Source organism: Bos indicus x Bos taurus, chromosome X (genome assembly GCF_003369695.1).
Source record: "Bos indicus x Bos taurus breed Angus x Brahman F1 hybrid chromosome X, Bos_hybrid_MaternalHap_v2.0, whole genome shotgun sequence".
Taxonomy (NCBI): domain Eukaryota; kingdom Metazoa; phylum Chordata; class Mammalia; order Artiodactyla; family Bovidae; genus Bos; species Bos indicus x Bos taurus.
The window spans coordinates 90,991,663-91,063,751 of record NC_040105.1 but is presented as its reverse complement, the minus strand read 5'-3'; the positions used below and the strand labels follow the sequence as shown (position 1 = coordinate 91,063,751).

At 39.4% G+C, this 72,089-nt stretch overlaps 2 protein-coding genes and 1 pseudogene across 3 annotated transcripts; 2 read left to right on the top strand and 1 right to left on the bottom strand.

Annotated features, from left to right (window-relative positions):
* The first annotated feature begins 4,137 nt into the window (after nt 1-4,137).
* LOC113887522 (pancreatic progenitor cell differentiation and proliferation factor-like) lies at nt 4,138-4,394 on the top strand. Its single transcript, XM_027534698.1, has 2 exons — nt 4,138-4,258; nt 4,294-4,394. Exons 1-2 carry the CDS (start codon nt 4,138-4,140, stop codon nt 4,392-4,394), a joined length of 222 nt encoding a protein of 73 aa, XP_027390499.1.
* Nucleotides 4,395-22,753: 18,359 nt separating this feature from the next.
* LOC113888107 lies at nt 22,754-34,988 on the top strand (annotated as a pseudogene).
* A 5,856-nt stretch (nt 34,989-40,844) lies between these two features.
* FAM199X (family with sequence similarity 199, X-linked) lies at nt 40,845-71,745 on the bottom strand. Of its 2 annotated transcripts, none has more exons than XM_027533347.1 (6): nt 71,270-71,745; nt 60,536-60,755; nt 51,122-51,271; nt 50,480-50,641; nt 48,826-49,092; nt 40,845-47,537 (listed from the first exon to the last, which is right to left on the bottom strand). In XM_027533347.1, exons 1-6 carry the CDS (start codon nt 71,464-71,466, stop codon nt 47,367-47,369), a joined length of 1,167 nt encoding a protein of 388 aa, XP_027389148.1. In that variant the 5' UTR covers nt 71,467-71,745; the 3' UTR covers nt 40,845-47,366. The 2 variants fall into 2 exon arrangements, with proteins under 2 accessions (XP_027389148.1, XP_027389149.1); XM_027533348.1 differs by having other exon boundaries at nt 48,955-49,092; nt 71,270-71,729.
* Between the last annotated feature and the right edge of the window lie 344 nt (nt 71,746-72,089).

Sequence of the window (72,089 nt, the reverse complement as noted above, 5' to 3'; positions counted from 1 at the left end):
ATTGAATTTTATCTTTCATAACAATTAAATAGGTATAAATTAGTACATTTTTTGTATTTTTACTTCCTTGTCCCATGAAAGTGAAAGTTGCTCAGTCGTGTCTGACTTTGTGACCCCATGGTCTATACAGTCCATGGAATTCTCCAGGCCAGAATACTGGAGTGGGTAGCTTTTCCCTTCTCCAGGGGATCTTCCCAACCCAAGGATTGAACCCAGGTTTCCAGCATTGCAGGAAGATCCTTTATCAGCTGAGCCAAGAGGGTTTAACTATTTTTTTCAAGTATTGATTTATGCTAGGCACTTTTTGTTCTGCAAATTGTCTATCCTCTTCCCCACAGTTGGAATTGTACATTATCAAATAATTGTGCTAATGAAGAGCTGTCTAGGGGACTTCCCTGGCAGTTCAGTGGTTAAGACTGTACCCCTACGGCAGAGGGGGTGCAGGTTCAATCCCATCAGGGATCCTGTATGCTGCCTGGCATGGCCAAAAAAAAAAGAGTTGTCTCTTCTAGCCTTTAGATTTGATTTTAGCTGATTTTAACTCACTGAAAATCCCAGCTGAGATCAGTTGTGCCCTATAGTAGATGTATGCTGCTGCTGCTGCTAAGTCGCATCAGTCGTGTCCGACACTGTGTGACCCCATAGATAGCAGCCCAACAGGCTCCTCTGTCCCTGGTATTCAGAATACTGGAGTGGGTTGCCATTTCCTTCTCCAGTGCATGAAAGAGAAAAGTGAAAGTGAAGTCCCTCAGTCATGTCCGACTCTTAGCGACCCCATGGACTGTAGCCTACCAGGCTCCTCCGTCCATGGGATTCTCTAGGCAAGAGTACTGGAGTGGGTTGCCATTGCCTTCTCCGAGGAGATGTATAGTTCTAAGTTTATTTTTTTCTGCATTGCTATCCAGTTGTTCCAAACTCCTTGCTTACTAAAAATATTTTGCTCACTGTTTTAGGGTGCATATTTGACATCTATTAATGTTATATATGCTAAAAGCTATTTCCAACCTCTCTCGTCTGTTCCATTGACAAATATTTCACCTTTAAGCAGCACCACAGTCTTAAAGATTATTGCTTTGTAGCCTGCTCTAATTCATGGTGAGATGAATCTTACTTATTACGGCTAAGACTATTTTTTGGTTTTCTTGCTTATTTTCCTCTTTTAATCAAAACCATGTTAAAAAGTTAGAAAATCATTGGGAACAAATTGTCTTCTTTACAATTATGCTGTTTTTCCATTCAAGAGTAGGTGTATAGCAGGCCATTTTCCATTTTACAAATCACACCTGAAACTTAAATAGTCTGCAAGTATTGCTGAAGTCCCACAACTATTCCCTAATTTAGTCTCTCTTTAGAAAGAGGAGCCAGTTCTCTTTCTAACATTCAGCAGCTGGGTAAGCACAATAATACCTCCTCCCAAAGATGTCCATAATCCTTGGAACTTGTCCTATTCCCTGGAATTTGTGAATATGCTATGTTACATGCCAAAGGAGAATTGAGGCAGAAGATAGAATTAAGGTTGTTAATCAGTTCAGTTAAGTTCAGTCGCTCAGTCGTGTCTGGCTGTTTGCGATCCCATGGACTGCAGCACACCAGGCTTGCCTGTGCTTCACCAACTCCTGGAGCTTACTCAAACTCATGTCCATTGAATCAGTGATTCCATCCAACCATCTCATCCTCTGTCGTCCCCTTCTCCTCCTGCCTTCAATCTTGCCCAGCATCAGGGTCTTTTCAAATGAGTCAGCTCTTCGCAACAGGTGGCAAAAGTATTAGAGTTTCAGCTTCAGCATCAGTCCTTCCAATGAATATTCAGGACTGATTTCCTTTAGGATGAACTGGTTGGATCTCCTTGCAGTCCAAGGGACTCTCTAGAATCTTCTTCAGAAGCATCAATTCTTTGGTGCTCAGCTTTCCTTATAGTCCAACTCTCACATCCATACATGACTACTGGAAAAACCATAGGTTTGACTAGATGGACCTTTGTTGGCAAAGTAACATCTCTGCTTTTTAATATGCTGTCTAGGTTGGTCATAGCTTTTCCTCCAAGGAGCAAGCACCTTTTAATTTCATGGTTGCAGTCACCATCTGCAGTGATTTTGGAGCCCAAAAAAATGAAGTCTGACACTGTTCCAATGTTTCCATTGTTTCCCCATCTATTTGCCATGAAGTGATGGGACCAGATGCCATGATCTTAGTTTTCTGAATGTTGAGTTTTAACCCAACTTTTTCACTGTCTTCTTTCACTTTCATCAAGAGGCTCTTTAGTTCTTCACTTTATGCCATATGGGTGGTGTCATCTGTTTATCTGATGTTATTGATATTTCTCTTGGCCATCTTGATTCCAGCTTGTGTTTATGCAGCCTGGCATTTCACATGATGTACTCTGCATAGAAGTTAAATAAGTAGGGTAACAATATACAGCCTTGACATACTCCCTTCCCGATTTGGATCCAATCTGTTGTTCCATGTCCAGTTCTAACTATTGCTTCTTGACCTGCATACAGATTTCACAGGAGGCAGGTCAGGTGGTCTGGTATTCCCATCTCTTGAAGAATTTTCCAGTTTGTTGTGATCCACACAGTCAAAGGCTTTGGCATAGTCAATAAAGCAGAAATAGACATTTTTCTGGAACTTTCTTGCTTTTTTAGTGATCCAATGGATGTTGGCAATTTGATCTCTGGTTCCTCTGACTTTTCTAAATCCAGCTTGAACATCTGGAAGTCCACAGTTCACGTACTGTTGAAGCCTGGCTTGGAGAATTTTGAGCATTGCTTTGCTAGCGTGTGAGATGAGTCCAATTGTGCAGTAGTCTGAACATTCTTTGGCATTGCCTTTCTTTGGGATTGGAATGAAAACTGACCTTTTCCAGTCCTGTGGCCACTGCTGAGTTTTCCAAGTTTGCTGGCATATTGAGTGCAGCACTTTCACAGCATCATCTTTTAGGATTTGAAATAGCTCAACTGGAATTCCATCACCTCCACTAGCTTTGTTTGTAATGATGTTTCCTAAGGCCCACTTGACTTCGAATCCCAGAATGTCTGGCTTTAGGTGAGTGATCACACCATCGTGGTTATCTGGGTCATGAAGATCTTTTTTATATAGTTCTGTGTGTTCTTGTCACCTCTTCTTAATATCTTCTGCTTCTGTTAGGTTAATCAGCTGACTTTAAAGTAAGGAGATGATCTGGATTATCTGGGTGGGTCCAATGTAAGCACAAGGGCCCTTAAAATTAGAAAGAGGAAGGCAGAAGGGTAGGTGAGAATGATGAGATGTGAAAAGAACTCTGAATGGCCTTGCTGGCTTTGAAAATGAAGGTGGGGGCTGCTGCTGCTATTAGTTGCTAAGTCATGTCCAGGTCTTTGCCAGCCCATGGACTGTAGCCCACCAGGCTCCTCTGTCCATGGATTTCCCAGGCAAGAATACTGAAGTGGGTTGCCATTTCCATCTACAGGGGATCTTCGCAATTCAGGGATCAAACCCGAGTCTCTTGCTTAGCACACAGATTCTTCACCACTGAGCCACCAGGGAAGCCTTGTAAACTACTGAGTTGGTATTAATTATTTTTAGCAACTTTAGCAAGCTAGTATATTAGCTAAGTGAAAGCTGTGCAAGTATTGTCCTTATACGGACCCTTGTGCTCTCGGCCCTTAACCTTCTACCCCTGAGGCCAGTAAAAATTAGCAGGCCTGTCCTTGGCCCCTACCTTTTTGGCTCCCAGAACATAGGAGATATCTTTCCAGAAATTAGTTGCTTCTGTTCAGGATATTCTATAACCACTTTGTTTAGCCCACCCACTTTTGTTCTTCACCCATCATCCCTAAGACACTTGGGAATCTGTAGGTGCTAATAACTGGTGGGAAATGAATAGGAGAGCTTGAAAGTACCCTCCCATTATACCATCTCCCCGGGGTATGGTGGGGTAGTTGGTGAGTGATCAAATTTATAAAATGTTTACACCATCCCACGACTTTCTCAAACATACATCTTGGCCCTGCATGTCTGGTTCATGGAGCGACCGCCTGCTTTCTCTTATGCAGATGGGTTCTGTGGCCTAGCACCCCAGTCCCCACCATCAGTGATCCCGAGCAGAGGCCCACGAGGGGTCAACGCTGAGGTCACCACCAGGGCGCATGCAAGAACATGATAGCCATCCTCTCCAGTGGCTCGCTCATGGCCACTCATGACTACAACCATCACTTGTGCTCGACTTCCAGTAACAGCTCATGTGGAAGTGCCAAATACCCTGGGGAACCACCCCCACCACTCGGATCTCCCCAAAGCAGACCCAGGACACTAGTGGACCAGCTGTTTCTTCGGGAAGTCCACTCTCCCATTCATGGCCACAGTGTTGGAGTTCCCAGAGCACTCAGAGTCTGCCCAGGTTTCCACCGGCATGATCACCTGTGACCTGGCTCAGGAAGCCATGGGGAAGCAGCAGCCCAGTGGCCAGCCTGGCAAAACCAACTGCAGGCCCATGTCCTGAGTGATCACCACCAACTGCTAGGCTTCCTTCCAAGGTGCTAGGCTCATCAGAACCCTTCCCTTCTTGTCCCCTCCCCAAGACTAAGCAGGTTGCAGCCAATGGAAGCAGTTCGGTTTTTAATATCAAAACAGCAAAACATCAAAAAGGAAGTTGAGAGAACCCCACTCTCTACTTTTCAAGCCACAGGAGAGCCTTCCTTACAACTCAGAACCCTGTGCCTTGCACCAAGTAAACAATAAACTCCAGGCAGTCAGCACACACACACACAAATACGTCTTCACTTTCAACTCCAGAAAAGATTTCCCAGAATCACCCGGCTCTAGTTTTCAAGTGTCTGAGAAGTTAGTTCTTAGGATGAAAAATCAAGAAGCTTTATGGATGAGTGGATTTGAAATTTCCACATCAAACCTGTTGTGCCTTTGACAATTAAAATGTTTAGAATTAGAAGGAAAAATGCCTTCATCTCAAAGTAAAAAGTATACTTTCATTTTACTTCCCATGTAAAGATGTATAGAAGCACCAAGTCATGAACCAGATATTGCTGGGTAGCATAAGATGGAACCAAGCCTTTTGCTGAAGCACATTGATAGATGTAATATATTATAAACCATCCCCCTTTTGGTGGCTTTTATTTATTGAGTCTTTATTCTGTACCAAGTAATATGCTAAATAACTTAAATGGATGATCTTATTTGATCATCCCGTTAATCCTAGGAATTGGTTACTATTATTTCCATTTAAAGATGAAGAAAATAAATATATAAATAAAGATAAGACAGCTGTTGCCCATGGTCAAAAAATGAATACTAACGCATATATATGGAATTTAGAAAGATGGTAACAATAACCCTGTGTACGAGACAGCAAAAGAGACACTAATGTATAGATCAGTCTTATGGACTCTGTGGGAGAGGGAGAGGGTGGGGAGATTTGGGAGAATGGCATTGAAACATGTATAATATCATGTATGAAACGATTCACCAGTCCAGGTTTGATGCACGATACTGGACACTTGGGGCTGGTGCACTGGGACAACCCAGAGGGAGGGTATGGGGAGGGAGGAGGGAGGAGGGTTCAGGATGGGGAACACAGGTGTACCTGTGGCGGATTCATTTCAATATTTGGCAAAACTAATACAATATTGTAAAGTTTAAAAATAAAATAAAATTTAAAAAAATAACAAAATAAAATAAAATAATGAAAAAAAAAAAAAGTTAGGATACGAAGTCTGTCTGACTCTAAAGCCCTTGTTCTGGCAAGATTAATACAATGGTGAAGCGCTTGGATGCTAGTGTTAGAGCAATCTGGCTTCCAATCCTAGCTCTGCCAGTTGTTTATTCCATCTGTTTGTTCCTGGGAAAGTTACATAACTTTTATGTCTTCTGCATTCTTCTCTCTAAGGTTGGAATAATAGAGAACTGATGAGAGGAATAAATAATTTATGTACCTAGCATAGCCTTTAGCCACAGAGTAAGAACTCAGGAAAGACTCACTACCGTATTTCCCAGGTGGCTCAGCAGTAAAGAATCTGCCTGCAATGCAAAGCAGGAGATGTGGGTTCGATCCCTCAGTAGGGAAGATCCCCTGAGAAGGAAATGGCAACCTACTCCAGTATTCTTGCCTGGAGAAGTCCATGGATGGAGGAGCCTGGTGGGCTACAGACCATAAGGTTGCAAAGAGTCAGACACAACTTAGCAACTAAACAACAACAACAAATTAGTCTATACTGTCTCCTATCATCATATATGCCTTCCATATCACCACCTTTCATATGCGGCACAACAGAAAGAGGCAGGTAGTCTGGGTTCTTGTGACAGCTCTGTTACTATCTCTGTAATTTGAAGAATTCACTTATCTATGTTATAGATAACCCTCTGTGTCTATGTTGTTTCATACAAATTGTTAGAGAAAAACTCAGTCCCATCTACACAAAGCTGTTCTAGGGAGCAAGTGAAATCAGACATATTTTTTTTAAAAATCAGAAAAGTATAAAGGGATAAAGATATAATGCAGATATAAGTAATCATTCCATCTATTACTTTACAGAGAATGTAATATCCTATTCATATTTCTACTCCCATTCCCCTTTCTTAGTCTAGCCCTTCTTAGTCTTATTTCTCCTCAAAGAAAGAGAAAGAATAAGATGGATAACATGGAGAATTAAAAAGTTAGAGTGGATGTTTGATGATAATAAAGAATTGGTCATGTTTTGGCTGTGATAGTAATACAGTAGATCTGTTTATTAAAAAGGTTTTGTAGAGACACATATTGAAATATTTGCTGATAAGATGATACTGTGTCTGGATTTGTTTCAAAATAAATCCAGGGATAGGGTAGCAGTATTGGAGAATAGGTGAGGGCACTGATGTATCAAGATTGGCCTTGAATGACAGTCATTAAAACTGGATGGTGTGTGCATGGCGGCTCATCTTATTATTCTCTCTACCTCTGTATATGTTGGATTTTTTTTCCATAATAAAACGTGAAAAAAAATCCAGGGTTTCAAAGTCACATGCCTACAGAGTCAGGCAGGTAACATAAATGAGTGAAGCAAACTGGATGGAAACTGTGGAAACTGGGAAAGAGTATGTCTCATCCAAAGGGGGCGGTGGTCCTCAGCTCCAGCTGACTGTTACTGGATAGGGCTGGGCTGCCACATTTTCCAAATTTTTCAAGAGAAGGCAAAAATAAAAAGTTTTATATGAAATCTTCCAATCCTTAAGTGTTGATAACTCATTCAAATATGTTGTATAGATGCTATGCTGGCCAACTAAAATCCGAGAACCAGACTCAGCCTGCAATCGCCATTTGTAACCTCTACCTACAAGGCCAACTTCAGGCAATTTTCACAACTCGGAAGCAGTAGAAAAGTGATAAAAAGCTCTTCCAAATCAACAAAATTAGAATGCCATCGTTCTGCCCTGATCTTCCTCATTACAAGTTCTGCTCCTATATATGCTTTGTTCTCCATCCTCTGTTCCTACCTGTGAGTTTGTCTAACTTTATCTTTTACTCTTTTTACCTAGTTCTGATCTCAAGTCCCTAACCACTGAGAACCAGGACACCTTGAAGTTCCAAAACAAGAGGCCTCCTGATAACAAACGAAGCTTTAGGCCCCACCTGACCTGACTCTTCTTTCTGACACATTTTGCTGCTCTTCTTCATGATAAGCAGGTAACTTGGGAGAGTCTTAAGGAACACTGTGCCCTAAGGGGCAAGAGAATGGACTGGTAATGGCAAGGTATCCTAGCAGAGGAGCAGGTCTTGTGTTGTCCATGAAACCCAAAGTATTCATTCCTGACTGACAACCCACAGGGTAGGCATTTGGTGTGTGTTTCTTAGTCATGGTGATGAGGGAGAGGGTGGATCTATTCTGAGACCTCCACTCTCCCTCCCTCACTCCTTCTCCCATAACTACAAGCTTATGAGATGTCTGGGGGGATGATAAGTATACAGTTGATCTAAGAGATGAGGGCAGGCTTTCTGAAAAGCAATGTTTAAGTTGACATGAGAAGGATGAGTAGGAGTTAACCAGATGGTGAATGGATGGAAAATATTTCAGGCAGTGAATGAGGAAAGTGTACACAAGAGCCCCAAGGTATGAGAGCAGTTGGCACTTTTGAAAAATTGACAGAAAGCCGGTGTAGCTGCAGAAAGGAGAAGAGTGGCTAGAGACTGAGCTAAGGTAGCAGGAAAGGGCCAGATGATGTAAAGCCTTGTCAGGTCCAAACTGAAGAGCCCAGTGAGTCCAGGACACTGTGCTGGACACAGTGGAGGCTATAGACACAGTGCAGACCTGGTCCCTGCCTTCCAGGAGCAGACAGTAGCCAGCAGGATATTAGGCAAGGGCCATCAGGGTTGCTAAAGAATGTTATTTGGAGGTATTGAGGAGGAAGTGATCACTGTGTGTGTGTGTGGCCGTGCCATGTAGCATGTGGATCTTAGTTCCCCAGCCAGGGATCGACCCTGTGCCGCCTGCATTGGAAGCCCAGAGTCTTAACCACTGGACCACCAGAGAAGTCCTAGAAGCGGTTACTTCTGAATGGAGGAAGAGAAGAGGCAACAGTTACTTGAACCCTGAAGGATAAATGGAATTTCAACAGACAGAGAACATGGTCAGAGAATGTCTGGCAGTGGGTGCAACCGCACAAAGGAGCAGAGGCAAGGCTGTTCAGAGCTTACTGGGGAGGAAAGGAGAGCAAAGCTGAGGGTGGGAACAGACTTTGAGAAATGATGCTATCGTGCAGTACAGCTTTGGGGGGGCCTTGAATGCCAAGCTATTTTGTCTTCATTCTGTTGATAATGGAGAGTTACTGAAGGCTTTTGACTAGAGAATCCAGTATTGGAGGTAACAGTAATTTACTGGGAAGTCATTCCTTTTAATGGCACCCCACTCCAGTACTCTTGCTTGGAGAATCCCATGGATGGAGGAGCCTGGTCGGCTGCAGTCCATGGGGTCACAAAGAGTCGGATACGACTGAGCGACTTCACTTTCGCTTTTCATTTTCATGCATTGGAGAAGGAAATGGCAACCCACTCCAGTATTCTTGCCTGGAGACTGCCAGGGACAGAGGAGCCTGTTGGGCTGCCGTCTTTGGCGTCGCACAGAGTCGGACACGACTGATGCGACTTAGCAGCAGAAGCAGCAGCAGCAGCAATAACAACAGAAAATGAGTGTGATAATATCACTTTTTAAATAGTGTTAACAAAATAGAAATACAATGAGACATATACAAGATATATAGCAAACAGTTCCCAAAAGCATCCACATTTTTATACTACCTCAAATCATGTTAGCTTTTCAATTTCTACTAATACAAGGAACATTATTCTTTTAAAAAAAATAGGGACAACAACAAAAAAACCCTTAACTTTTGCAATGATCTCAGCAACTAAGTTAGGAAGAAAGCCAGGCTACTTACTATCTCCAGTTAAAAATATTTAGTGCAAATTTTTGGAACCTTCCATGAACTGCTGAAACACACAGTTTAAGCATTCAAAAATCAGTTTAATTACCATATTAGCAAACTGAAAAAGAAAAACTATTTCAATAGATGCAGAAAAACCATTTGGCAAAATATAACCTCCATTCCTGAGTAAAAAAAAAAAAAAAAAACACTTAGCAATCCAGGGATAGATGGTAATTTCCTTAATCTGTAAAAGACAACTATGAAAAATACCCAATTAACATCATGATGGTAATAGACTGAATGCTTTCTGCTTAAGGACATAAACAAGGCAAGGAAGTTGAGGGAGTTGAAGGTATAGTCTCAATTTTCTCTGTGAAGGAGACATTATTCTCTGCCTATGCCCAATTTTCTAACTCTATCAGTTTATTATTGTTCACAGATATTGAAAGACTAACAAAGAAGAAAAAGAAAACTTGGCTTTGGGTAAGTAATGTAAAGCCCAATTCATCCATTAGAATCACTTGCTCTGCAGTAATTCACGAAGCATCACCATGCCAAGCACTACACATAATGGGATATGCACTTCGAGGACTTCAGCTGTAATGAAGCAATAGTTCTCAAACTTTGGTATGCATCTGAATCATCTAGGAATACTAAAGTGCATATTTCTAGGCCCTAACTCCAGAATATCTAATTCAGTAGGTCTGGAGTGGAGCCTGGGAGTCAGAGAATCTATTTTTTTAAAAGCTTCTCTCAATTCTTGGTACTGATGCAGGTGGCTCCTAGACTCCATTGGATATATACTGTAGTAAAGACATCACAAATATTTTGCTATTTGCTATTTAGGTTGCTATATTTTGCAACCTAATTTTGCTATAAGGACATTGGATGATGACACTACTGAAACATTCCAGCTTCAGGGTTATCTGTTTATAGCATCCTAAGCCACAAAGATTATACTCTTCAAAATTTCTCTACCCCTGCCTCCCAAGACCCCACTCTCTTCTAGGCTTCCTCCCTGTTCTCTGGCTGCCCACTTGACAGTTTGATAAAGACCAGCTATGTATTGAGATATGTGAAATTCCCAGAGGAAGAGGCATTTTGGGGACCCCACCCTGCTGAAATCATATTTGTTTCTGCTTCTCTGCCCTCTTGGCCATTCATCCCTTCTCTTCTTAGCCTCTGGGATCATCTCTCTTTATCATCAGGGCTGTCTATGTACAAAACAATGGATCACATTGTAAGTGTAATTAAGGCCATTAAGGTCAAAAATAATTCCATACAGTGAAAAGATAACACTGATAAGCTAACCCAAATTACATTTGTTTCCTGTCCACATTAATTTGTTTTGCACGTGCAGAATGCAGGTGAAAGAACAACATGCTGTCTGACAGGCCCTGAAAAGCAGCACTTGCTATGAGTAATTTAAATTGAGCACTATTACCATTTACAGATTGATTCTGCTTAAAATCAATAAGAAGGGAAGGTCTCAAAGCTTTAAGCTGGTACTAATCACTTTGGTTCAGTAACTCCTTGTAGTTAAGTTGTATATTTTTTCCTTCATCTCTTAGTCATTGTAGCCTCTTGAGCACCAAAATGATCTTTAAATATTTTGCAAGTTCTCCTTTCTTTCCCATCCCTGTCATCATATTTAGCATCTAGAAATTTTTGTGATAGAAAACTTTACTTGGAGAGAGTTGATCACAAATTCAAGGCAGGGGTGGAGGAGGAAGAAGCAGCTAATAGAAATACTTCTTAAGAACAATGTCTGGTGCCTAAAGTAACTTTTTAAGTCCCCATTGTATTTTATTTATTTTATTTTTTGCTGTGCTGGATCTTCGTTGCTGCACAGGCTTTCTCTAGTTGAGGCCAGTGGGGGCTGCTCTTCATTGCGGTGCCTGTGCTTTTCATTGCAGTAGCTTCTCTTGTTGAAGAGCACGGGCTCTAAGGCACATGGGCTTAGTTGCCCTGAGTCATGTGGGATCTTACCGGACCAGGGATTGAACCCATGTTCCCTGCATTAGTAGGCAGATTCTTAACCACTGGACCACCAGGGAAGTCCCTAAGGTAATTTTATTATGCCATATTGACAACTTCTGGAGAAGGAAATGGCAACCTACTCCATTATTCTTGTCTGGGAAATCCCATGGACTGAGGAGCTTGGTGGGCTACATGCACTCCAAGGGGTAGCAAAGAGTCAGACACAACTTAGTGACTAAACAACAACAACATCGACATCTTCTACTATCAACACAAGTCTTAGAATGAATATTGGTCTTGGAAGAACATTGGTTCAATCTCCCCTTTTCAGACAGGAAAATGGAGATCCCAGCAATTTGAGTTTTGCTTTCTTCTTCCCTCTTGTCCTCCTTCCTACTACCCTTCACTTGCCTCTGAGCCAGCCTAGACTCTAAGGTTAGTCATTTAAGTCATTTTATGTCTAGAAGCCAGGAACCCCTGACTCTTTTGACCTGCTTTGTCAGTCCCCCAAACTGGGGAACCCCACTGTTTGCATTTACTAAATCCTCCTTGATTCACTCTCTGGGACTTGCATCTGCTGCTGCTGCTGCTGCTAAGTCGCTTCAGTCGTGTCCGACTCTGTGCAACCCCATAGACGGCAGCCCATGAGGCTCCCCAGTCCCTGGGATTCTCCAGGCAAGAACAGTGGAGTGCATTGCCATTTCCTTCTCCGATGCATGAAAGTGAAAAGTGAAAGTTAAGTCACTCAGTTGTGTCCGACTCTTTGCAACCCCATGGATTGTAGCCTACCAGGCTCCTCCGTCCATGGGATTTTCCAGGCAAGAATACTGGAGTGGACTTCCATTTCCTTCTCCAGGAGATCTTCCTGACCCAGGGATTGAACCCGGGTCTCCCGCACTATAGGCAGTTGCTTTACTGTCTGAGCCACCAGGGAAGTCCTAAATGTTTCTTTGAGCCCTTCTTTTGGGTGGGGGGGAGCGGGGAGGCAAGAATACTGGAGTGGGTTGCCATTCCATTCTCCAGGAGATCTTCCTGACCCAGGGATTGAACCTGAGTCTCCCGAATTGTAGTCAGACACTTTACCGTCTGAGCCACCAGGGAAATCTAATTTTTCTAAGGACCGGTTTAAATGTTTTCCCTGCCACATAGCACACTAGAAAGTTTTCTTTCTCTTTCATAACACTTAATTATAATACATTTTTAGGAAAAATTTTTGATTATTTTATCCTTCCTACTCAAAGTATAAGCTTCTTGAAAGTGTGAGTCACCAGTCCAGGTTCGATGCATGATACTGGATCCTTGGGGCTGGTGCACTGGGATGACCCAGAGGGATGGTATGGGGAGGGAGGAGGGAGGAGGGTTCAGGATGGGGAACACATGTGTACCTGTGGCGGATTCATTTTGATATATGGCAAAACCAATACAATATTGTAAAGTTAAAAAAAAAAAGTAAAAAGAAAAAAAAAAGAAAGTGTGAATCATCTACATAATCTCTAATTCAAGCAAAACTAATCATTGTAGCATGCAGCCACTGGAGCAGATTTGTGCAACGAAAATACAATATGAGCCACATATGTGATTTAAAATTCTCTAGTAGCCATTATTTAAAAGTTAAAAGATATAGATAAGTTTAATTGTAATCATATATTTAAATTCATATCAAAATATGAACATTGCAACATGTAATAATATAATATAATTGAGATATTTTATATTCTTTCACACTACATCTTTGAAACCAAGTATGTATTTTTAAAATTTATTTTTATTGTGATAACATTGGTGTATAACATTGCATACGTTTCATGTGGACAACCTTGTATTTCTACTTCTGTATATACTACAGCATGCTTGTTGTTGTTGTTGTTGTTCAGTTGCTTAGTTGTGTCTGACTCTTTGTGACCCTGTGGACTGCAGCACGCCAGGCCTCCCTGTCCCTCACCATCTCCCGAAGTTTGCCCAAGTTCATGTCCATTGCATTGGTGATAACATACAGATATCTCATCCTCTGATACCCCTTCTCCTTCTGCCCTCAATCTTTCCCACCATCAGGGACTTTTCCAATGAGTCAGCTGTTTGTATCAGATGATCAAAATATTGGAGCTTCAGCTTCAGCATCAGTCCTTCCAATGAGTATTCAGGGTTGATTTCCCTTAAGATTGACTGGTTTGATCTCCTTGCCGTCCATGGGCTGCTCAGGAGTCTTCTCCAGCACCACAGTTCAAAGGCATCCATTCTTCGGCGCTTCGCCTTCTTTATGGTCCACTCTCACAACCATATGTGACCACAGGGAAGCCTTGACTATACGAACCTTTGTTGGCAGAGTAATGTCTCTGCTTTTCAATACACTGTCGAGGTTTGTCGTCGCTTTCCTGCCAAGAAGCAATCATCTTCTGATTTCATGGCTGCCGTCACTGTCCACAGTGATCTTAGAGCCCAAGAAGAGGAAATCTGTCACTATTTCCACCTTTTACCCTTCTATTTGCCATGAAGTAATGGGGCCAGATGCCATGATCTTAGGGTTTTTTTAATTTAAATTTATTTATTTTAATTAGAGGCTAATTGCTTTACAATATTGTATTGGTTTTGCCATACATCAACATGAATCTGCCACGGGTGTACACGTGTTCCCTATCCTGAAACCCCCTCCCACCTCCCTCCCCATACCATCCCTCTGGGTCATCCCAGTGCACCAGCCCCAAGCATCCTGTATCCTGCATCAAACCTGGACTGGCGATTCATTTCTTATATGATGTTATACATGTTGGGGGGGATGATTTGGAAGAATGGCATTAGGGTTTTTTTATATTTAGTTTTAAGCCAGCTCTTTCACTCTCCTCCTTCACCCTCAACTAAAGAAGAGGCTCTTTAGTTCCTCTTTGCTTCTGCCATTAGAGTGGCATCATCTGCATATCTGAGGTTGTTGATATTTCTCCCACCTATCTTGATTCTGGCTTGCAACTTATCCAGCCTGGCATTTCTCATGATGTGCTCAGTGTATAGGTTAAACAGGATGACAGCAGACAGCCCTGTCATACTCCTTTCTCAATATTGAACCAATCAGCTATTCCATACAGGGTTCTGACTGTTGCTTCTTGACCCGTATACAGGTTTCTCAGGAGACAAGTAAGATGATCTAGTAGTCCCATCTCTTTAAGAGCTTTCCACAGCTTATTACGATCCACACAGTCAAAGGCTTTAGAGTAGTTGATGAAACAGAGGTGTATGTTTTTCTGGAATTCTCTAGCTTTCTCTATGATTCAACGAATGTTGGCAATTTGATCTCTGGTTCCTCTTCCTTTTCTAAATCCAGCTTGGACATCTGGAATTTCTTGGTTTGCTTAATGCTGAAGCCTAGCATGCAAGATTTTAAGCATGACCTTACTAGCATGGGAGATGAGTGCAATTGTCCAATGGTTAGCACATTCTTTAGTACTGGCCCTCTTGGAAACTGGGTTGAGGACTGACCTTTTCCAGTCCTGTGACCTCTGCTGGGTCTTCCAGATTTGCTGACATATTGAATGCAACACCTTGATGGCATCATCCTTTAGGGTTTTGAATTGTTCTACAGGAATTCCATCACATCCACTAGCTTTATTAACAGCAGTGCTTCCTAAGGCCCACTTGACTTCGCTCCCCAGAATATCTGGCTCTGGGTAGCTGACCACACCATTGTAGTAATCTGGTTCATTAGGATCTTTTTTGTACAGCTCTTCTGTGTATTTTTTCCATCTTTTCTTGATCTCTTCACGTCTACTAGGTCTCTACCATTTATGTCCTTTATTGTGCCCATCTTAGGGGAAAATATTCTCTTGATATTTTCAATTTTCCTGAAGAGATCTCTAGTCTTTCCCCTTCTGTTGTTTTCTTCTAGTTTTATGCACTGTTCAATGAAGAAGGCCTTCTTGTCTCTCCATGCTATTCTTTGGAACTCTGCATTTAGTTGGATATTTTGCTTTCTCCCTTGCTTTTCACTTCTCTTCTTTCTTTAGCTTTCTTTAGTAAAGCCTCCTCAGATAACCACTTTGCCTTCTTGCTTTTCTTTTTTTGGGGGGATGGTTTTCTTCACTGCCTCCTGTACAATAGCCAGACCTCTGTCCATAGTTCTTCAGGCAGTTTACTATATCTAATCCCTTGAATCTATTTGTTACCTCCACTGCATATTCATAGGGATTTTGATTTAAGTTGTACCTGGTTTACCTAGTGGTTTTCCCCATTTTCTTTAGTTTAAGCCTGAATTTTGCTATGAGAAGCTGTTGATCTGAGCCACAGTCAGCTCCAGGTCTTGTTTTTGCTGACTGTATACTGTGTAGGCAATGGCGACCCAGTCCAGTACTCTTGCCTGGAAAACCCCACGGACGAAGGAGCCTGGTAGGCTGCAGTCCATGGGGTTGCGAAGAGTCGGACACAACTGAGCGACTTCACTTTCACTTTTCACTTTCATGCATTGGAGAAGGAAATGGCAACCCACTCCAGTGTTCTTGCCTGGAGAATCCCAGGGACGGGGGAGCCTGGTGGGCTGCCGTCTATGGGGTCACGCAGAGTTGGACACGACTGAAGCAACTTAGCAGCAGCAGCAGCAGCATACTGTGTATCACTCCATCTTCAGCTACAAAGAATGTAATCAATTTGACTTTGGTATTGACCATTTGGTGATGTCCATGTGTAAAGTAGCCTCTTGTGTTGTTGAAAAGGGTATTTGCTATGACCAGTGCATTCTCTTGGCAGAAATCAGTTAGCCTTTGTCCTGCTTCATTTTGCTCTCCAAGGCCAAACTTGCCTGTTACTTCAGGTATCTCTTGACTTCTTACTTTTGCATTCCAATCCCCAGTGATGAATAGGACATCTTATTTGTTGTTAGTTCTAGGAGGTCTTCTAGGTCATCATTGAACTGATCAGCTTCTTCGCCATCAGTGATAGGGACAAAGACTTGAATGACTGTGATATTGAATGGTTTGCCTTAGAAACAAATCAAGATCATTCTGTCATCTTTGAGGTTGTACCCGAGTATTGCATTTCAGACTCTTTTGTTTGAACAGTATTGCATAGGAACCTGGAATGTTTAGGTCCATGAATCAAGGTAAATTGAACGTGAGCAAGCAGGAGATGGTAAGAATTAACATTGACATCTTAGGAATCAGTGAACTAAAATGGAAAGGAATGGGCGAATTTAATTCAGATAACCATTATATCTACTACAGTGTGGCAAGAATCCCATAGATGAAATGGAGTAGCCCTCATAATCAAAAAAAGAGTCCAAAATGCAGTACTAGGGTAAGTACTCGGGTAACAGCATGCTTACCCCTCCAAGAAAACTTAGTTTCCATCTGTCACCATACAGTTGATCTCCTTTACCAATTTAACCCTCCCCACCATCCCTGCCCTCTGGTAACCCTGCTACTCTGTTCTCTATATCTGTGTATTTGTTTATGTTTTTTCCTTAATTTTGTTTTTGTTTTTATATGACTCATATGATTAAAATTATGCAGTGTTTGTCTTTCTCTGACTTATTTCACTTGGAATAATACCTCAAGGTTGATCCATGTTATCACAAAAAGTAAGATTTCATCTTTTTATGGTTAAGAAGTATTCCGTGTGTATGTGTGTGTATGCTTTTCTTGTTGTTCAGTCGCTATGTTGTGTCTGACTCTTTTCGACCCCATGGGCTGCAGCATGCCAGGCTCCTCTGTCCTCTACTATCTCCCAGAATTTGCTCAGATTCATGTCTTTTGAGTCAGTTTTGCTAACCATCTCACCCTCTGTCATCCCCTTCTCCTTTTGCCTTCAATATTTCTCAACATCAGGGTTTTTTCTAATGAGTCAGCTCTTCACATCAGGTGGTCAAAGTATTGGAGCTTCAACTTCAGCATCAGTCCTTCCAATGAATATTCAGGACTGATTTCATTTGGGTTGACTGGTTTGATCTTGCAGTCCAGGGGACTCTCAAGAGTCTTTTCCAACATCACAGTTCAAAAGCATCAATTCTTCGGTGCTCAGCCTTCTTTATAGTCCAACTCTCACATTCATACATGACTGTTGGAAAGACCATAGGTTTGACCAGATGGACCTTTGTTGGCAAAGTAACGTCTCTGCTGTTTAATATGCTGTCTAGGTTGGTCATAGCTTTTCTTCCAAGGAGCAAGCATCTTTTAATTTCATGGCTGAGTCACCATCTACAGTGATTTTGGAGCCCCCAAAAATAAAGTCTGTCGCTGTTCCCACTGTTTCCCCATCTATTTGCCATGAAGTGATGGGACCAGATGCCATGATCTTAGTTTTCTGAATGTTGAGTTTTAGGCCAGCTTTTTCACTCTCCTCTTTCACTCTGATCAACAGGCTCTTTAGTTCTTCTTCACTTTCTGCCATTAGGGTGGTGTCATCTGCATATCTGAGGTTATTGATATTTCTCCCAGCAGTCTAGATTCCAGTTTGTGATTCATCCAGCTCAGCATTCCACATGATGTACTCTGCATATAAGTTAAATAAGCAGGGTGACAATATACAGCCTTGATGTACTCCTTTCCCAACTTGGAAGCAATCTATTGTTCCATGCCCAATTCTAACTGTTGCTTCTTGACCTGCATACAGGTTTCTCAGGAGGCAGGTCAGATGGTCTGGTATTCCCATCTCTTGAATAATTTTCCAGTTTGTTGTGATCCACACGGTCAAAGGCAATTAGCATAGGGGTGCATATATCTTTTATTTTTATTCATTTGTTTATTTTTATTTTTGGCTGTGCTAGGTCTTCCTTGCTGTGTGTTGGCTTTATCTAGTTGTGGTGAGTGGGGGTTACTCTTCATTGTGGTGCTCAGGATTCTCTTGTGAAGCACAGGCTTGTGGAACACAGGCTTCAGTAGTTGCAGCACTTGGACTCAGTAGTTGCAGTATGCTGGATCTAAGGTATGCAGGCTTCAGTCGTTTGGGCACAGGAGCTCATTAGTTGTGGCTTGTGGGCCCTGGAGCATGCAGACTTCAGTAGTTGTGACTCACAGGCTTAGTTTATCTGCAGCATATGGAGTCTTTCTGGGCCAGGGATAAAACCCGTGTCCTGTGCATTGGCAGGAAGATTCTTATCCATTGCACCACCAGGAAAGTCCCATGTATCTTTTTTATAGTGTTAAAATTTATTTAGTTTTTAAAATTTATTTTTTAATTGAAGAAAGTAGTGTGTGTGTGTGTGTGTGTATATATATATATACACACACACTACTTTTTATGTATATATATATAATTATGTATATATATATATACACACACACACACACATATATCATGTGTAAAATAAGTAGCTGGTGAATAGTTGCTATATAAAACAAGGAGCCCAGCCTGGTGCTCTGTGATGACCATATATCTTTTTTTTTTTTCATATATCTTTTTGAATTAACGTTTTTATATTCTTTGGATAAATACCCAGAAATGGAATAGCTGGATCATATGGTAGTTCTATTCTTAATTTTTTGAGGAATCCCATACTATTTTCTATAGTGGCTATACCAATTTGCATTCCCATCAATAGTGTATGAGGCTTCCCTTTTCTCTACATCCTAACCAATATTTGTTATTTCTTGGTTTTTAGATAGTAGCTACTCTGACAGGTGTGAAGTGATATCTTACTGTGGTTTTGATTTGTATTTCCCTAGTACTGAGTGTTGGACATTTTTTATGTGCTTGTTGGTTATCTGTATGCCTTCTTTGGAAAAATGTCTATTCAACTCTTCTGTCCATTGTTTAATTGGGTTATTTGTTTGCTTTTATTGTTTAGTTGTATGAGTTCTTTATATGTTGTGGATACCAACTTCTTATCAGATATGTGATTTGCAAATATCTTCTCCCCTTCAGTAGATTGTCTTTTTGTTTTATTGATGGCTCCTTTGTGGCTCAGACGGTAAAGCATCTGCCTACGATGCAGGAGACCTGGGTTCAATTCCTGAGTGGGGAAGATTCCCTGGAGAAGGAAATGGCAACCCACTCCAGTACTCTCACCTGGAAAATCCCATAGACGGAGGAGCCTGGTGAGCTACAGTCCATGGGGTTTCAAAGAGTCGGACACGACTGAGCGACTTCCCTTCCCTTGCTGTGCAGAAGCTTTTAAGTTTGATTCAGTCCTATTTATTTTTGCCTTGCTTCTCTTGCCTGAGTAGACATATCCAGAAAGATTGCTAAGACTGATGTCAAAGAGCATGCTGCCTATGCTTCTAAGAGTTTTATGATGTCAAAGAGCATGCTGCCTATACTTCTAAGAGTTTTATGGTTTCAAGATTTTCATTCAAGCTTTTAATACATTTTGAATTGATTTTTGTGCATAGTGTAACATAACCATCTAATTTAATTTTTTTTTCATGTGGCTGTGCAGTTTTCTCAACATCTTTTATTGAAGAGATGCTCTTTTCTCCATTGTATGTTCTTTGCTCTTTTGTCATAAATTAGTTGTCCATATATGTAAGGGTTTATTTCTGGTATCTCAATTCTGTTCCATTGATCTATGTAACTGTTTTTCTGACAATATTATGCTGTTTTGATTATAGTTATGCTGTTTTGTAATATAGTTTGAAATCAAGGCATGAGATACCTGCAGCTTTGTTCTTTCTTTTCAGCATCGCTTTGGCTTCCCAGATGCTCTGACTCTGTGACCCCCTGGACTGTAGCCCACCAGGCTCCTCTGTCCATGAGATTCTCCCAGCAAGAATACTGGAGTGGGGTGACATTTCCTCCTCCAGGGGATCTTCCCCACCCAGGATCAAACCCATGTCACTTAAGTCTCCTGCATTGGCAGGAGGATTCTTTACCACTAGTGCCACACCAGAAGCCCATTAGTATGGCTTTGTAATAAGGTTTGAAATCAAGACATGAAATACCTGCAGCTTTGTTCTCTCTTCTCAGGATTCCTTTGAGTAGTCAGAGCCTTTTGTGGTCCCACATAAATTTTAGAGTTTTTGGTTCTATTTCTGTGAAAAATGTCCTGTGAATTTTTAAACTAATTGCATTAGATCTGTAGATTGTTTCTAGGTAATGTGGACACTTAATAATATTAATTCTGCCAATTCATGAGCATGGAATGTCTTTCCATTCATTTGTGTCATCTTTAGTTTCTTTCAGCAGTGTCTTATAGTTTTTAATGTTACAGGTCTTTCACCTCCTTGGTTAAATTACCAGGTGTGTATTTAAAATTTACAGCACATCTCTGAAGTAGTTACATTTCAAGTGCTCAATAGTCCCTTGTGGCTAGTGGCTATCAAATTGGACAGTGAAGTTCAGCAGTCTTGCTGCCTAGGTTCAAATCCCAGCTCTATAATTTATAGCTGTGTAATCTGGACTAATTGCTTTAATGCATATGTACCTCAATGTGAATATCAAAAAATAAAATGGGAACAATAATTGTACCTACCTCATAGGGTGCAGTAAAGATAAATGAGAAAATGTGAGTAGAAGGCTTTAGTGTTATCATCTTTGTAATTACAGCAGCATCCAGAGAACATCCATGGTTTCCAACTAATGAATGTTTATTGAATTGAACTGAATTCTGCTCAGAGTTCCTCAAATAGCAGAGGGATTAAAAAGTAATGCTTTGACAGGTGAATGGATAAAGAAGATGTGGTAGAGATACACAGTGGAATACTGCATGCATACATGCTAAGTTGCTTTACTTGTGTCTGACTCATTTTGACTCCTTCTGGGGATATTCGCAACGCAGGGATTGAACCTGAGTCTCTTATGTCTCTTGAATTGGCAGACAGGCAGGTTCTTTACCATTAGCGCCATCTGGGAAGCCCACAATGGAATACTACTCAGGCATAAAAAGGAATGAAATAATGTCATTTGCAGCAACATGGATGCAACTAGAAATTATCATACTAAGTGAAATAAGTTGGAAAAGACAAATACCATATATTATCACTAATGTGTGGAATCTAAAGTGAAAGTGAAAGTTGCTCAGTCGTGTCCGACTCTTTGTGACCCCATCGACTATATAGGCCATGGAATTCTCCAGGCAGGAATACTGGAGTGGGTAGCCTTTCCCTTCTCCAGGGGATCTTCCCAACCCAGGGATCAAACTTGGGTCTCCCACATTGCAGGTGCATTCTTTACCAGCTGATCCACAAGAGAAGCCTGTGGAATCTAAAATATGACACAAGCTAATTGATCTATGAAACAGAAACAGAACTGGGGACATAGAGAGTATACTGGTGATTAACAAAGGGGAAATGGTTGAACTGGGAGTTTGGGATTAGCAGATGGAGACTAGAATATATAGAATAGACAAGCAGCAAGGTCCTACTGTATAGCACAGGGAACTGTACTCAATATCCGGTGATAAACCATAGTGGAAAAGAATAAAGTGAAGTCGCTCAGCCTTGTCCGACTCTTTGTGACCCCATGGACTGTACAGGCCCTTTCATTCATGGAATTTTCCAGGCAAGGATACTGGAGTGGGTTGCCATTTCCTTCTCCAAGGGATCTTCCCAAAGCAGGGATCGAACCCAGGTCTCCCGCACTGCAGGTGTGGAAAAGAATATGAATATATATATATATATATATATATATATATATATATATATAAACTGAGTTACTTCACTATACAGCAGTAATTAATACAATGTTGTAAATCAACTATATTTCAATTAAAAAAATTGGTGATATAAGCACACTTATGGCTCCTTCACATTGTTGTAGAGCAGAAATTAACACAACATTGTAAAGTGATTATCCTCCAATTAAAAATAAATACTTTTTAAAAAAAATCAACCATATTTCAATTAAAAATATTAGGGATATAAGGATGCTTATGGCTGATTCACATTGTTTTATGGCAGAAACCAACAAAATACTGTAAAGCAGTTACTCTCCAATAAAAATAAAAATAAAAATAAATCTTAGGGGGAAAATTAATGCTTTGGAGTGAGAGGTCATAGGTTCAAACTCTAGTTCTTCCCCTTCTTAGTTCCATTCATGACTCCACTCCTCTCACACCGGCACTCCTCTAGTCTTTTCTGCTCTGTAACACCTATGCTCCTTTATCTCTGGACAGGAAAAGCCACTTTGAGATTGAAAACCATCCCCACTCTCCACATCTTTTCCTTACTGCACATGTGCAGTTGATTGGTGGCAGCCATTTTGTCTCACTTTCCTGACTTTTTGTATTTACATGCATGCTAAGTCACTTCAGCCGTGTCCAATTCTTTGCAACCCTATGGACTATAGCCTACCAGGCTCATCTGTCCATGGGATTCTCCAGGCAAGAATACTGGAGTGGATTGCCATGACCTTCTCCAGGAGATCTTCCCAACCCAGGGATTGAACCCACATCTCCTGCATGGGCAGGCAGGCTCTTTACCACTAGCACCACCTGGGAAGCCCAGGTGACTTCCGGTGCTCTTCCTCAAACATGGTTGCTAAATTGTTAGAAATCATTGACCTGACCAGCAAGTGCCTAGGTGATGTATTTTGTTATAGATAATTTATTTGTATTCCAGGATTTGTAGCAACCTCAACAAAATGCATAGACTCAGGTATAAATCCTCAGTCTCATTTGCCTTCCATTCATCTCTATGACCTTAAATCAATGAGTCCCAGTGTGGTATGAGGAAGACAAAAATCAGAGTCACTTGGAAGAAAGTGTTAAAATATAGAATCGCAGGTCCCACTTAAATATGCTGGATCACAATCCCAAGGAATAGAGCCTGGGGATTCTGATTTTTTTTTTTTTTTCTAAGCAACTGACAGTTGCATATTCACATTGGGCTTCCTTGGTGGCTCATTGGCTCAGTGCCAATACAAAAGACACAGATTCAGTCCCTGGGTGGGGAAGATCCCCTGGAGAAGGAAATGGCAACCCACACGGGTATTCTTGCCTGGGAAATCCCATGGACAGAGGAGCCCAGAGAGCTATAGTTTATGGGGTTGCAAAAGAGTCCAACACGACCTAGAGACTAAACAACAACAATAAAAGTGGGAGACTTTTTTCTCTACATGTTGGGGCCAGAATGATGAAGCATTAGCATGGCCTGCTCTCCAGAGGCTGCCTTGAAGATCTGATACTCTGACATTTGCCTTCTTTTCCCCTTCTATGATGCCAGCCAAGAACACTCACTTCAACTTTGCAGTCCTTAGCTATGGGAGAGGGGCACTCCAGGAGCCCAATTTCTGTCCTGATGAGGCTCCAGAACCCTGTCATAAAACACATTGGCTGAACCTCTTCCATCCCTTCCAGAGGACAGAAGAGTTCACACAGGTTCCCTGGAAGCCCAAGGGTCTGGAAACGACCCCCAGTCAACTATCTCCTCATCCTGTAAAGGTGTCCAGATCTTTCAGAATTCAACATAGGTGTTCAATTTACTCCTTTTACCCCAAAAAGCAAACTCTTGTGCATATGCTGTATCAAGTGAAAAGCGGACTTTGCATTTTTGCAGAGGGAAGTTGCAGGGCAGGGTGCCTCACCATGCCAACCACCAGCTGAGCTCTTCCACTGACAGAGAACTGGAGCTGGAGCTGACCCAGCAATAACTGCAGAAACCAGAATGAGCAGAGGGCTAGGCAGTGCCCAAGCCATGATAGGAGGCAGGATGGTGCATCTTTTTTGTTTGGTTTTTAAATTAATTTATTTAATTGGAGGCTAATTACTTTACAATATTGTGGTGGCTTTTGCCATTTATTGACATGAATCAGCCACGGGTGTACTGTGTCTCCCCATCCCAAACCCGACCTCTTACCTCCCTCCACATTCCTCCCTCTGGGTTGTCCGAGTGCACCAGCTTTGAGTGCCCTGTTTCATGCATCGAACTTGGACTGGTTATCTATTTCACCTATGGTAATATACATGTTTGAATGCTATTCTCTCAAATTATCCCACCCTTGCCTTTTCCCACAGAGTCCAAAAGTCTTTTCTTTATATCTGTGTCTCTTTTGCTTTCTCGCATATAGGGTCGTTGTTACCATCTTTCTAAATTCTATATATATATATATATATATATATATATATATGTGCATTAATATACTGTATTGGTGTTTTCCATTCTGACCTACTTCACTCTGTATAACAGGCTCCAGTTTCATCCACCTCATTAGCACTGGCTCAAATGCATTCTTTTTAATAGCTGAGTAATATCCCATTGTGTATATGTACCACAGCTTTTTTATCCATTCATCTGCTGATGGACTTCTAGGTTGCTTCCATGTCCTAGCTATTGTAAACAGTGCTGCAATGAACATTGGGGTACACATGTCTCTATCAATTCTGGTTTTCTTGGTGTGTATGCCCAGCAGTGGGATTGGTGGGTCGTATAGCAGTTCTATCTCCAGGTTTTTATGAAATCTCCACACTGTTCTCCATAGTGGCCTGTACTAGTTTGCATTCCCACCAACAGTGCAAGAGGGTTCCCTTTTCTCCACACCCTCTCCAGCATTTATTGTTTCTAGACTTTTTGATAGCATCTCTGTGAGATGGTACCTCATTGTGGTTTTGATTTGCATTTCTCTGATAATGAGTGATGTTGAGCATTTTTCATGTGTTTGTTAGCCATCTGTATGTCTTCTTTGGAGAAATGTCTGTTTAGTTCTTTGGCTCATTTTTTGATTGGCCCATTTTTTGATTGGGTCATTTATTTTTCTGGTATTGAGCTGCATGAGCTGCTTGTATATTTTTCAGATTAATTCTTTGTCAGTTGCTTCATTTGCTATTATTTTTTCCCATTCTGAAGGCTGTCTTTTCAGCATGCTTATAGTTTCCTTTGTTGTGCAAGAGCTTTTAAGTTTAATGAGGTCCCATTTGTTTATTTTTGCTTTTATTTCCATTACTCTGGGAAGTGGGTCATAGAAGATGTTGCTGTGATTTTTGCAGAGTGTTTTGCCTTTGTTTCCTCTAGGAGTTTTATAGTTTCTGGTCTTATGTTTAGATCTTTAATACATTTTGAGTTTATTTTTTGTATGGTGTTAGAAAGTGTTCTAGTTTCATTCTTTTACAAGTGGTTGACCAGTTTTCCCAGCACCACTTGTTAAAGAGATTGTATTTTCTCCATTGTGTATTTTTGCCTCCTTTGTCAAAGATAAGGTGTCCATAGGTGCATGGATTCATCTCTGGGCTTTCTATTTTGTTCCATTGGTCTATATTTCTGTCTTTGTGCCAGTACCATACTGTCTTGATGACTGTAGCTTTGTAGTGTAGTGTAGTCTGAAGTCAGGCAGGTTGATTCCTCCAGTTCCATTCTTCTTTCTCAAGATTGCTTTGGCTATCTGAGTTTTTTTTTTTTTGGTTTCCATATAAATTGTGAAATTATTTGTTCTAGAATGGCTCCTGGTGTCTGTGGGATTTGCTACTCTCATGATGCCATTGGGGTGAGTGGAGCCAGATGGCTCAGAAGTCTTAAAGAATCTGCCAGCCAAGCAAGGGATGCAGGCTTGATCCCTGGGTGTGGAAGATCCCCTGGAGAAGGAAATAGCAACCCATTCCAGTAATCTTGCCTGGGAAATCCCATGGACAGAGGAGCCTGGTGGGTTACAGTCCATGTGATTGCAAAAGAGTCGGACATGACTGAGCAACTAAACAACAACAAGGGGATGGAAGGAAGGGTAATCAAAACATGGAGGATTGTATATAGAAAGAGGGTGGTAATGTCAAAGGAAAACTTCACCTGAGTCTTTTTCACTTATTACTCCTCTGTTCCTCCTCACCCATGAAAGGCAGAGCCTAGGCAGTGGTAGGTTGTTCTGACTCTACATCAAAAGCTTACTGGGAAGCCTGGTCCCATCTCCAGGTTGTATATACACTTAGGACAATTTGACTAACCAAGTTATAGATGTATGCTAAAAGGAACTAATGATATGGCATAGTCCCCTTACTAGGGCTTTAAGCTTTTTAACAGGATTCTAGGAAATAAATCTTAAATGCAAGAATGTCCTACAATAGAATTTCAATCATGCGGCAGACTGGTAGAAAGGAGAGGGAGCTACTGAGAGGTGGAGACCCAGAGAGAAGAGATTAAGAAGTATTTTAGCAATTCTGCTGATGTATTGTGTTTGCAGTTAACCCATAAAGAGACTAATTTTCTATTTTGCTCTTTGGAAACAACCCTCTTCGCGAATCACTGAGTGCTGCCAGGTAGCTTTCTTGTTTAGCCTGAAACCTTGGCCTAAAGAACATCTGGTTTCTAGGAAGTGCATGCTCCTACAAAGTGTGCTGTGCATATGACAGTGACTCCAGGAGTCCAGCTGGACCTTGGCAAGGCCACAAGGCTTAGTTAGCAAATCCAGTGGAAGTGGCTGGCTGGATCTCTTTGATGGCCTTAGTGGTTCTCCCTTCTCTCATATATGTGGGTATTAAGTTAGGTCTAGTGTGGTCAATTACACTGCTTCTGTGGGAATAAGTTGTTTTTTTGTTTTTTTTTTTTTTATATCATGGACCATTTTGCCTGAAGAAAGAGTCATCACATTTGAACTTGAAAAGCAAAGGTAATAGGCAGCCATTCTTAAGTGTTCAACAGGAATCTGCAAAGCACCTATTTGGTACACAGTCCTGTGCTCTGTGCTGTCTCTTTTCCCTAGTGGGTTGCTTTGCCAAAAATGCATGACTGCCTCCTAATCTTGTCTTTCAGGACAAAGCTTAAATGTCTCTGCCTCAGTCTCCCCTAGTCTTAAGTGACCCACTCGCCAGTCACTTTCCATCACATCACCTGATTTCATCTTCTTCACAGTGCTTGTATGTACCTGAAATTATCCTATTTCCTTTTTCCTTCTCTCCCTCCTTCTCTTTCTCCCTCTCTTCCTTTCTTTCTTCCTCCCTTCATTCCTCCTTTCTCTCTCTCTCTCCCTCTCCCCAACCCCTGAGCTAGAATGAGTGTACGTGTGTGCTAAATCACTTCAGTCATGTCTGACTCTTTGCAACCCTATGAACTGTAGCCCACCAGGCTTCTCTGTCCATGGGATTCTCCAGGCAAGAATACTGAAGTAGGTTGTCATGCCCTCCTCCAGGGGATCTTTCTGATCCAGGGATCACCCTGCATCTCTTACGTCTCCTGCATTTGCAGGCGGGTTCTTTACCACTAGCACCACCTGGGAAGCCCAAGCACTAGAATGTAAACTTCAGGAAAGAAAGCAGGCCTCGACTATCTCTCAGTTCAGAATCCCCAGTGAGTAGCCACTCAAAAAATATTTGTTGAGTATGTAAGTGAGACATTTGAAAGATAGGAATATACAGTCAGGTCTTAAAGGGTGTGGCCATGGATCAGAGTAAGTAAGTAAGTGTTGGTGCTACAAGGGAAGCCCATGGATCAGAAGGGAAACCAACTTTCCAGGTGAAGAGATTAGACTATAAGGATCTATGAGACGAGTTTTCTGGGAGGAGGATCAGAAGGGATCAGCCAGCTCATGGCCCAGGGGCCAGCTTAGGAAGCATTGAGTGCTGTCATTGGAGGAATGGGAAGGTATGGAGGCAACAGGAAAAACAGGAGGCAACAGGAAAAGCAGGTAGCAAAGCCATAGATACCAGGGTGAGGGTGTAAGTGATTTAAAGAGCAGTGAGAAAAACTCATCTGGTTATTCAGTAGGAAGAAATGAAAACAGAGTTTAAAAGAGTTTATCCTAAAAGAACAAACTAGAGCAAAATCCAGTCATTTTCTACAAGTGTACTTGTTTCTCAAGTAAATCCCTGTGGGAGAACACAGCTTAGAACAGATAACTACCTGACCTCTCTCATGCTTATCTTATCCTTTCTATAAACCAGGAACTTAAGCAATGTCACTGAGAATAATTACACAATAACAATTCTACCAGGCCAGCTTACCTGTCTCCTGAGAAACCTGTTTGCAGATCAAGAGCAACAGTTAGAACCAGACATGGAACAACTGACTGGTTCCAAATTGGGAAAGGAATATGACAATGCTGTATGTGTATGTGTTAGTCACTCAGTCCTGTCTGATTCTTTGTGACCCTATGGACTATAGCCCACCAGGCTCCTCTGTCCATGGGACTCTCCAGGCAAGAATACTCGAGTGGGTTGCCATGCCCTCCTCTAGAGGATCTTCCTGACCCAGGGATCGAACCCAGGTCTCTTATGTCTCCTGCACTGGCAGATGGGTTCTTTATGACTAGCGCCACCTGGGAAGCCCACAAGGCTGTATATTGTCATGGATATTGTATGTATATATTGTCACACTGCTTATTTAATTTCTGTGCAGAGTACATCATGCAAAATGCTGGGCTGGATGAATCACAAGCTGGAATCAAGATTGCTGGGGGAAACATCAATAACCTCAGATACACAGATGATAACACCCTTATGGCAGAAAGTGAAGAGGAACTAAAGAGCCTCTTGATGAGGGTGAAAGAGGAGAGTAAAAAAGTGGCTTAAAACTCAACATTCAAAAAATTAAGATCATGGCATCCAGTCCCACCACTTCATGGCATGAAAGGGGAAAAAGTGGAAGCAGTGACAGATTTTATTTTCTTGGGCTCCAAAATCACTGTGGATGGTGACTGCAGCCTTGAAATTAAAAGACGCTTGCACCTTGGAAGGAAAGCTATGACAAACCTAGACAGCAAATTAAAAAGCAGAGACACCACTTTGCTGACAAAGGTCTGTATAGTCAAAGCTATGGTTTTTCCAGCAGTCATGCATGGATGAGAGAGTTGGACCATAATGAAGGCTGAGTGCCAAAAAAGTGATGCTTTTGAATTATGGTGCTAGAGAAGACTCTTTAGAGTTCCTTGGACTGCAGGGAGAGCAAATCAGTCAATCCTAAAGGAAATTAACCCTGAATATTCACTGGAGGGACTGATGGTGAAGCTGAATCTCCAATACTTTGGCCACCTGATGGGAAGAACTGACTCATTGGAAAAGGCCCTGATGCTGGGAAAGATTGAGAGGCAGGAGGAGAAGGGGGTGACAGAGGATGAGATGGTTGGATGGCATCACTGACTCCATGGACATGAGTTTGAGTAAACTCTGGGAGAGTGAAGGACAAGAGAGCCTGGCGAGGTGCAGCCCATGGGGTTGCAAAGAGTCAGACACAACTTAGTGGCTGAACAACAATAACAAAGCAATATAACTTCTATTGTTTGACTACTTATCTCAGTCATTGTAATGTGAAGGTAGTTATGGACAAGAAATAAATGAATAGTTATGGCTATGTTCCAATAAAACTTTATTTATAAACCATGCAGCAGGCTGGATTTGGCCCACACTTTGTTGAACCCTGTACTATGTCCTGAGTCTCATCTCAACAACACCAATGAAGAATGAATTCTGTAGTAGCCATGAAAGTGTCCACTGGGAGACAATCGGCCTCCAAGTATGCAACTATCCAGCAACTTCTACCTGCAGTTTACTTTAGGGCCTGCTATTTTTAAGCTGAGGTCATGACCTTCTCAGGCAGATCTCAGCTTATGACTGAGCATGGTAGTCTTACAAAGGCTTGACATTTCTGGCCAGCACAGGACTATCTGTGCACATCAGTAATCTTTGCAGAGCACCCCATTCAGCTGGCTGAGATTTTTTTGAGCTGCACTGCAATCTGAGGATTTTCATCTCTAGTTCTCTTTTCTTCCCCCTCAGTTTTCACAGGTATCAGACCTGCATCACAGTCTAAAGGCAAGCAATGTGATGACAGCTTAGACCTCAGTGATAGCAGTGCTAGTCACAAGACACGGTCAGATTCTGGACAAATTTTGCAGATAGAGCCAACAGGTTTGCTGATAGATTGAGTGTAGATTGTGAGTTAAAGAAAGGATTCGAGGATGATGTCAATGATGATTCTATCTAGTGCATCTTTGTTTTCTAGTTCATTCATTTTTGCTGTTCTTATTATTACTTGTCTTCTATTCTCTTTAGTTTTATTTGGTTGTTCTGTCTCTGAATTATTACCTTATACACTTAATGAATTAATTTTAAGCCTTTCTTCTTTTTTAATGAGCATTTAAAGCTGTAAATTTCCCATGAATAATATTTAGCTGCATACTGTGAGTTTTGAGGCATAGTATTACATTCCATTCAGACACATCTTTTAATTTCAGAATTTCTTCATTGACACTAGTTGCTTAGAAGTACATTTTCAACTTCCAAAAATATGGACTTTTTCTAATCATCTCTTGTGAAATTTCTAATTTATCTACATTATGGTCAGAGGAAATGGTCAGAAGAAGATTTTTTAAAAAATTTGTTCAGATGAGTTGTAAGGCCTGGGATGTAGTCAAATTTCATAAAAATGCTGTGTCAGCTTGCTGAAAATTCTGTAGTAATTTGGCATGGTGTTCTATGTATGTTGTTCTCAGTTGCCCAGTCATGTCCAGTTCTTTGTGACCCTGTGGATTGCAGCACACCAGGCTTCCCTGTCCTTCACTATCTCCCGGAGTTTGCCCAAATTCATGACCATCGAGTCAGTGATGCCATCCAATTATCTCATCCTCTGTCATACCCTTCTCCTCCTGGTTTCAATCTTTCCCAGCAGCAGGGTCTTTTCCAATGAGTCAGCTCTTCACATTAGGTGGCCGAAATTTTGGAGCTTCAGCATCAGTCCTTCCAATGAATATTCAGGGTTGATTTCCTTTAGGATTAACTGGTTTGATTTCCTTGTGGTTCAAGGAACTCTCAAGAGTCTTCTCCAACACCACGGTTTGAAAGCATCAATTCTTAGGTGCTCAGTGTTCTTTATGGTCCAGCTCTCATATCTGTACATGACTACTGGAAAAAAAAATAGCTTTGAGTATATGGATGTTTGTTGGCAAAGTGATACGCTTTTTAATATGCTGTCTAGTTTGGTCATAGCTTTTCTTCCTAGAAGTAACTACTTTAAATTTCATGGCTGCAGTCACCATCCACAGTGATTCTGGAGCCCAAGAAAAAGTCTGTAACTGTTTCAATTTTTTCCCCATCTATTTGCCAGAAGTGATGGGACCAGATGCCATGATCTTAGTTTTTTGAATGTTGAATTGTATATATTCCATTAAGATTAATCTTGATAATTGTGTTGTTCAAATCTATATTTACTGAATTTTTATCTGCCTGACCTAAGAAATACAGAGAAAAAAATATTTAAAATGCCCACTATAATATGAACTTGTCAATATCTCCTTGTAGTTCTATAAATTTTGAACCTTTGTTGTTAGGTGTATTCAGATTTAGAATTTCTGTATTCTTTTTTTTTTTTTTTTTAGAATTTCTGTATTCTTATGGTGACTTGATGGAGAAGGCAATGGCACCCCACTCCAGTAGTCTTGCCTGGAAAATCCCATGGATGGAGGAGCCTGGTAGGCTGCAGTCCATGGGGTCGCTAAAAGTCAGACACGACTGAGTGACTTCACTTTCACTTTTCACTTTCATGCATTGAAGAAGGAAATGGCAACCCACTCCAATGTTCTTGCCTGGAGAATCTCAGGGACGGGGGAGCCTGGTGGGCTGCCGTCTATGGGGTCGCACAGAGTCGGACACGACTGAAGCGACGCAGCAGCAGCAGCATGGTGACTTGAAACTTTTATCATTACTTAATGACCATCTTCTTTCTTTGGCATAATGATATTTGACCTCAGATCTATTTTGTTTGATGTTAATACAGCTATACCACCTTTCTTTTGATTAGTATTTGCCTGATATATCTCTCCCCATTGTTTGACCTTCAACCTTTATGGGACATGTCTCTTGTAAAGAGCATTTGGCTTTTTAAAAATAAAATCCTAGTCAAGCAATCATTTGTCTTTTAGAATTAGTTGCTTTAATTTGCTAAAACTTTGAAAACTTTCCATTTGTACTACTTTCTCTACATTTTCTCTTGCTTTTTTCTGAATTCAAGTTCTTTACTCCATTTTTTCCCTTTACAGACTTGTAAGTTATAGCCTCTTTTTAAAATTGTTATCCTTAAAATTCAAATTTAATTTCTAGTCTGTACAATGTCCTTACAATATTTTGACTCTGGTAATCTCCTAGTGACTTAAAAACTAATTTTGAAGCATTTTATTGTAGTATAACATACCTACAAAACATTGCACATTAGTGTACAGCTCATTGAATTTTTACAAACTGAAAAGGCTAACTAACCATCAGCTGTATCGATAAATATAACATTACCAGTATATCAGAAGGCCTCCTCGGATACCCATCTAGTCATTAGAGGCACCCTAGACCCATAAAGGTAGCCACTATCCTGAGTCTAGCAACACAGATTAGTTTCACCTGTATTTTTTACACCATAGATATAATATATACTCCTTATATTTGGTTTATGTTGCTTAACATCATGTGAGTGAATATTCTTCCTTTGCAAGTATTTAGAAACTCTAAATTTATAAGCTAATGAATTTATTCTAGCTATAAACAGGAATTTGGATTTTGTAACTAACTCTATTTGATTTGCAATCTCCATTAAGCTCAGATTAACAAAGCTATTAGTATTAAATTAGCAAAGTTCTTTGCACATGTGTAAGGAACCATGGGGATGTAAGAATGAAGGATAGTGGGGAAGACAAGTAAATGCTGCAAAATGAAGAATGTCATACAGGCTAAAGCTCCTTTAGACTACTTCCTTCCTACTTTATTGGCATTAAAAAATAGCTTTCCCTTTAATGAAATACATCTTGGTTCCATCTTTTGTGAAACTGAAAACCAAAGCAAAATAATGCAAGCTGTGTGAGGGCAGAGACTGTGTCTGCTTATTTTCCACTTATCCCTTATGCTTAACACAGTGCCTAGCATATAGTAGGCATCCTATTGCTTAATACACAGATGAGGAAGCAGCAGCTGAGTTTTCCTTTGCAGGATAACAAGGATGCAACAGGAAATCATTTCATTGTATATTTCATAAGTAATGTATTAGTTGTCTATTGCTGCATAACAACATAACCCCAAGATTTAGCAGCTTAAAATGATACACATTTATTATCTGACAGTTTCTGTGGGTCAGGAATCTGGTCATGACTTAGATGGGTGCCCTGAGCTTAGGGTCTCTCACAAGGCTGCCATCATCTCAGTGTTCTACTGGGAAGGATCCATTTCCTAGCTCATTCATGATTGTTGGCAGGATTCAGTTTCTCATGGGCTGTTCTATCAAGGCCTCAGTCCCTTGGTTCCTTGCCATGAGGGGCCTCTCTGCTGACATGTTACAGCATGGCAGCTTGCTTCATCAGAGTGAGCAACCAAGAGGACAAGAGAGAGCACAAGCAAGATAGAAGTCACAGTCTTTTATAACCTAATCACTCAAGAGGTCCAGCTCACACCTAAGGGAAGGGAATTACACAAAGGAGTGACACACCATGGTCTTTGGGGACCACATCAGAACGTGAGTACTACAGATGCTGAGTAGACTGGTTGTTTTGAGTATAGGTAAATGAAAAACTGCATAGATGGTGAAGCTGGAAAGTAGACTGGAGTTAGGCCAACCGTGGAGGTTCTTGAGATGTCCTAAGTTGTCTGAACTTTGTTCTGATGCTAGCTACTCAAAATGTAATTCATTGATCAGCAGCATTCATATCACCTAAATACTTGCTAGAAAGACAGAAGCTTGGGCTCCTATCACAGACCCACCAAATTAGAGTCTGCCATTTTAACTAGATCCCAGCTACACCAAAGTTTCAAAAATGCTGCTTTTGTTTCTGATAAGGAGAAAACAGCTTTTGTGAAAAGACTGAACGTGGAAAAGGAGGAGGAATGAATCAAAGATGACTACATTTTTTGAACATACAAGATAGGACTGGTCTGCTCATGGCATTAGGAGATTTACAGAAGAATATGGCTGACCCTCAATATCAGTGATTCCCATACTTAATTCTGCATTAGAATCACAAGAAGCTTTTAAAATGCTCCTTGGAGAAATGCTGATTCTAGGGCTGGAGCATCATGTAGTGCCCAAAATAAAGTGCTCAAAACACAAAAGGATAGGAGTAGATCAAAGGGATGCTGGAGCCAAGCTTTAAGAGTTCCCAACATCCAGAGCTGGAAAAATTTGAGCAACAAAATAAATAACATGGTATTATGTTATAATCCAAAGTATAAAATAAATATCCATGAATCCATACTGATATAAATGACTGAATAAATGAGAGGCCAATATCCAGGTGCTTAGTCCCTCAGTTGTGTCTGATTCTTTGAGACCCCATGGATTGTAGCTTGCCAGGCTCCTCTGTCCATGGGGGAATTCTTCAGGCAAGAATACTGGAATGGATTGCCATTACCTCCTCCAGGGGATCTTCCCAACCCAGGGATTGAATCCAGGTATTGAACCCAGGTCTCCCACACTGCAGGCAGATTTTTTACTATCTGAGCCACCAGGGAAGCCCAAAAGGGATCCAGTAATGCAGGCATAAGTCACTGCAGGTGAAGGCCCAGTGAGGCACCAAGGGAAGGTCATGGTCAAGTATGACTGCAAGGAGCTACAGAAGCGTCTCAACCTGGAGAAGTGGATCCAGGAGCAGCTCAAAGACTGCCAGGCCCTTGTTTCTCCCTCCTCCCTAACCCCTACCCCAGGAAGAGAAGATTCCAGAGCTAGAAATCAATGTGGATGAACTGGACATGGAGAGCAATGATACGTGGGCTACCAGGGTCAAGGAGCTGCTGGTTGACTTACAAACCCACTGAGGCCCTCATCTCTGGCCTGCTGGACAAGGTCTGGGGCATGAAGAAGCTGAGCACACCCCAGAAGAAGTAAGGGTACTCGACCCAGGTGAACAGTGGCTCCCACAGGACAATTGCTGGTCCCCTCCCCCAACCTCATAGCAACAGCAATGGGGGTGGGGGGCAGCCTGCGGCCAGGCCTGGTGCCATGAACTGGGCTCCCTGTGCCCCTGGCCCAGGGGCCTCTTTTCTGCTCCCAGTTTTCCATTTTGGGTGTTTATTATTATTATTATTAAACTGATGAGATTTTGTGTTTTCATGTTTACTGCAGTGTGGGCCCTCTAATAAAGCTAGGATATGCCTTTGGTGCAGCTAAAAAAATCCTGTTGATACTATGTACCCTTCAGGATAATGAGAATGGCACCTCACCTCTATGGTGTGTGCTCAGTTGTTCAGTCATATCCAACTCTTTGGGAGCCCCATGGACTGCAGCCCACCAGGTTCCTCTGTCCATGGGATTTCCCAGAAAAGAATACTGGAGTGGGTTGCCATTCCCTTCTACAAGGGATCTTCCTGACCTTGGGATCAAATCCACATCTGCAGTGGGAAGCAGATTCTTTACCACTGTGCCACCTGGGAAGCCCATCTTACCTCTGTCGTAATCCTCTGTGAATCTCAAAACCTCAGACAAACCCAAACTGAGGATGACATTCCACAAAATACCTGACCAGTTCATCTTATATTTGTCAAGATCATGAAAAACAAGTGAAGAAAGAAACTGTCACAGATAGGAGAAGCTAAGGAAACATGATGATTAAATGAAAGAGGGATCCTGGATTGGATTTTGCAACAGAAAAAGAATTCATGTTGATATATGGCAAAACCAATACAATATTGTAAAGCTAAAAAATAAAATAAAATTAAAAATTAAAAATAGAACATTAGTGGAAAAACTGAGATCAAATAATGAATGAAAAAATAATAAATCTGTAGTTTAGTTAATAGTAATGTACCAATGTTGATTTATTAGTTTTGACAAATATACCAGAGTTATGTAAGATGTTAACATTAGGGCACCGGTAGCAGGTATACAGGAATTCTCAGTGCGATCTTTATAACTTCTCAGTAAACAGACTTATTCCTAAATAAAATGTCCATTACAACTCAGTAGATGTCCATGCCTCACTGTCTGAGATTCTGATTCACTATTTCTGGGTGAGGGGGGACAGGTGGTTAAATACCATTATTTTCTATAAATTCCCCAGATGATTCTGGTGTGGGGTCCACACTTTAACTACTGCTCTGTACCAAACTCTTGTGATTTCTCTCAAACCACTGTGAAAAGTAACCACGTGATACAAAGCAGTGTTATACAGTGCAAAGAACACTAGTTTACAGCTCGAGACTTAATCCTTCATCTACCATCATTCAGCTACAGAACCTAGATAAAGCACTTCATCTCTCTTAGCCTCAAGCTTCTCATCTGCAAAATAGAGAGTAATGACCATTAAATTAAGTAAAATCTATAAAATCTAAAAATGTTTCCAACATTTTTAATATTTTAAAAACTTTTAAAATTATTTATTTGTGGCAGTGCTGGGTCTTCGTTGCTGCATAGGCTTTCTCTAGATGCAGAGAGCGGGAGCTACGCTAGTTGTGGTACTTGGGCTTCTCATTGTGGTGGCTTCTCTTGCTGCAAAGCACTGGCTCTAGGTGCTCAGGCTTCAGTATTTGCAGCACATGGGCTCAGTAGTTGCAGCTCACAGGCTCTAGAGTGTGAGTTCAGTCGTTGTGGCACTGCCCCGCAGCATGAGGAATCTTACTGGACCAGGGATCGAACCTGTATCCCTTGCATCAGCAGGCAGATTCTTAACCACTGGACCACCGGAGAAGTCCTCAACTTTTTGGATTACCGTCTAGTTCTGTTATTGCCAACTTAATAAATAATTCCATGAAATCTAAGACAATATTTTTAAAACATTAGTGGAAGACTTTTCTCTAGGATACAAACTAAGAAGTAATGAAGACTATTTTAATCAATAAGTCAGAGCTAATATATCTCCAATTAATAACATCCACACTTCATGGTATTACCATATACCCAGTCCAATGATGCTGTCATTGCCCCAAATACTTTGGGACTCCTTTAATATAGATAGAAGCCATTTTTTAGGCCACAAAAGAAAGTCTTTTAAAATCACACCTCATTGACCAAATGTAGCCAGCTTTCTCACCCATGTTTAACCACCAGACAGTCCTCTAAATGACCCTTGGTTATTTCTAAAAGCCAAACTGCCCTAAAGGAACAGAGCCTTGGCCATTAGGGGGAAGAAAATTCATTTGAGAACTTGATAAAAAGATACACAGTCCTCCCCAGAAAAATATATCAGCATGCAAAAAAAAATTTGCCAATAATTTGAATCCCTAGACTTTATTTTAAAACTCCAAATCTGGGGAGATAAATATTTACCATTACTAAGAAAATCCAAATGTTCCGAAAGGACTCAGAAGAAATCCTTTGGAGGCAACTTCTCTGAAGGAAACAAACGCATGACAGGAAAACACTGCACTTGGGGTGTGAATAAACATCTTAAGATTTAGCTGTCACTAGTTTGGAGCGAAAAAGTCACCTTCCTCTTAATGTCAATTTCCTCATTTGCAAAATGCAGAAAAGAGGATTGTGCTACATCAATGGTTCTCCATGTGTTCATGGACCAGCCTCACAATCACCTAGGAGGTCATTAAGAGTGCCTACTGAATCAGAAACTTTGGGAGTGGGGCCCGACCATCTGTGTTTTAACAAGCCCTCCAGGGGATTCTGATGTACACTCAAGTTTGAGAACCACCAAGCTAAATGATCTCTAAAGTCTCTTTGAGCTCTCAAATTCTACAATTTGGAAAGTATCAACTTCAGTACTTCAAAATATAAAACCAAAACCAACAGTTTCAGTCACACATCTGTTAAAAGATTTTCTAAAATTAATTTCTAAGGGAAAAAGAATAAGAATCTTTACTTTTACCTTATATCCCCCACAGTACCCGTGCATACCTATTTACAAATACCGGGCATTCATATATTTACCATATGGTCCAACTTGGCTGAAAAAGAAAATTCTTTGACCCAGAGGTAGGTGAGGGAGAAAATACCTAGTTCAACTTATCTTGTAGCTATTTTCCCTACCTTCTACCTGCAATCCAAAATATTCCATGGCTTTATTAATAAAGTAGTAGGGAAAACTGGACTTTGTTTTTATCTAAAAGCAATACATATCTTGTTTTCACTGGAAATATGCTCAAGACACACCACCAGGACTTATCAAGCAATAATAAAAATAATTATTCTTAGTGCTAACAAAAGTATAATTTTGAAATAAGGCTGATGGTAATGGTTTTGATTTCAAACAAGTAAACCAGATATTTAATATTAAGGAATTATTTTAATAAGTATGGTGATATCATGCTGCTGCTGCTAAGTAGCTTCAGTCCTGTCCGACTCTGTGTGACCCCATAGACAGCAGCCCACCAGGCTCCTCCGTCCCTGGGATTCTCCAGGCAAGAACACTGGAGTGGGTTTCCATTTCCTTCTCCAATGCATGAAAGTGAAAAGTGAAAGTGAAGTCACTCAGTCGTACCAGACTCTTAGTGACCCTATGGACTGCAGCCTACCAGGCTCCTCGGTCCATGGGATTTTCCAGGCAAGACTACTGGAGTGGGGTGCCATTGCCTTCTCTGATGGTGATATCATAGTTATGTATAATATAGAAGTGCCATTATCTTTTAAAAAAACTTGATACTATAATATTTAAAAATGAAGAATAATACCTGTGAACTTTACTATCATCAAGTATTGAGCTAAGGTGAGTGGTTCGGTTCAGTTCAGTTGCTTAGTTGTGTCCAGCTCTTTGAAACCCTATGAACTGCAGCATGCCAGGACTCCCTGTCCATCACCAACTCCTGGAGTTCACCCAAACTCATCTCCATTGAGTCGGTGATGCCATCCAACCATCTCATCCTCTGTCATCCCCTTCTCTTCCTGCCCTCAATCTTTCCCAGCATCAGGGTCTTTTCAAATGAGTTAGCTCTTCACATCAGGTGGCCAAAGTATTGAAGCTTCAGCATCAGTCCTTCCAATGGACACCCAGGACTGATCTCCTTTAGAATGGACTGGTTGGATCTCCTTGCAGTCCAAGGGACTCTCAAGAGTCTTCTCCAACACCACAGTTCAAAAGCATCAATTCTTCAGCACTCAGCCTTCTTTATAGTCCAACTCTCACATCTATACATGACCACTGGAAAAACCATAGTCTTGACTAGATGAACCTTTGTTAACAAAGTAATGTCTCTGCTTTTTAATATGCTGTCTAGGTTGGTCATAACTTTCTTTCCAAGGAGTAAACGTCTTTTAATTTCACGGCTGCAGTCACCATCTGCAGTGATTTTGGAGCCCAAAAAATAGAGTCAGCCACTGTTTCCCCATCTATTTCCCATGAAGTGATGGGACCAGATGCCATAATCTTAGTTTTCTGAATGTTGAGCTTTAAGCCAACCTTTTCACTCTCCTCTTTCACTTTCATCAAGAGGCTCTTTAGTTCTTCTTCACTTTCTGCCATAAGGGTGGTGTCATCTGCATATCTGAGGTTATTGATATTTCTCCCAGCAATCTTGATTCCAGCTTGTGCTTCTTCCAGCCCAGAGTTTCTCATGATGTACTCTGCATATAAGTTAAATAAGCAAGGTGACAATATACAGCCTTGACGAACTCCTTTTCCTCTTTGGAACCAGTCTGTTGTTCCATGTCCAGTTCTAACTGTTGCTCCCTGACCTGCATACAGATTTCTCAAGAGGCAGGTCAGGTGGTCTGGTATTCCCATCTCTTTCAGAATTTTTCACAGTTTAGTGGATGGGGAGGTAAAAGGAACAAGATTGGCCATGAGAGAAGCGTTGAAGTAGATATGGTATATGGGGATGCATTTTACTCTTCTACTTGAAATTTTTTAATAAGACAAAGCAGAAAATATGCCAATTCAATTATCTGCTGTTTTGAGTAAAAAGAAGCATAGAGTGGGATCCTGCCAACCAAATGAATAAACTGGAATTTTAAAAATATTATTCCTCCATTACAAGGGAAGTAATGTACTTAAATTTAGTATCTATCAGCTAAGAAACACAGATAATGTACTAAAACATCCCACTTACCGTGAGATTCAAACTGATAGTGAGGGAGAGGTAGAGATTGTCAGACCTAAATAACAGTGATTCTCTTAAAGCTCTCACATTACAAGAAAAAAAAAGCACTCTGAGGGATGATTCTGAAATAAGTAGTTTTTTTTTAATAGACTCTAAAAATCTATGTCCTAGTACTGTCACTTAGGACTGATTTTGCATCAGAGAAGGATGAACTCAGAGAAATCTCCATGGTAGCACTCTGCAACAATCAAAACAGAAACTGGCACCTAATTTCCACATCATTCAAACATTAAATTGTATTAATAGTCAAGTGAAATAGTCAATATTTGAGAAATTTCTCCATTAAACCATCAAGCTCCCAACTTAGATAGTGGCCTTAAGGAAGTAGACAATGAAATGCAGCACACTCTTCCTCTCATACCAATCACTTATAAATAGTAACTGTGGGCAGAAGTTTGAGTCAATGATTACTGTTCACTGGTAAAATGATGATAGTGGTCACTACATAAAACAAAATACCTAGATCTGTACTATCCAACAGAACTGTGATGATGGAAATGTTCTATATCCTGTATTTTCCAATGCAGTAGTCTCTCACCATATATGGCTACAGCACTCTTGAAGTGGTGCTAATGGGACCAAGAAGCTAAATTTTAATTTTCATTCACTTAAATAGCTACGTGTGGTTATGGGTTACCATAATAAACAGTACATACAGTTTTAGAGTACTTAAGAAACACATACACACAGATAAACACACACATTTCACTTAATATCTGACTCACATTTATTAAAAATTGAAATTACAGAAAAGCATGAATAATATTGGCTTTATTAAACAAGCTTAATTAACTTACCTTTGACTAACAAATCAAAGCATTTAATATCACAAAAGGAATTTTGAGCACGAGGTCAATTCCAACCTCTGAAGTTAAAAACAAATGAAAAGCAGCCAAGACATTTTCCAAAGGAGAGAGCAACCACAGATCTCCCTCTAGTGGCAAGAGATAAAGTTGCTGCTGAAAAGCTGAACTGCTTCTGTACCAATACATAAAACTGCTCACAGACATTACTTTTATATAACTTAAGAAAACTCTAGAAGGAAAATAGATCTGGTTTTTGTAAACAACGTTAGACCTAATTTTCACTTACTATGAATTCTAATGTCTCTAGAAATCTGATCTTTCCAGGAGAAAAGAGATTTGCCAGTGACATCTGGGGAATTGGGACTTACACAAAACAAAAGCTACGGAGCCTTAACCAAACTGAGCAAAAGAAAAGAGAGAAATTTTTCTGTTGATAAATGTTCTAGGATGGGACATGAAAAGGAGTAGATTCAGAAGTATAAAGTAGTAAGCAGCAGTGGGTTTGTAAAAATCCATGGTACATCAAAAGAGACAATTTAAAATATTACAATTTTTTTATAACTAAAACACTTTTCATTCTTATAATCAGTTTTAAAAGACAGCTCTGCCACATTACCATTTTAATTACAACCGTACATACTATATAGATTTAACTACTGAATGACTACTTTCAAGTACAAGAGGAAACTCAAAATAGAAGTGACTTGTGTTACAGCTATTGTTTTTCCCTCACAGCTTCAGGAAAAACAGCTTTTATATACACTGAAGTAAGTACAGAATGTACAGAAGACAGATATATATACAAAAGTGCATTAATACAGTAATACATTTAGCAGAAATACAGGAAAAAAATCCTGGTTAACAATCTGATACATTACAGTATTTAAGACTACTTGAAGATTCTCCAAACCAGTCAATGTCCTACTTGCTTTGGTTATGATATTGATGCTACATAACTAACCTTTGAAACTAAAACAAAAAAATTGAAATTTTTAACCATCTGTGAAATGTTTTACATATACTTGTGTTTATTCTTAATAGCTTTTGAAAACAATTTTATAAAACTCCCAACACAAAGATTTAGAATGGACAATACATATATCTAAATTAGAGTATTCAAAGAGGAAATTAAATCGATTCACTACAGGAACAGACATGGTCTGCTCCATTCCTAAAAGCCTCAGCTTGGTAACCTAACCTCAAAGTCTCAACTTAAATCCAATCGGTCAGCTACTATTAAAGAGCAAGCAGCTCCACAAAACAAGCCATGGCTTCAGGCCACTGTTCCTTAGAACAATTCACAATAGGTAAGTGTTAATTTGTCATTTATACATATTAATTCTACAACTACCTTTATATAGTCAAAATGCATAATTAGACTACTCTCTGCATATGTATAATTAGACTACTCTCCTCTTTTCTACCCCATCCCTCACAAAAAAAGAACACAGATTTCCACAGGTTCCATTGACCACAAAGATGTAACAAAGAAATCCAACAATACTTATTGAAATCGGAGAAGACCAAATCAGTTTTTCCAAGTTCAGTACGGATATCAAATTTAAAAAATTAATTTACCATTATATGATCTAGGTGAAAACATTAATAACCTTAATTTAAAATACAATTGTGAAGGGGGGCTGAAAACAAGTAATTTTCATATTAGAAAAATTATGTAAATAAAATTTTAGTGAGTCAACTCGGCTATACCATGCAACTTCCTATTTTTTGTCTTAAAATATTTTATTGAAGTATAGTAGATTTTTTACTCTTATTAATAATAGCCAGTTACTTAGAATTTGTAGAGTTCCTTCTAAGCCTTATGGAAATAAGAATTAAGGATTAAGAAATAAGAATTAAGCATTTCTAAGGAGCTATGTTCCAGATACTACACTGATAAGGATGCCTAGGTCTAAATCTCTCTCAGATACATCCCACCACTTAGCATAATTTAATTGTAAAGATAAAACTTATCTTACTTTGTCAGACTTAAAATGAATCCAAAGTTATCACAGTACATGTGTATACAAATATTTATTTTCTACCTAATAGTCCTTTTAAGGATTAAACTTACCTCTAAGTTTAGACATATTGAATGTCAGTGTGCGCAACATCAATACTATCATTTGACTGTAACTGGAAATTTTCCTATCAACCATCTCAAACTATAAACTGATTTTAAGTAACCCCTTCCCAGTTTGAAGCAAACATTTTTTCTTGTAAACACAAGCGTTAAGAAGTTAAAAGGAAGAGGAATGTTATGCTATTACATAAATGAATACAAGAATCACTAAAGTTAACAAACAAATCAAATTGCTATATAATCTCTGCTTTTGAAGTACTTTGGCCTTGAAAATTATCTTTCCAGAGTTAACTCAATTTAAAAAATATTCTTGGGAATTCCCTGGAAGCCCAGTGGTTGTAACTCCATGCTTTCACTGCTGAGGGCCTAGTTTCAATCCCTGGTCAGGGAACTAAGATCCTGCAAACTGCACAGTGAGGCCAAAAAATAAAATAAAATAAGTAAAATAAAAAAATATTCTGCTTTATGAGTTTTATCAGGGGAAAAAAATAACAAATACATTAAACTATACTTTGCTGCTGCTGCTGCTAAGTCGCTTCAGTCATGTCCGACTCTGTGCGACCCCAGAGACGGCAGCCCACCCGTCCCTGTGATTCTCCAGGCAAGAACACTGGAGTGGGTTGCCATTTCCTTCTCCAATGCATGAAAGTGAAAAGTGAAAGTGAAGTCGCTCAGTCGTGTGCGACTCTTAGCGACCCCATGGACTACAGCGCACCAGGATGCTCTGTCCATGGGATTTTCCAGGCAAGAGTACTGGAGTGGGGTGCCATTGCCTTCTCCAAAACTATACTTTAGATGACTTCAATGTTCTATGACCTAGCTGGGCCAAAAATCAAGTTATATAAGTGAAACTTAAGATCTGAAGGTTTTCTTTATGTACTCTATTATCATTGATTAGTTCGATATAATGCCTTTGCTTACTGATATCCAAGAGCATGGGCATTTTATAAAATTAATTACAACATTTAGATTACTTTTGAATTTGGAAAAGCCTAATGTTGACGAAAAGTATAGAGTTCACCTTTAAGGCACAGGAAGCTATAAACAAAAGACTCTACACTAGAGAATCCTGGGAACAAGACTTTTCTATTTGTCACGAACTAACATTTTTGGCTTAAATATGAAGACATTTGATAAATTTCACAATTTTTAAAGCTCATCAGAATCTGGATACCTTTATATAGTAGTTCTTAAAAGTTTTCCTTTATGAGGGGTTTTAGCACTTCTAAGAGCTAAATAAAATGAGATGTCTATCCAATCCACAGAGTCATCAAATTTCAAATCAGTTTCTGGCATTAATTCAGCAATATCTAGTTAACCCAAAGGACTGACAAAATGGACAAAACAGCCACCACTTAACTAAAAATGAGACAAGTCTCAAAAAATAAAGTTATTTTACTCTAAGTTCTTCTTGGGACAGAAGAACAGTATAAAGTCCTTTGTACTTCACTACACATTATACTACATTGCCTCACTTAAACTCAGTTGCAAAAATATAGGAAAAAACGCATCATTTTGTTTAAACTCAAGGTTTGCACTTTTAAAACCTGTGGTAGGGACTGACAGACTTCTACAAGGTCTCTTTTCCCCAGTTTTGTTGAAATATAATTGACATACACACAAGATCCCTAATAAAATGTTCTGGATAAATGTGATGTGACTTCATTATGCCCTTAATTAAGAAGTCTTATTTTTTAATCATGCCCTCATGTAACAAGGCTTATTTTTAAAGGGAAAGACTTATTTGCTCTAATGTCAATTCTCTACAGTTGAGAACTGACAATGGAGCAAATAAGTCTTACATTTTTATTAATTGGTTAGTCGAGGTTTATACTTTTAAAGAAAAAAATTGAGTTGGATTTGTTTTAAATTGCACTTAGAAAGAGATCAGACTAAATTTATTATTTATTCTAAGAAAGAAATAATTCAAACCTGAATTATCTACATGAGGCATTAAAACCAAAAAAAAGTATAGCACATTAACAAAGACAAGAATTTTTTTGTCTTTTTCTGTTGTTTTATTTGGGCGGGGGGGTGGGGCGTAGGTAGAGAAAGACTTTGTAATCTCCCTCTTTAATCATAAGCAAACACAAATTGCTTAAATTTTTTTTCTGTTCTTTATTTCAATCTCTTCCAAGCCACCTTACTGAGCTATCTCTAATTTATGATACCATAAAGACTGTGCATCCAGATTTGCACAACACTTCATGGTGTACTTTACTATAAACACTCAAACCTTTATAAACTTTAAAAATTGGCTTTGTGGCACTTTGGTAAACTTGTTTAACAGTGACTTAAGGTAAATCTATGGTAATAAGACTGCGATTATTGGGAGAGTAGAGGAATTGGTCTTATTAGGATCTTCTTTTACTGGTCACTGTCAAGTAAATTGTTTCCAAGTATTTAACAGATACATGCTGCTCTATGGTCTCCAAAAGGGGCCTGTTTTCCTTGAAGAGTAACTAAAGAGAACAGGCAGTCATTCCCTGGAATTTTGCTTTTGCTAAGAGCAGGTAGAGAATTCAGCTGTATTTGCTCTTCTATTTATTCTTTCTGTATTTAGAAGGGAAAACACAACAAGGTGGACCCTTTCAATCCTCCTCAAGAGTATTCTGGGATTTATCCCCAAGCTCTCTTTGGGCCCTCTAAGCTAGTCAGAAGCACTAAAGAGGGGGTAAGGGGAACGTTAGAGGGAATACTCCAACTGACAACCATATACACATATATACTGTTATTTCAGTAAAATTTTAAAGTATGAATTTAGTAGTCTTCAAAATGTTACAACCATACCACAGACCTCAGTAAAGCTGCAATATATCAATTTTTCCTTTAGTTTCAATTCTTTAACTTTTGAGGAACCAAAATAAAGTCAAAATTTCAAAACATATGATTGTAAGCAAAGGTTATGCTGAGAATTAGGAATTCACAGCTGAGAATTAAGGATCTATGTTGTTAATCTTTTTAATGGATTACTTGATATGATACAGTGTAAAAAAGGTAGGAATCTATCAACCTCTGACTCTAGAGTTTAAAAAAATATTGACAACTCATCCTACAAAATCATGATTACCTCCCAAGTTTCCACAATAAAAAGAAAATTATGAAAGTCAGAAAGCAGCTTGATTGTCAGTAGTATCAGTTTCAATTTTCTTTAACCCGTGTGAATGTTTAAAGATGTGTGGGAAAATAAAAGGAATCACACTACTTATAATGTTCATGATAACAAACTCTTCACGAAAACATTTAGAGACTCTATGATTTCACATTTAAAATTAGAGTACTATTAGTAGCCAAGAAGCAAAGGTTTTTAAATATCTCACTGCTCAGTGTATTTCTAGCGATTTATAGAGTTTAGCAGAACTGTAAGGGTTTCTTGAGTTAATTTTGAACATTAACTTATTCACATGCCATAAAGCTGTTACACCAAATATTTAAAAATTAGAGCTGTGCTGAAAATAAAAAAACCTACAAAAAGAACTTGACAGAGATGTTTCTTGCCTTTAAGACAGTTTCACAGCCTAAAATTTCAAAAAGCAGTGAAAAGTAGAATTGGTTGTTTTGCTTGCTGGATTTTTCCATTTGAATATTAATCAATGTAGCATTAAGTCTAAAATTCAGCTACTAGTAACATTATTTTCTCAGTAGTCATCACTTGCAGAAAGGATTCTGAATATACACAAAGTCAAAAAAACAAACCTAAGATGTTAGGGCCTATTTTTTACACATTTGAGTTAAAATGAATGAAAACAAATAAACCTAATGAAGGCACTATTGTAAACAGCAATCCACATTCTATCCCTACAACCTCAAAAAAAAGACGTCCACTAGGAATTGAGAATTATGCTATGGCCCTTCAGAAAAACTAAGAAATCATAACATTAAGAAGAAACTGAATTATGATCTCTACACATTCTATACTGACATAATAAATTATCTGTCAGCAGTACCTTGAAATCTCCTAAACTGTTAAAGTACTAATCTGAAAAAGCCCACTTAACCACTCTGAAGTTTAAATAGTCAAAACATTTACTAAATCAGTGGTTCTTAAAACTAGAGTGTGTGGCAGAATAACCTGGTACCTGTTGAAACACAATGCTATGCCCCTCCCCCAGCATTTCTGATTCACTAGGCCTGGGGTGGGACCCAAGAGTATGCATTTCTAATAACTTCTCAGGTGATGCTGAAGCTACTGGTCCGAGGACCATCTGCTGAGAACCACAGACCTAAATTATGAACGGTACGTCAGCACAGCCCTAACCAAAAGTTTGGTCAAGATGCATGTAAACAAATAAGGATAGAATAATGCTTAGAAACAATGCTGATAAATTCACCCTTATTACATCAAAACATCTACATCTGCTTCATGGTCTTCCTCAGTCACTTTCAAGGACAGCACTTCTTCATTAAGGAAGAGCCCACTGAGCCTCTCCTTCCGAGCCTGCCTCTGCTCTTTCAGCTGCCTCTTGCGTAAGGCCTTCTGTTGTAACTTCCGCTGTTTGGATCGCTTCTGTCAAAATAAAAAATTCTAAATCAGTGAGGTTCAGTTCTGGCATACCCACCCCAAAGTATGGATCAAATTCGATATTTTCTGAATAGAGATGTTCAAATTCCTCTGCAGTACAATCTTGGTTCTAGTAAGTGAGCCATTAGCTTAGACATGAAAACAATTTTTCAAGATTCTATATTTATGGTATTTGACTAGGAAATCTGATTAGGAAGGTTTGAAACTTGATCATTTGACTAGTTATGGATAACCAATCATTTCTAAGGCTTTTTTTATATCAAATTAAGGTACACTGGTGTCAGTGCAGAGGAAACATGCAGTGAACAATAATGAAAACAAATGTAGAGAACACTGTCAAAATCTCTAATGCTTATTCTTTGAAGGTGCCTTTCATTCAAAGGCAATAGCAATTTTACAATGGCTGGGAAAGAACCATGTCTTTTTCATATTAAGCAAATGCCATCTTTTAAGCCCATTAGAAACCCAGTGGGTACTCTATTTCTTGCCACTGGTGAACTGATGCCAAAAAAGAATGACCACATACACAGAGGAAACCCTTGGCAACCAACAAAGCTGGCTATGTTTCTGCTACTTTGGTTAAGAACCAAGTAAAGAATCACTTTCCAGGAAAAGTCACCACTGGGTTCCCAAGAGTTATAGAGATACCCTTATCATCTGTAAGTTAGCTCCACACTGTCACCACTGCAAGGAACCGAACTTTCCCACTAAGCATAACAGAACTATGCTATATACATTTAAACTTTCTATTTTTTATGCGTCCAAAAATACTATACAGAGTTTTTTCAACTGTGAAAAGAGTAGTCAGAAATTAGAGAAAGCATTATTACATTTAAAAAAGAGCTACAAAGAAACATTCATGGTTAAAACTTTAAGAAAACATTTAACACACACACACATACAAGACATATAGGACATTTTAGGAGCTAATAGACAGCAACATCAGCAACCTAGTGAGATCTGCTTAATAGTAAGTTGCAGTCAGTATTGCAATCTTGAGACTCACTCATTATTTCCATCAATTTATCTTACTTAAAACAGACACAAAAATCAGATAAAATTGAAGGTAATATGGCTGTGGGTCAAAACAGCATTTCAAAGCACTCAATGCAGAGGGCTTTGTTCAACAGCAGAGAATCCTGCTTGCTCAATTAAAATAAAAACCCACAGGCATCTATAGAGCAGGATAATTTTAACTCTTCAAGAACTGTATATGAAGGAATACTAATGTTAATATTGAAAGGTAAAGTTTTGTATTGATTAGACGTTTTACTTTTGAATCCCGAATCCGCTCTGCTGCACTTGCAGACAAGTTGCTGTCACTGTGTGCTCGACTCATGTTGGCACTGGAGTTTGAAGCAGAGTTTCCAACACTGGACCCACTGCTGCTTGCAGAACTGACCATGCTGGCACTGCTGCTGCTGGCACTGGCACTGGCACCGCTCACTCCACTGGTGCTTGCACAACTAAAGTTGCTTCTCTTCCAGGCCTCTCTTGTGGGCCGTAGGCGAGGGCTATGCTCCTTGATATAGTTTCTGACCTTGGAACAGACAGACAAAAACTGGTTAGTATTGTACCTTGACGTTCTGCCCTCAAAATAATGGAGAAAAGAAGAATATTGTACTTAAAGATTGTCAAAAGTGCTACAGGTGCATATAGGTTGACCAGAAAGACAAAAGAAATCTCTAAATGTAGAAACAAGTACCAGAAAAATTCTGGTGTTCAAAATTCTAGAAGCTAGATTTTTTTAAGTATATAAAATATAATCAGTAAATGATAAGCTACTAGCTTCCAGAATTTAGGAGTGTAAGAAAATAACACTAGAAACAGAAACTAACAATAAAATAGATAAGAGTAGGCATTTTTTAAAAGGTTGCCACTTAAGTATGCTGCTAATTATATTAGAGTGTTTCCTAGATCTTAGGTAGGGGCCCATAATACTTGTCTTCAAATGCAAGGCATCAATTTACCATACTAGTGAAAAATGGGCTGGAATGTAAAAAATTATATAGTTTGTCTGTTGAGAGAAACACTGAAATGAGAGAAATTTTTCATAAATGATGACAAATACAAAAAATTAAAATGTTCACTCAAGTACAGCTCTCAATAATATTTTGATTCTGTCCACTGGTCTTTTGTAAGATGAGTTATTAGAATAAATCTATACCTTAGCATAACAACTCCTTAAATTGTGAAGTCAAATTTCAAATCCTATATAACTAGAAAGTAGGTTCTATATCCAAATGATCCCAGAAAGGTATGGCCACATGAGATATACATAAAATCTCTTAAAACCACATGTTCTAATATTACATTTCACAGCAGTGATTTTGACCTTAATTATCTATATATTTATATATGACTATTCAAGTATAAAAAGCAGAGACATTACTCTGCCAACAAAGGTCCACCTCATCAAAGCTATGGTTTTGCCAGTAGTCATGTATGGATATGAGAGTTGGACTATAAATCAAGCTGAGCACTGAAGAACTGATGCTTTTGAACTGTGGTGTTGGAGAAGACTCTTGAGAGTCCCTTGGACTGCAAGGAGATCCAACCAGTCCATCCTAAAGGAAATCAGTCCTGAATATTCATTGGAAGGACTGATGCTGAATCTCTAATACTTTGGCCACCTGATGCGAAGAACTGACTCATTGGAAAAGACCCTGATGCTGGGCAAGGTTGAAGGCAGGAGGAGAAGGGGACAACAGAGGATGAGATAGTTGGTTGGCATCACCGACTCAATGGACATGAGTTTGAGTAAACTCCGGGAGTTGGCAGTGGACAGGGAGGCCTGGTGTGCTGCAGGCCATGGGGTCGCAAAGAGTTGGACACAGCTGAGCTACTGAACTGAACTGCTTCAAGTATACATGTTATAAAACAATGGTATTTTTAATAGCTGTAGAATCTGTATTTTCTTTACATACCTGCTTCAGTTTTTCATCTGTGAGACAGTTAAGTTCAATAATAAACTCACTGTCGGTAGGGGAGATTTGAGCAGAAGGATCAATTATTTTAATAATATCAAGTTGTTCCCGAAGACCCATCTCAGTACTGACTTTACGACTCAGATACTCAATATATTCCACCTATATGATGAAAAATTATAATAAATAATATCAATGCCAAAACCTCTGATCTTTTAGTGTGCAACTTATAATATGTTTAAGTATCAGAAACACTTATATTTTTCCCTGCAAAACAATTAGAGCTCAAATTCATATTTACTAAGCAATCCACATTAATCCAGTAGCTTTAAATTAGACAATAAATGAAACTTCACATATTCTCCACATATACGCTTTGTGTGTGTGTGTGTGTGTGTTTTGGAACTTTTTATTTTTTATTTTATTTTTTTTTTAATTTTTTTTTAAAATTTTATTTTATTTTTAAACTTTACATAATTGTATTAGTTTTGCCAAATATCAAAATGAATCCATCACAGGTATACATGTGCTCCCCATCCTGAACCCTCCTCCCTCCTCCCTCCCCATACCATCCCTCTGGGTCGTCCCAGTGCACTAGCCCCAAGCATATACGCTTTTAATTAAGAATGTCAAGATCTCTACCTGCTCATCGTTTGTCATTGCACTCCAAGGAAGTTCATCTAAATTCCGGTGCTTGTTTTTCTTTTTAGGAAGCAGGCAAGGTGAACTTGGAATACTGGGTATGACATCAGAAAGTACATCACTCCCGCTGGCAATGTCACTGCCAGGTAACTTTATAAAAATAAGGAGAAGGTAGGGAAAGAAAAATTAAAAGCAAGAGTTTAAATGCCATGTTTCATATTGACTAAAAATTACTTTAATAAAAGACTAATGACAAATACTGAATCAGAAGACATTAACTCTGATCCACTCTTATTTTAGACAAAGCAGCAACATCATACTCTTTTTATATGCAGTCATTCAATGAGCAGTATTTTCCAAAAGCTTAAAATCACAATCGAAGCTTATTAAAATGCTAACTTAAGAATCGCTCATCATTAAGGTTTTAAATTCATGTGAATGCAGGTTAGGGCCCACACTGCATAATGAATAAGAAGCATTAGTCTCTATCTCAAGAAACCTGAGTGATCTGCCACTATCTGGCTCTTTGCCAGACACTGTGGTAGATATAATTTCAAAACAAAGACAAATAAATCATGTCCCTTGTCCTCATGACTGTATTAATAACCTCAAGACAATTAAAATAATTTAAAATACGTTGTGAATACGTATCCATGGCACTGTAACAGGTACACGGAATCCAAAGGAGTCTAAGTCATGGTCCTTACACAACAACTTTATATTCTACTTGGAAAGATAACACAGTAGCACAAACATATAATTATACAACATAACGAACAACAAATGCATGTTTGAGATGACAAGTCATCAATGGAAATACCTAGCAACAAACTGAAGCTACAAGACTAAAGCTTAGAGAACTACTAGGGGACAGGCACCAGGGAGTCAATTGCATAGAAGAGATGTATGAAGCCACAAAAAGGGGGCGGATCACTCTGCAAGGTGATCATGTTTACAATGAAGTTATCTAAATTAGCTATTCCCCCTTAAAAACATTTTTACTTTGATAGTCATTGATGAATCCAAGTACATAAGTGACATCCAACAATCTATGACTTCCTTCAAAATCTCATTAACTAACACTGCTTGAATTATTCACCCTTAGCCCAAATGTCAGTGTAATAGTCAGTATTAAGAACATTGCTGAATGCATGCACAAAGGCCATCTTTTCCTGTTTTTAACATCAATAAAACATTTTGCTATTTCCCCTTTGAAAAACTTCAAATCACAACATTACTATGTTAAAGATCCTCCTGGGGTTCCTAAAACAAAATGAGGCACTCCTTATCAGATGAAAGGCCTCCCCTACTTCAAACTACTTTGATAAACTAGGTAGAAAAAGGAACTTCCAAAATATCTATACTCTCAAAACATAAGAAAAAATTTCATCTAAATCTTTAGCAAATATCTGTTAAGTGCCAGACTACATGCTAAGCATTTTAATTTGTCCCTTTAATTCTGTTTACATGGTTGTTGGGGGGTGGGTGGTAAAAAACAGGCAATTAATGGTCCTTTGGCCATTTTTTTTTCTGGGGAGAAGTAAAAGATCCCAGAGTTCAAATCCCAGCCCCACTGCTTACTAGCTGTGTGATCTTGTAGACGTTAGTTCCCTTCTTTGAGCCTCAGAGTCTTCAGTAAGTTGTGGTTACTATCATCCATCTCAAAGGACTGTTGAGAGATTATATGAGGTAACATGCCTGGCACATAGGTGATACTCAATAAATTGAAGTGTGTCCTTTTTTCTGTACCTTGCCATGGTTTTAAAAAGAAAGGAACATAAACTCTGAGAATATTTCATGTTGCTTAAGTGGCTGGGTTAAGTTTCACATGTTAGTCTCTAATAATGACAGCTTGGGGTAAAGGAAGAGGCATTCACGTAAAGAGAATAATAAAACCATAGGTAGAAGAGAAAACAAAAACCAACACAGGATGAGATTAAGAAGACCTATATAATTAAAACAAAATCAGTGCTAGGGATTTAAAAGCTTTACAAATGAACCAGAGCTGTTATATGATATAAAGAAGTAGGCCAGTAACATTTCTAAATAGAAGAAGTAATAATGAAATTGGTCTGGAAAGAAGATGAGTTAAAAAGCAGTATGGGGGCTTCCCTGGTGGTTCAGTGGTTAATACTCCTGCCAATGCAGGGGACATGGGTTCAGTTCCTGGTCTGGGAAGATCCCACATGCCTTGGAGCAACTAAGGCTGTGTGCCACAACCACTGAGCCTGTGCTCTAGAGCCTAAGAACCACAACTACTGAAGCCCTCGCACTGTAGAGCCTGTGCTCTGCAAGAAGAGAAGCCAATGCAATGAGAAACCTGCACACCTCAACGAAGAGTTGCTCCTGCTCGTTGCAACTAGAGAAAGCCCGCACCCAGCAATGAAGACCTAGTGCAGCCAAAAATAAATAAGTAAATAAATATTTTAATAAAATACAGTATGGGAACAAAATAGAGGAAAGACTGGAATTAGGAAGCTCTTTTTGTGATTTGGACCTGGACTAAGATAAGCAAAAACAGAAAGAAAAATGGGAACAGATAGGGAAATTTTCAAATGAAATACAATTTACAAGATTATTTGATAACTGAACAGATAAGGATAATAATCAACTGGGGCTACCCAGGTGATGCAGCAGTAAAGAATCCACTTGCCAATGCAAGGGATTCAGGTTCGATCCCTGGGTCAGGAAGATCCCTTAGAGTAGAAAATGGCAACCCACTCCAGTATTCTTGCCTGGAAAATTCCACAGACAGAGAAGCCTCGTGGGCCATAGTCCATGCGGTTGCAGAGAGTCAAACAGGACTAAGCACACGGCACACAATAGTCAAATATCCGTGAGACCAGAAGAAAATTGGCAACATTTCACAGTCATACAACCCATCCAGGTTAACACACAACCCTTAAAGATCTCATTTTTTTATGGCAAGAGACCTGAAGTAATGTTATATAGATCTAGTCCAACACCTCATTTTATAAGTAAGGGAAAAATGATATCCAGGGAGGGTCATACGGTTAGTGGCAGCATCCAAATCAGGACACAAGTCCAGAACTTTCAACTATATCAGACTGTCCTGCCTTGCAGGTAGTTTGGAATGAGAGAAGAAGGCAATCTGGGGTATGGTGAGTTTGCAGTGATCATGAGAAAACCAAGTACAAATGTTCTTTGAAATTACCATTATCATTTTTCAATACAATATAAGACATGTCACAAAGCAGTCTTTTTTTCCCTCCATGAAAACACAGTAATTGGAAGTTGCATTACTGATTAAGGATTCAGCACCAGATAATGGGTTAGCATTAAATAATAAGGTCATTCAAGTGGAGATGTCAAGTAGCCAATTGGAGACATGGGATTACAGCTGCAGATGTACAGAAGAATTTACTGTACGGATTCCTGTGTATTTATTAGAGCGGCAATTTTCTATTTTATAACTGAATATATTTCAGAGTCAAAATGGTTAATAACTCTCATATTTTTCATAGACAACAATATTTTGTATATTTATATTAGAATCAGTAATTGTGACAAGGAGAATTAAATCAAACTTCTGCCATATTTTCTGTAGCATGTAGCAAAATTTTATGAGTAAGCTCATTTCTGTAACAGCTGATGTGCAATTTCAAATTGCACCTCTAGGTTTCAAGCATGACAGCTGTATTACTCACTTTCTAAATTTTCTATGCTTTCCTGCTCAACAATAAAATAATTTCTCAAGCTTTAAGACTAGTCAAATATATCTTTAACAATAAAAGGACTGCAAGCAAAGAAAACTAAGTGCAAGGCAAAATGCTTTGATGCAACTTCAAATGCTAAGATGCTTTTCATTCTAAGGTTAAAATCCTGCCTTATCAGGTAGTTAGCATTTCTCTTCCGAGAGAATCTATGAATCATTTATATTTATTTTAGTAGTAACTGAAACATCTGTTTAGAAGAAAGATTTAAACATATGTAGATTTTAATCACAACAGAGGTAATATGAATTTTTTAACTACAGTCAATGATTTTTAGTCTATATTAATCCTAACACATAATTTGTAATTATCTTCTAGGTAATTTACTATTCATCACTATGAGATCTCACAAAGACAAGAGAGCTTTATAAACCTTTCAGCATATTTAAACAGCAAATATCCATGGTAACAGAGTACCTACACTCCAATTTCAGAAGTGGGAAAACACATTACTAAGGCAGGCCTTAGTTTGTTTCAATGTTGTAGTCAGTCGTGCGCATTAATGGTGAGTGGTTGGGGATAGTTTTCCACTCCACTCATAAAATGAATGAAGAAGTCAGCAATTAAGATTTTAAAACGCCTGCCATTTTGCAACATTATGGATGATAAGAACTCTAAATAAGTCACATGAAATAAGCAAAAATAATAATATATTTCTCAGAATTATCAGAACTCCATCTGCTTACACTTTATTAAAAATCCTTGTAGTCAGATATTAAATACAAAGTGTGCACTTCAAAAAAACAAGACAGTGGGAAGTAGAGGAACAAAGAATGAGAATTTGTGATTAGCAGAGGCAAAGTATTATATATGGGATGGATAAATAGCAGGGTCCTACTGTACAGCACAGGGAACTATATTCAATATCCTGTGATAAACCATAATGGAAAAGAATATATACATATCTGGGAGTGTGTGTGTGTATAACAGAGTCACTTTGCTGTAGAGAAGAAGTTAATACAATATTGTAATCAACTATACTTCAATAAAATTTTTTTAAATGAGGCACTGAAGAATACAAAAGGTATAATATATAAACAAAAATGCACACCACTTTATTATTTATAATAGAAAAAAACTGAAACAGATATGAATAGAGGAATGGTTTCATAAGTTCTGGAATATCTAGTACCAGGAATATTATGTAGTCATCAAATGAATAATTTAAATATCACAAAAAAGTTTATACGTTAAATGAAAATTTTTTATTACAGCATCTTATCCAGAAGAAAAGCGAACACTGCCCAATTCACTGTGTGAGGCAAAGTGATACAAAGGCATCACAAGAAAGGAAAATTACAGACCAATATCTCTTATGACTACCGATGCAAAAATCTTCAACAAAATAATAGCAAATCCAATCCAGCAGCAATTTAAAAGGATTATATACCATGAGCAATTACGATTAATCCCAGGAATGCAAGGGTGAATCATTATTAGAAATCAATATACTACATCACAGTAACAGAAGAGAAGAAACTGCATGATCATCTCAACAGACATGCAGAAAAAACATGTGACAAAATCTAACACCTTTTCATATTAAAAACATAGAACTAGGAATAAAAGGGAAATACCTCAATATGACAAAAAAGAACATCTGTGAAAAACCTACAGCTAATATACTCAATAGTGAAGGACAAAGCTTCTCACCTAAGATAAGGAAAAAAACAAGGATGCCTGCTTTTGCCAGGGGTATCTAGATCTTCTCTCTTTCAACATTGTACTAGAGATCTCGTCAGGGCAATTAAGCAAGGAAAAAAGTATCCAGATTGGAAAGGAAAAAACAGAACTATATAGTCATAGATGACATGATCTTAAATACAGAAAACCCTAAAGAATCTATACACAAAATATTATTAAAAATGAGTTCAGCAAAGTTGCGGGATACAAAATCAATATATGAAACACAACTGTATTTCTATACACTAGCAGTGAATAATCCAAAAAATGAAATTAAGAAAACAACTCCATTTACAACTATATTGAAAGAATAAAATGTTTAGGAATAAACTGAACCAAGGAACAAAAGACCTAATTAAGCATAGAAAACTATTTAAAAAATCACTGAAAGAAATTAAAGAAGGCCTAAATACATTCTGGCCCATGTTTATGGACTGGAATATTTAATAATACTATTAAGATAGCAACATTTCCCAAATTGATCTACAGATTCAATGAAATCTCTATCAAAATTCGAACTTCCCTTTTTGAACAAGTGACAACCTGATCCTAAATTTTGATAAAAAAAGAACAAAGTTGCAGAACTCATACTTTCTGATTTCAAATCAGAAAGCTAGAGTCATCAAAATATAAGGATAAGAATATCTTGCCATAGATAGCTATATGAATCAGTGGAATACAATCAAGAGTCCAGAACTAAACCTATATATGTCTATGACCAATTCATTTCCACAAAGGTACCAAGACCATTAGATAAGGAAAAAAATACAGTCTTTTCAACAAGTGGTGCTGGGACAACTGGATTTCTACATTCAAAATAATGAATCTGGAACTCCTACCTTATACCATATACAAAAAGTAACTCAAAAGGATCAAAGACCTAAAATGTAGGAACTAATTAAAGCTATAAAATTCTAAGAAGGAAACAGATGAAAAAATTTGCATGATCTTGGATTAAAGGATGGTTTTAAAAATATGACATGATAAGCACAGAACTCAAGAAAATATAAATTGGAATTCTTTAAAATTTAATTTTTTTGTGTATTAAAGGACACTATATCAAACGAACAGACACAATCAAGTGAAAAAACAACACAAAGAATGGGAAATATTCTTGCAAATCATGTATATAAGGGTCTAGTAGTCATCACGTATAAAGCATTCTTACAATTCAATAATAAAAAACAACACAACTTAAAAATGGGCAAAGGATTTGAAAAGACATTTTCCCAAAGAAGATATACAAATAGTAAGATAAGAAAAGATGCTCAACATCATTAGTAATTAGAGAAATGAAAATCAAAATCACTATGTGTAAGACATAGTAGGATGGCTGTAATAAAAAAAGACAGACAATATAAAGTGTTGGAAAGGAAGTGGAGAAACTGGAATTTTCATGTATTGCTAGTAGAAATGTAAAATGGTACAGCCACTTTGGGAAACATTTTGGCAGTTTCCCAAAAAAGTGAACATAAAGTTATCACATGGCCCAGCAACTCCCAATGTATTTTCAAGAGAATTAAAAATAAAAATCCATATGAAAACTTATACCTGAATGTTCATATTAGTATTATTCATAAATAGCTCCAAAGTGGAAATAATCCCTCAGTTGATGATGAATTAAACAAAAAGTGATGTATCCATAAAATGGAATATTCAGTCATAGAAAGAAACTGCTATGGACTAGATGCTTGTCACCCCCTAAATCGGTATCTTGAAACCCTAATCCTCAATGTGATATTGAAGATGGGGCTTTGGGAGGTAATTAAGTTTATAAGACGTCATGAGGGTGGAGCCCTTGTGATGGGATTGGTGACCTTATAAGGGAACCAAAAGAGGATATTGCAGAAGACAGCATCTGCAAGCCAAGAAGAGTGTGCTCACCAGAACCTGTCCATGATGGCATTCTGATCTTGGACTTTCAGATTCCAGAACCACGAGTGTTTGTTTTTTAAACCACCCATCAATGATATTTGTTACAGGAGCCTGAGCTGACTTAAGACAGGAATGAAATATACTCTTATGTGCTATAACATGGATGAACTTTGAAAACAGTGAAAGACCACAGACACAAAAGGCCACATATTACATGCTGCTGCTGATGCTAAGTCATTTCAGTCATGTCCAACTTTGTGCGACCCCATAGACGGCAGCCCACCAGGCTCCCCCGTCCCTGGTATTCTCCAGGCCAGAACACTGGAGTGGGTTGCCATTTCCTTCTCCAATGCATGAAAGTGAAAAGTGAAAAAGTTGCTCAGTCGTGTCTGATTCCTAGCGACCCCATGGACGGCAGCCCACCAGGCTCCTCCGTCCATGGGATTTTCCATGAGTACATTTATATTAAATGTCCAGACAGGTAAATCCATAGAGAAAGTAGAAGAGTGGTTGCCAGGTGACAGAGGGAAATTAGGACTATTCACTAACAGGTATGGGTTTCTTTTGGAGTGATGTAAATATCCTGGACTTAGACATGGTGGTGGTTGCACAACATTGTGAATATATTAAAATTTCTGAATTATAGAATTATTAAAATGGTACCTTTTATCTCAATTTTTAACATTTTTTATCCAAATCATATTTATAACTGGAGAAGGCAATGGCACCCACTCCAGTACTCTTGCCTGGAAAATCCCATGGATGGAGGAGCATGGTAGGCTGCAGTCCATGGGGTCGCAAAGAGTCGGACACGACTGAGCGACTTCACTTTCACTTTTCACTTTAATGCATTGGAGAAGGAAATGGCAACCCACTCCAGTGTTCTTGCCTGGAGAATCTCAGGGACGGGGGAGCCTGGTGGGCTGCCGTCTATGGGGTCGCACAGAGTTGGACACGACTGAAGCGACCTAGCAGCAGCAGCAGATTATTTCTTCTTCTTTAAAAACCTCTTATTTTTCAGCATAGTATTGTTTATAACTAGAAAAAAACTGAAATCAACCTAAATATTCATTATTAGGGAAATGATTAAATTATGCTTCAGTTATTGAAAAGAATGAGATAAAGTAGTTGAAACAGCAGAGGTGACCAGGGATCAAACCTGTGACCCCTGCAGTGGAAGCACAGAGTCTTAACAGCTGGACTGCTAGGGAAGTCCCTTTGTGTGCCTTTTTAACACTGTGCAAACATACTGTATCTGTATAAGCTCTTAATGGTGGTAACCACAGCAGAGTTGGACTTGGAGACTTATTTTTAATTTTATGCCATTCGGTATTATTTTATATTTTAATAATTTTTTTTTGAAATAAAATGTTTGATTCTTCTTTTGTACAACAATTTCAAGTATCTAGAAGGCAATATTCAAGCATACACTGAATATAACAGTTGCTGTATGCAAGGAAAGCTTCTTCAAATGTTATTGTCTTTTCTGTTGTTGTTATTCTCTTTTACAATCAGAAAATGGATGTTGCAATAATGTGATCTACATTTTCTGAAGGACTGTTTGGAAATGCTGCCTCATAATGACAGTAATTTGCTACAAAGCCATTTTTTTGTGTTATAATGTGCCAGAGAAGAAAAAACACTGTTAGGTGGAAAACATCTCTACATATGAAGAGAAAACAAAATGAGAAATTATATTCCTGACAACAATGAAAAATTATGTATTATGGAGTGGTTTGTGATCTTATATATAATATGACCCTGGTGTAAAATTATTATACCTATAAGGACATGAAGGCCATTTATTACTAAAGAGAAAATTTGCTTGGATTAATGCATAGAAAGGTATTGATGATATATATATTAACAAGAACATTATACAAGTACTAAATTACATGAAAATGTACAAAAGGTTACCTGCAGCATGAGAAGCCTAAAAGGTACATTAGTAAAAATAAAGGATACATATTTCTTCTAATTCTTAATGCTGTCATAGAATCTTTAGGACTGAACAAAAATTGGAAGAAATTTACTTTGAGGTAGAAATGAAAATACCCGAAACAGAAATTCATACTTCTACTTATGGAGTAATAATGGCAATATAAGAAAAAAAAAAACCTACCTGCCATTCAAATTCGCTATCTGACCAATCCCAGTATGTGCTAATAGAAGAAGAGACATCACTGCAGACACTCCCTTCAGGAAATAAATCAAAAGACGTGAACTCTTGATCATCTAATAGGGAATAGCAATCATCTTGATCTCCAACAGAAACGGATGAAAACAGTTCTTCACTGCATTCTGAGCTGGCCACACTTGTTCCACAGGAAGTTAAGTTCCACCTTAAAAACGACACAAAGTCAATCACAACAGAAACTACAGAATCCATACAATTTTTTAAGATACAAACAGTTCAGTTCAGTCGCCCAGTCGTGTCCAACTCTTTGTGACCCCATGGACTGTAGCATGCCAGGCTTCCCTGTCCATCACCAACTCCCAGAGCTACAAACAAGATATATTTATTACATTTATGAGGAATATGAGCATATTTCTAGATACAATATACGATAATTATTTTCAAAAGAGCTCTTGTAAAGATGTATAGTAAAATATTTACGAATGAGTATGTCTGGAACCTATCTCAAAATTATACGGAAGGGATTGAGGAATGAGTGCATGTTCAGTCGCTTCAGTCGTCTGACTCTGTGTAATCTTATGGACTGTAGTCTGCCAGGTTCCTCTGTCCATGGGATTCTCCAGGCAAGAATACTGGAGTGGGTTGCCATGCCCTCCTCCAGGAGATCTTCCTGACCCAGGGATAGAACTTGCATCTCTTAGGTCTTCTGCATTGGTAGGTGGGTTCTTTACCACTAGAGCCACAGATAGGGGCATAGATAAAGTATGCTGCCGTATGTAATTACTGAAGCTGCATGATGGGCATATGGGGTTCATTACACTATTCTCTACTTTCATATCTGACTGGAGCCAGAATGAATTCAAATTCTTGCTCTGTCATTTGCCTGCTGTTTGATCTGAAACAAAACAAATCTTCGCCAAGCCTGGGTCATCATATTTAAAATGCAGTTACTATGAACATTATATGACAATGCATACAGAGCACTCAGTGGATATAAAATGTGCTCAATACATGGCAGCTATTATTATTTTTTTTTAATTACTGGTTTTAGGTTGTGCTGGATCTCTGTTGCTGTGCCCATGTTTTCTCTAGTTGCTGCAAGTGGGGGCTACTTCTCTAATTGTGGTGCATGGGTTTCTTATTGTGGTGGCTTCTCTTGTTGTGGAATATAGGCTCTAGGGTGCAGGCTGAATAGTTGTGGTGCACAGGCTTAGTTGTTCTGTGGCAGGTGGATTCTTAATCACTGTGGACGACCAGAGAAATCCACAGCTATTATTATTAAAGGAAGAGGGCAGTCAGTGCAGGGCAGAGAAAAGTACCAACACAGTATACAGGCAGAAGCTCAAAGTGTTTCTTATATTTAAGTAACTTTTGCAAATATGTTAGAATAAGAAAGGAGTCACGAATAAGATTAAAATGACCAATAATTCCACTAATTAGCAATAACTGATCCATAATATTTTGGTACTTTTTTCTACATGCATATGTATATTTTTATGCAATCAGTGTTTTGTGTGTGTATAGATATTAGTGCCCTATTTATTTTCACTTAACATTATATACTGAACATTTACCCAGCTATATTACTTGAAAACATTTTAATGCCTATATAGTCCATTGATTAAACATAATTTATTAAACATTATCCTTCAATAACAGGTACTTAGCTGTTCAAAATTCCATTTTTTGGTATTACAAATAATACTGAGATGAAACCTTTTTGTTTATAATTATTTATCCAAATATATAATCTCTTAGGATAAGTAACTTGAAAGGAAATTACTAAATCAAACAATATGAACACTTCTAAGGGTGATAGTATACTTAGCCAAGTACCTTTCTGAAATGTTACATAAGTTTACACTCCCTGCTGCTGCTGCTGCTAAGTCGCTTCAGTTGTGTCCAACTCTGTGTGACCCCAGAGACGGCAGCCCATCAAGCTCTGCCATCCCTGGGATTCTCCAGGCAAGAACACTGGAGTGGGTTGCCATTTCCTTCTCCAATGCATGAAAGTGAAAGTGAAGATGCTCAGTCGACTCTTAGTGACTCCATGGGCCACAGCCTACCAGGCCCCTCTGTCCATGGGATTTTCCAGGAAAGAGTACTGGAGTGGGGTGCCACTGCCTTCTCCATTACACTCCCTAAAGCAGTCTATAAAAGTGTTCATTTCACAACCTTAATAGCACTGAAATTTTCATTTTTAAAATTTTACCTAGCTGATAGGAGAAAAACTTTTTTATATCAATTTTTATTTCTTTGACTACTGTCAAGAACAAAATTAAAAATATTTATTAGCTATTTTACTACAGCATTTTACAATGTGTTAGTATTTTTCTTGTTGATTTTAAGAGTTCTTTATATAGTAAGGATATTAATATTTTGTCTGTATTATTTGTATGCAGGTCAAGAAGCAACAGTTAGAACTGGACATGGAAAAATGGACTGGTTCCAAATTGGGAAAGGAGTACGTCAAGGCTGTATCCTGTCACCCTGCTTATTTAACTTACATGCAGAGTATATCATGCGAAATGCTGGTCTGGATGAAGCACAAGCTGGAAAAAAGACTGCTGGGGGAAACATCAATAACCTCAGATATGCAGATGACAACACCCTTATGGCAGAAAGCAAAGAGGAACTAAAGAGCCTCTTGATGAAAGTGAAAGAAGAGAGTGAAAAAGCTGGCTTAAAACTCAACATTCAAAAAACTAAGATCATGGCGTTTGGTCCCATCACTTCATGGCAAATACATGGGGAAACAATGGAAAAGTGACAGACTTTATTTTGGGGGGCTCCAAATTCACTGCAGTTGGTGACTGAAGCCATGAAATAAAAAGACGTTTGCTCCTTGGAAGAAAAGCTATGACCAACCTAGACAGTGTAGTAAAAAGCAGAGACATTACTTTACCAATCAAGGTCCATATAGTTAAAATTTTGCTTTTTCCAGTAGTCCTGTATGCATGTAAGAGTTTGACCATAAAGAAAGCTAATCACCAAAGAATTGACACTTTTGAATTGTGGTACTGGAGAAGACTCTTGAGAGTCCCTTGGACTGCCAAGAGATCAAGCCAGTCAATCCTAAAGGAAATCATTCCTGAATATTCATTGGAAGGACTGATGCTGAAACTCCAATACTCTGGCCACCTGATACGTAGATTCATTAGAAAAGACCCTAATGCTGAGAAAGAATGTAGTCAGAAGAAGGGGATGACAGAGGACTAGACAGTTGGATGGCATCACTGACTGAATGGACATGAGCTTGAGCAAGCTCCAGGAGATGAAGGACAGGTATGCCTGGCATGCTGCAGTCCATGGGGTCTCAAAGAGTTGGACACTATCGAGCAACTGAACAACAAGTGTATTATCTGTTGCAGGGTTATGCATTTTTCTTTTTTTTTTTTTTTGGTCTTGAAACCTACAAATCTGTTTCCTTTTATAAATTTCCACTAGCTTTATATTATTGAGATAATCTTCATTGCTTTGGCAGTAGCCTAGGAAATTAATCCTTAGGACATGAGTTAGTATATCTGATACTAATAAGGTACTGAAATAATGACTTCCTCAAGAATAGCCTATTACTTACCTATTATTGGAGAAGGTGACGGCACCCCACTCCAGTACTCTTGCCTGGAAAATCCCACGGATGGCAGAGCCTGGTGGGCTGCAGGCCATGGGGTGGCTAAGAGTTGGACACGACTGAGTGACTTCACTCTTACTTTTCACTTTCATGCATTGGAGAAAGAAATGGCAACCCACTCCAGTGTTCTTGCCTGGAGAATCCCAGGGATGGGGGAGCCTGGTGGGCTGCCGTCTATGGGGTCGCACAGAGTCGGACACAACTGAAGTGACTTAGCAGCAGCAGTACTTATTATTAGGTTGTTTCTCATCCTTCATTAAATCCAGGTTTTTTCTTTAATTATGTATTCATTTTTTAATTTCCCCTCTTATTTTACATAGCTAATCTTAATTCCAAAGTTCTTGATTTATAAAATTTGGGCAATCTGACAATTTTATGGCACCTTTTCCTTTGTGATAAAGGCAGAGTATTTTAAAGCACTGAAACATACACAACATAAAACACTGAAACACACACGCTAACCTAGTATAGTTCCATAATATGAAAGCAGATGTCAACAAACTTTTATAAATAGGCAAAAACTCAAAATTCATCTAAGAATCCTAGAATACCTTTTAATATTACATAGCTTTATCACACACTTGCTAGGTAAGCAGTATACGCATGTTTTAAAAAGATCAACAAACCTGGTAGAATTAACCTAATTGCTTCAGTCATGCAATAGGACAATAAAAAGCCTTGAATGGCAATTACAAGTTCTGTCCTTTCACACACTCAACAGACATTTAGTTAGTCAGTATCTTCAAAGTGCCAAGCACTGTGTCATGTACTAGGAAAAGCTGTCAGGTAATTGTTTTAATAGGAATTTCTTCTCAGCTTCAAAAATTTAGTAGAAATGTGTTTTTTTCATGAGTAATAATGACTCTCTTTTTTAAAAAAACTATGCCATATTTAATAATTGAAACATTAGGTCACTGACAAGGGAGTCTGGAATTTGCTTGATTTTGTGCTCTTACCTTACGGCAAAATCAGGATGTTCCTCAGTTTCAGATCTGTAACTTTTAATAGATATTACAAAGTTCTGGGTATTCTTAGAAGACTTAGCTCCTTGTTCTTTTCTTTTTTTAATTAACAACAAGGAAACTGATCTCATACTTGAAAGTCATTTACAAAACGGAAAAACAGCACTCTGAGTTTTCAAAAAATTCTCTTATCTTCTAATATGCAAATATTATTATTGTTGTTTTAAAACAATGTAGATAAAAACCAAGTAGGAAGTACTTTCATCCACTGCCAGTGGGAGTGTTATATTGGCACTGACATAATCTGTATATATAGATTTGGTACATATGTGTATAAAGCAATTTGGTAGTGTATATATAAAGAGATTTAAAAAGGTTCATTCCTTTGGACTCAGTAATTGCTTGGCTAAGAATCTATCCCTTTTCCCAAATAGAAATTTGGAAAAGAAGATGTATATACAAACTTGTCCAAATATTATAATAGCAAATAAAAAAGGGGCGAGACAAATGCTCCCAAAACATTGGGAATAATTAAATGAGTATATTTTATAATCATTAAAATCATATTTTTGGACCATTTATTGGAAAAGAAAATACAAGTGCAAATAACCTGGTCACAAATTTTATATATATAGCTTGATCCTGGTTTTTATTTTTTTTTTTTTTGATCCTGGTTTTTAAAATTATATGTGTACAAAAAAATAATAACATTAATAGTAACAACAGGGAATTCTCTGGTAGTCCAGTGGTTAGAACTTGGTGCTCCCATTCCAGGGGCCCAGGTTCAATCTCTGGTCAGGGAACTAAGATCCTGCAAGCCTCATGGTACAGCCAAAAAAGGTAACATCATCAAAATGTTGACACCTGTTATCTGTGGTGAAAAGGATTATAAGTAGTCTTTATGGTTTTGTATATATGCCCACAATTTTTTCTAATGAGCTTTTATAATAGAAATTTAAGTGATGCTTTTAGACAGTTCTTTTGGCTTCAAACACGTAACACAAGAGCACCATGTACGTGCGCTCAGCACTGAACTCTTCAAACTTACAAAGCCCTTAAATCTTATTCCACTAAGAGAAAACTACCTAACACTAAGATCCTAGCCACAACCATGCAATTATTCACAAAGGACACTCTCTCCATATCTCAGAAGAAAAATGTTGAAAAGAATCCATGAAATGGGGTTTAACTCAGTAACTAGGCTTACTGCCAAAATTTTAATTAAAAAAAACAAAAAAGCCAAGAAGACTTATCCGCAAGGCATTTCAGCAATAATATACAGATGAAGGGCTTTCAATGGCATTTTTGTAAAATTAAGAAAAGTACATGCATCATATACATTCTTCTGAAGCCTTTCTCAGGAAGACCTAACCATTACCTCTGAGAATGAGTATCCAATGAGCACTGTGGAATCAAGTCCTACTGTCAATGATGAAAAGTCATTCCAAAGCCATCCTTTCTCAGTCAACAATCCCCTATCATCATGTGTATTCATCACTGACGTCCTGCTAGAATTCCCATACAACCACCTTGACCTCTGCTACTCTCTGGAGCCCAAAAGGCCATCAGGGTCCCAAGTTAGAACAGATGACACAACCCCCTAATCAGCTCATTCAAATTTCCAACTTTCATCCCAGCAACTTCAATTGTCTTGGGATCCTTACCCATCCCTCTTACCCCCTCTATAGTTTGGGAAGTAAACAACATTCCATGATATTTCTAAGGCTAATTCTTCCATTTAGCCTACTGAGTTAATCCCATCCATCTCTTTGTCATGCCACCTGCTCTAGTATTTTTTATTTCTCCTTTTCCTGTGGGCTTCTTCTAAGGAGCTAACATCCTATTCTTCGAAAATAAACACTAGACAAGGCAGAAAACAAAGAAACTTTCACTTTTTTTTCCCCCAAATTATCATCACATCTCCCTTTCCCTTCCCTGTTAAATTTATTGAAAAGTTTCTTCTATTCTTCCAACCTTTGTAACCCACAGTTCCACTCCTATTGCACTACTGAAATTGCTGTTCTGATTACTCCCCAATCTACATTTCTAACCTGGGTAGTTCTCCAAAGCCTTATCCCCATCCTCAATTTGTTGCAACAAATCCCTAAATAAAATTATTGCTGCCTCTGTAACATATCACTTCGTGAAATGTGGTTCTCCCACCTATAACTCACAGCTCTTCTGCACCTCCAATTTTCTAACAAGACAGGAAAACTGTGGGTGGAACAAAAGGCACCCAGTAGTCTTGGGCTTTTTCTAGTTAATGGGGCTAGAAATGGGGCTCTGAAATCACAGAACTGAGTAACTAACTGCTGTATACAATACGTAGTTCATTTTGTATCCTGCCAATAGGGTGTAGCAAAGTGAGACACTGTCCTCCCACATGCTTTTCACAATTGTTCAATGTCAAAGTACTGATGTACTCCTGAAAGAGGAAGAGAAAAACACACTGAGTAGTTCATATTAACCTCCTTCATCTCACAATTATAGGATCTACCAATATCGCTGTAATTTTTTCAATTTGCTAAAGGATATCCTTCATTTGATGACAATGGAAGTACAGTGGACAAAGGCTGAAAGAAAATCCACAGTTACATCAGAAAAATTCTATCCTCCAAACCAAAAAAAAAAAGCCTTAAAAACTATATACATATATATTTCATATTGACATTTCAATTAAAAAATGTTTTTTGGCTTACTGAAATTTATTTTATTCTCCCCAAATTCCAGACAAATTCAACTTGGTCATAAAATCCTAAAAGATACTCCTAGGAAAGTGAATTCTCAGGAAGTTGGCCATGTTCATGTAATTTATTTTCCAGTGAACCTAGACCAGTGACACACCAATATAAGTGACAGGTGACTCTAAACACAGCAAACATTCAAACTTAGGGATCGTAAGTAATAGTGCCTTGACCCTCTTGGTTAATGAAGACTGCATAGATATCCCAGAGTCCAGTAAATGAGTGGGCACAAAACTGTCATCATCACAAGGCCCTTATCAATAGCATCATCTAAACAATCTCCACAGTTTTGTTATCAGGTAACAATGAAGATGCAAGATAAAGGTAAATCAATTATCTACCCACTGACAAGCTTTCTATTTTTAATGGGACTTATTTCACAATGATTAAACCCAAGACACGGCTTCCCTGGTGGCTCAAACAGTAAAGACTCCACCTGCAATATGGGAGACCTGGGTTCGATCCCTGGGTTGGGAAGATCCCCTGGAGGAGGGCATGGCAACTCACTCCAGTATTCCTGGCTGGAGAATGCCCATGGACAGAGGAGCCTGGCAGGTTATGGTCCATGGAGTCTCAGACAGTTGGACATGACTGAGCAACTAAGCACACAGCAAACCCAAGACACAATATCAGTACTCAACTATTCAGATCTGATTGTTGGATTGTTCCTTGAATTGATGAATAACGTGCTGTGAAGAAAAAAAGTGACCCATATGATTCTGAAATAAAAGAACTCCTTAAACTAAACTTTTCCCACATATATGATTTAGCTGTTTGCTTCTCTCTGAAAAGAAATGACTGGAAGCTTATGGTCCTCTCAAATGCCACCCTGAGGAGGGGATAAGAAGGCAGAACATTCCAGAAGGAAAAAGATTTAAAAAGCAAGGTAGCCTGGGGCAGAAACATCACCTGCTCTAAGAATTGCTAATTCTACTTTCCCTAAACTCAGCTGAGAAGAGTGCAGAGCAAGATACTTTAGACCTGCTGCTACCATTCCAAGCCCTGTGAAAAGGAGTTGTTGTTGTTTAGTCGCTAAGTCCTGTCAGACTCTTCATGACCCCCTGGACTGTAGCCTGCCAGACTCCTCTGTCCATTGGAGTTCCCAGGCAGGAATACTGGAGCTGGTTGCCACTTCCTTCTCCAGGGGATCTTCCCGACCCAGAGATTGAACCCGTGTCTCCTGGCATTAGCAGGTGGGTTCTTTACTGCTGAGCCACCAGGGAAGCCCAGGGTAGGAGAAGGGGTCTTGAAAAACAGGCAGTAACTAGAAAAAAATAACGCTAACTTGGAAAAAATGGGGTTGAACAAGAACCTCCCCCTCTATCTTCATCACCTCATTCTGGAAAACAACCTTGACCTTACCAAGGTCTGATAGACAAGGGGGAGAAAAACAAGGAGAAAATGGGGAGGAGGAGAAGGAACAGAACAGAACAATCTGTAAGAAATGTATTATTCACTGTTCTTCACTCCCCAACACCTCCACACATTTTGGGAGCACTTAACCCCTATCCCCACTCCCCTGCCCTCATCATTAGAGCAGGCTAATCCTGAGATCATTTAACTTTCCTGTGTATATGATTTACTCCAATGCGGCAAAACTTAAATATCAAATATGTGCACAAGTATTTTTATTTTCCAATGCAAACAATTCTAAGCACACTTGATTTCATAAATGTTACATTCATAGTAACATTTAGTCACATCCTGGGCTTCTGTGAGTTAGTCTAAGAAACTAACAACCATTTATAACACTGCAGCCATTAGCTCTGTTCCAAGTTTCATCACTGGCTCCAAAGGAGTAATCCTGGCTTTGCCAAACTCGGTTTTATGACCTTGAACTCAGTCTTTTCTCTCTAGGCCCCAGTTTCTTCATTTTTTATAACCAGGATTTGGAACAGTTAAAACAAACTTACCATGACTTTCTTTTCAAATGTATTACAGTGATGAGCTTCATCATTATTTAACTGTAACACCTTGTTTTCAGACTATAACTTTCTTTTAGGTAACAAACGTATTTTATACATTCCTGGTACTCAGTAGAAGCTCAGCAACTCTGTAGATTGATTTAAGGGATTGGTGGGGGAAGCATGCAAAAGGTATTAGAATGTGGAAGGATTTGTTTGTGCTCATATTGTAAAATGGACCAGAAATCAGAACTAGATGCCTTTGCCTTAATTCAGCTCCAGTATTTTCCATAGCTGAACCCCTCTCTCTTTCCCTCCTCCCTTGCCTCTCCTCCTCCTCCCTTTTTCTCCACACACCTTCCCCAGCCTGTTTGTGCGCCCCTATACAGGCTTCCCTGGTAGCTCAGCAGTAAAGAACATGCCTGCCAATGCAGAGACTTAAAGAGACTCAGGTTCGATCCCTGGGTCGGAAAGATTCCCTGGAGGAGGGCATGGCGACCCACTCCAGTATTCTTGCCTGGAGAATCCCATGGATAGAGGAGCCTGGTGGGCTATGGTCCATGCAGTAGCGAAGAGTGACATGAGCGATTGAGCCTGCACATACACGAATACATATAATATGCACCTATGTTATAGGTTGGGGCTGTGTGTAAAACATCTTCAAATTCCCCACATTTGATATAACACAAATGTCTGCATGATAGAATTCTCCAGAACACTCTACCTTCTAATAAAACTAGTTAGAGGATGCACCCTCTGAAGAAATTTGTATAAGCAAGCTCATCCTATGCTTCACTCCATCCCTCCACTGGCGGAGCAAACCAAAGGATGTGCTTCAGGAAAGAATCTTCCAGATTTAAGCTTATACATTTTGGCAGGGCCTAAAGCGCTAGGGCAAAGGGTTCACAGAAAAAGGAAAAAAAGAGAATCATCTGGTTTTCTAGAGCTTCACTAAAAAATGGGAGGCGGGTTGGAGGTTGGAAACAGCGCTATAAGACGTTTAAAAAATAGAGAAAGGAAGATTCTAGCTTTCAAAGTGCCACCTTTCAAAACGTCGACTGATTTTGATTTTGAGCCATCCGAAATCCTCTCTGTAGCATACCGGAATTGGAAGGGGTTAAACTTTTGCGGGTGGATGGAAACAGGGAAGCATCTAAAAATCAAGGGTGGGGGTCTGGGATTCGCAGGGTACAGATGGGGCAGGAGGGGGAAGGGAAGAGTAGCTGGGTCAGAAGATGAATGGGGTGGGGGGAGAGAGTAAAATGCCGGCTAAAAGGAAAATCGGAGGGAAGGGGTGAAATAGGGAGGGGGAGAGGGAAGGAGCCCGGGAATGAGAGCTGGGTGGAGAAAGGTGGGGGAGGGGGCAACTGAACGCACAGCCCCTAGGCTGAGGGCCAGGATCGGGGGAGCCGGCGTTGTCCGACTGGAGGCAGGGGTGCGGTAAATTTGCTCCTGCCCTCAGCAGAGGATTGTACCTGTTGGTGTGGAAGCGGTGGAGCGGGTCCGTGCGATGGCAAGACGAGAGCTGGCAGCCGAAATCGCTGATGTCCAGGCAGCCCGGCTCCTCGCTCGGGCAGGTGCCCACCCCACGAGGGGGTCCCAGAAGCGGGAAGGGCTCCTCGGGAGTTAGAAACTTCTCGTATGAAGTGGTGGCTGACGCCTCGTCGGACATGGCTGGAGATGGCCTGGCTCGGACTCCCCACTCCGGCCCGGGGCTGCTCCCGCGCCTGCCCCTGCCCCCACTCTAACCTGTCCGCGGCCCACTGCTGCCCGGGGAGCGCCTGGCGGCTCGCAGGGGCTGCTCCAGGCCACCCAATCAGCGCCTCAGTGGCTTCTGCAGCCACCTCAGCTGTCGTCGCGGCTGCCCGACCTAGCCCAGCGTAGCGCCGCCGCCGCCGCCACCCGGCCCGCCCACCGCGCTCGCCACTCGCGACTGCAGCAGTCTGCCAGGCGCCCGCAGGGAGGGGAAGGGCGGCGGGAAGCCGCTCCCTGTGCCCCCTGCTGGCGCGGAGGAGGAACTGAATCTCCGCCTGCCGCAGCCCGCGCCGCCGGCTCCGCCCCGCCCCGCCCCGCCCTTCGCGCGTCGAATCAGGGATTCCAGGAGCTGTAAGAGCCCGACGCTTCAGGCCAACCTCCTCCTCCACTTTCTCACCCTTGGCGGATTACTAAGCAGCAAGCTGCAGTCCCAAGAAAAGGGACTTAGCCAAGGTCACACTACGGGTGCGTGAGAAAGAATCCAGAGGCTTTGGTTCCCAGCACAGTCGATCACCCTGTCCCAATTCAACAAGTATTTAT

What these genes read in the sequence shown, in the direction of transcription:
- FAM199X (XM_027533347.1), bottom strand. Translation starts at nt 71,466, where the DNA reads ATGTCCGACGAGGCGTCAGCCACCACTTCATACGAGAAGTTTCTAACT. An exon ending in ATAGCGAATTTGAATGGCAG is followed by an intron (nt 51,272 to 60,535) that starts GTAGGTTTTTTT and finishes ATTTTTATAAAG; the next exon opens with TTACCTGGCAGTGACATTGC. An exon ending in AGCGGATTCGGGATTCAAAA is followed by an intron (nt 47,538 to 48,825) that starts GTAAAACGTCTA and finishes TTATTTTGACAG; the next exon opens with AAGCGATCCAAACAGCGGAA.
- LOC113887522 (XM_027534698.1), top strand. Translation starts at nt 4,138, where the DNA reads ATGATAGCCATCCTCTCCAGTGGCTCGCTCATGGCCACTCATGACTAC. An exon ending in CCCTGGGGAACCACCCCCAC is followed by an intron (nt 4,259 to 4,293) that starts CACTCGGATCTC and finishes CCCAGGACACTA; the next exon opens with GTGGACCAGCTGTTTCTTCG.